The sequence below is a fragment of the Oryza glaberrima genome, chromosome 11 (genome assembly GCF_000147395.1).
Source record: "Oryza glaberrima chromosome 11, OglaRS2, whole genome shotgun sequence".
NCBI lineage: Eukaryota > Viridiplantae > Streptophyta > Magnoliopsida > Poales > Poaceae > Oryza > Oryza glaberrima.
In genome coordinates this window covers 24,821,551-24,873,041 of record NC_068336.1, presented here as the reverse complement: position 1 = coordinate 24,873,041, position 51,491 = coordinate 24,821,551, and the positions used below count along the sequence as shown (strand labels likewise).

The window sequence follows — 51,491 nt, the reverse complement described above, 5'->3', positions numbered from 1 at the left end:
TGCCGTTGTCGACCTTGGCGATGATGTGGAGGCGCCCCACCGACTCGCCAGCCGCCTCACACTATCAGGCTAGAAAGAGGACAAGAAAGAGAAAAGAAAGAGGGAAGAAGAAAAACATTGCATGTGTGTCCCACATACTAAGTCAGGCTATTAAATGGAGTCAAATTATACTGGTTTTAATATTTGAAGGAGTCGTTTTACCCGGTTTTCTAGTTAAGGGGTACGAATTATATTCGGCCTACCTTTAAGGGAGTCAAAGTGAACTTTTCCCTAGGCCATGGCAACGTGCGGCCCATATTCGCTACGAGATTGTGGGCCTTGTCGATGGGCCTCTGTCTCTGCTGACCGTCCGATCGAACACTAGCGGAGTAGCGGTCGATATTAACGTTGGCCAGTTGTTGGAGGTGATTTTTTGAATGAGTCCTTTAGCTATCAGAATTTCCATTTTTGAATCCAAAAAAGGTACATGTGCATCTTTAAACCCGTTTGATCTAACACAGCCGGCTGAGATTAAAGCCACGTAAGCATCTGATGATTATTTTCGAGTAAGCCCTCAAACTATCTCGTATTATCGTTGAAAAGGGCGCGTGGGTCGCTGTCGGCGGCGGAGCTCCGGCGAGTGGCGACGGTGGCGCTGGTGGCGAGGTTGATGGGGAGAAGGGAGCTGCCTTTGCTGCGGGCGAGCGCTCTGATGAGTTAGTCAGCCAGTGAGGTAAATCCTCGAGCATGGAGCACCTGGTTCGGCCGTCGAGCGAGCAGCTGAGGAGTGAAGAGTGGGTGGCCAGACGGAGGTTGAGGGCAAGCTCGAGCTGAATAAGTGAAGAGTACAGGAATGAACACTAAGCTCGATTCCAATTTAATAGCCCATGAGAGGTTGAAGATTTGGGGCGTGAACTTTTAAGCGTCAGAATTGAGCATCTATGAACATACTGTAATGATCAGATGCCATCAGGTGAAACGTTGATAAGAGATAAGTGTCTGAAACTGGAAGTAGAATTACAACTTCTGACGAGCCACACCCACACTACTCTTCAGTCTTCATCAGTATATAATACAAGAGCCGTATTACTCCATCACCAACTCTCAACTGCTATTAATCTCTGATGGCCCTGGAAAACTTATAATTTTACCCAGAATTATGTGTACACTTACAAAAATCAGTTTGAGACAATAACTCGAGCTATGAATCAGGGAAGGCATTGCCAGTAGAACATAATACAGTGTGAAAAATTAGGAAGGTTCAAGTATCGAAGAAGAGCACTGGTTAACATCCCCTGCAGACCATATGAAGGCATCAAAATTATGGTTAATTTGAAGAATTTAGTGGGACAGCTATGAGGAAAGCTAAGGCACTTGTCATCACGTCTGTCCTGAACCAATTCTGATGACTCACAAGCTGTTCTGTTCAGTGTTTAAATGTAGAATGATGAATTCAATAAAAACCCAAAGGTGGATAACGGATATTTCCCTCCCGCTTTTGGGGATTCTTGGGAGTGTAACGTGGCTTTGCCCCTCCCGTTGTTTTGGAGTTGTGTTTTAACCGTCGTAGTAGTTCCTAACTACGGGTTTTTTGTTTTGCCTCTACCCCCCCCCCCCGGGGCATAAAACAGTCTGGCTGATTGCGTTGTGTAACAAAAACTCTTTTCCTGCTAATATATTGACGTGCAATCTTTTGGGCGTTCGCAAAGGAAAGATTTTCTTTTCTGTTTCTGAAGATATACATGCATTTGGCAGCATGGTGGGGGAGACAGAGCCTTGCAGACAATCATTGCAGCTGCAAAATTCAGTCAAGGTGTGATGTATCCAATCAGAGACTCAATATAGCCCATGACTCAATTTGCCCAACAGATACACTGTCAGTCTGGTACTCCTATCATCCCTCCATTCATTCCTGCTCCCATTACTTCACCAACTGTTTGAGCATATACAGTATCCTGTCCTACATGCAGACACTATATCTACAGCTGCTGAATTCCATGAGCTGAAGCCATCCAGTTTGGTTCCACTTGAGTGGTGCATGCTTGCAAGTGGCCTTTTTGTGCTTATGGCCATGGACAGAAGTGATGCAGAACGGTGGATTCATACATGATGACATGAGGCAACACACTGCTACTAGGAACCTTGGGAAGTGGAATTGTGGAATCATCTCCATGTTTTCTGCAGTTTGGGTGCAAAATTTACAGTATTGAAGCATAAAATTATTAACTTACATTGACATAGGACAACACTACCCAAGTACCTACCTTACTTCTTTAGCTGTTGCAGACAAATAGTTGTTCAGTATTTTCAGTAGGAAGATCATATACTGATTCACAGAAGTGGGCAGTGGGCACCCTAGTAGTTTTCTTGCTTTGGCATTACAACACTGCTCCATAAATACATAGTACCACTAGTAGTTTTCTTGGAGCTAACTTCTGTCCTTACTAGTGGATGGTGCCATAGTGGCATAGGAGAAGGGACCATTTACACGAACCAAGAATTGAAGTGAAACGGTACATGTAACATGTCCCAATAGCATCTGGGCTATGCTTTTGAAAGCCACTAAGTGAAAAGTGAAAGTAGAAGGAATTGGTTCACCATCAGTTGGTCAGACATCATGAAAGTGAAAAAATAAAGAACAAGGAGTACTAATAGACATATCATCTTTCTGCCTGTGATTGTAATGAGGTTGCACAGTGCAGTAGATATCACTAATGAAAATATCTCAGTATCTCAATTCTCAACTCTCAAACAGGGTACTGGGAGGAGAATGAATTGGTGCATGTGTTCAATTGCTTTTACTTGAAAACTGGATTGTAATGAGGTTGAGCTAAAATAGTTTAGAATCAAATTTGTCCAATAGAGCAGGCGAGCAGCAGAGTGGATGTGCCTCTAATAATTGAATATACAAATAACTTGACAAGAATGCAGCAAATTTCAAGAAAATTTTCAATGATCCACCTAGCAGCACAGCATCGTTTCACTAGATAAGTATATATACAAGATTATCCCCTCCTCCTTTTCCGGGCTTGGGACCGGCTATGTCATTAAAATCACACCTAAAGTGACATAGGCGGAGTTACCTACACAGCTACAAGAAGAAGAAGAAGAAGAAACACACACAAATCATAAAAAAAAAACATGAAATACATTTCATGAGGTAAAGCAAATACCCCTGTTTTTTTTCTTTTTTTTTTTGCTTAGTTTTCCCTTTTTTTGGATTTTTCTTTTTCTTTCTTTTTTTTGGATTTCTTAAATCTTCCATAGATCGGTAACTAGGTAAAGATAACAAATAAATAAGAAAGTGCCTGCACTGCCCAAATCTTCGAGATTAGCAACCTACAATATAAACAAGCACACACAAATTAAGCATCGCTATATATAAGCAATTTGGTACTTCAATAACTTAGTTAAGGAAAATAAAATACAAGTGTGGTCAGTTTTTGCAACAATCATGTTTTCTGGAGTTAAACCTACCAGACATCAAGAAAAAAAATAGTCTAAGAAAAAGCCACATATGAACTACACATAAGCATGTAGGCAGGGCAATGTACCCTGCTTATTTTTTTTTTTGTTAGGGATATAACTAAAATATTAATCAATTGGAACAAATACAAAGGCATTTAGGCAGCTTTTATTTTCCAAACAAACCTTAGTGGCCTAGGAGCAGATGTTGGGCGCTGCCCCTTTTGTGTTCAATGTCCTGCTGCCAACAGGCTGCAGGCCGAAAATCTATAGAATTGGGCGTTGTATCGCTTGCAAGTCTAAAATGACCGTTGTATATGCCTAATATTTTGCACAGTTGAAATATTTCATGAAAAATTGATGTCTCTACTTGTTTTTACAAGATAATATGTGCTCCCTTCAATGTCTCCTATGTACATGCATAGTCTCGATACAAAACACACTTGGGTCATTGAGGGCTAAATGCAAGTAAACTGTTCTGCATCTGAACTAAATGATATTTATTTGTTGGCCCATATATCTCCTTTACTTATGCAGTTTGTGTACCAAAGGTGAAAAAATGATTCTCCCTAACTACCTCAAGTCCTTGGATGGATATCCATCATTTTATGAAAATCTTGACCATACTGAAATGGTTACATGCAGCACTAATGAAAAAAAAAACAAAATCATATAGGTCATTAAACAATCAGTCAATGCACACAACATGAACAACTAAGGAAACTATCAAACGCTAGATTAGCTGCATACAACTGAAGAGCAGAGGGGCAGGATGAATGTACAACCCAATGATTAGTTTATTCCAGTTGAAAAATCCCAAGCAATTAGTGTACATACCTTGTGCCATCTAAATTAATTGAGTCTCAGAGCCACTCGATGACCTCCAGCTCATGCTCATCTCCATGGAGCTGGCGGTGCTGCTCCTGAAGCCCAGGGACCCACAGCTGAGAGATCTCCTGCATATCCTCGTCCAGCCATAGCTGCTCCAAACCGCCCAACTCCTCAACATGCCTCAAATTCAGGCAATGATTTACAAATAGCTCTCTCACTTGGGGAAGGTTGGAGACCCTCTCCAGTCCTTCACATCCTTCAACTTGAAGGAAACCAGAGAGGAATGGGAGGTCCTCCACCGTCTTCAAGCATTTTGCCTCTCTTATAAAGAGCTCCTTCAAGTTGGTGGCCTGCTGTCCAAGCTGTGGTGGGAGACCCCTCAGCTTGGGGCAGCCCATAAGTTCCAACTCATTCAAACAAGGCAGCAGCCACGACGACCTTGGAGTTGGAGACGGGGCTTCCTCCCCCTTTTGCTTCGAAGCAGCAGTTCCATCCTCTCCCCCTTCCTGGGCTGCTGCAGCTGCTTCCTCCTCCTGCACTTCTTCTTCTTCAACAAAGGACCACTCCTCCCACTTGGGCATATCCTTGATGACCAACCATTCGAGCTTGGGGAAAGCAACTGCCTCTGTGGATCTGAGATTACCCTCCCAGCAGCCAACAAATTCGGGTCCAATCTTGGTGATTGCACTTGCTCCCTTAATTTTCAGGTATTTCAAGTTTGGTAGCTGTCCGATTGGTGGAAGCTGCAAGCAGGATTTGCAATCTGAAAGGATCATGATTTTCACTGAAGGCAAACGGGTAATACCAAGCCAGGTGGGGAACCTTCGCCCAAAGAATGATACAATCATAAGATCTTCTAAATTGCGTGGAGGAGTTAACTGCTCAAAGATCATCTCAACATTGCTAATGCCTTTCTCTGAATATTCTTCATCAGTGGGTTTGGTGCAGCATAGATTTAGTTCTTTCAGATGCTTTTTGTCAGTTAGCAACAATGCATCTGTACTGCTCCAAGGAGTTGCTCTTTCCAATTTGTTCAAGTCAAGCCGGCGCAACTATGAAAGATGAGCTAACTCCTGCAAGTTCCATCCGTCTTGCATTTTAGTATTGTCACTTCCACCACCGATAGGAAATCCATCTAAATCATTGAGAAATTTCAGTCTTCCTATCCCTTTTGGAACCTGGTTTATTGGAGTACCAGCAAGACCAAGCCGCCTTAAGTTGCATAACTGAGTGGTTGCCAAAGGAAGGCTGTGTAAATATTTACACCTCTTCAAGTTCAACATTAGAAGGTTTTGAAGGGAACCAATGGACTCTGGGAAACAAGATATGTTGGTTCCATCAAGATCAAACAAACGTAAATGTATTAAATTTCCAATATAATCTGGTATTGTTTGCACAAGTGAGTCACTTAGATCCAAAACACGAAGATAACTTAATCTCATGAAAAATGTGTTATCAACTCCCTGTAACTTATGATCAGTTGTAAAAGTTCTCAACTTAATTTCCTCCTTACCTGTGCAAGGTATGACCACCGTGTCTTTCTCTCCGACAACTAACATGCGTCGCAGTTTACATATAGTATTGTCTACTAATGGTTTTAGATCTCCAATATAACATTCTTCCCTTGATAGATAACAAGCAAGTTGCCTTATGAGATCATGCATTTTGCATATACTCTGATCAAAAGATGTGTCAACTGGTTGGAGGAGATTCCTACTTATTAGCTCATAGTAGTATTCTTTTGCTGTATCTTCTAGTAGTTGATCTTTGTGCACTTCTACAAAACCTTCAGCAACCCACATCATGATAAGCTCATCACGTCTCAAGAACCAGTCTTCAGGAAATAAGATACAATAAAGAAAACATTGCTTCAAATGCTGTGGTAAATCATCATAACTTAGATATAGAGCACCACTTATTTCCTTAGGGAGTTTTGCCCTGGACCAAACGTTTTTAGCTAAAATCGTATTCCATTCGTTCTCTGTTTTATCTTTGCTTGCCAAAACTCTAGCAGTAACCTTGATTGCAAGAGGTAGCCCACCACATTTCTGAACAATCTCAATCCCTATGTCTCGCAGATTTTTCACTTCTTTCTCGTCCTGAATGTTCATGCTTTTCCAGAGTAGCTCCCAACCAACAGCTGGTGACATTAGGTCAACACGATGTGCTTCCTCAACCCCAATTTCCCTAGCGACAGTATCTTGCCGAGTAGTTATCAAAATTATTCCTGAGGTTGCAGCATGCAATGGAGTTCGTAGTACATTGGTCCATACATCGGAATGCCATAGATCATCCAACACAAGGAAAAAACCCTTGTCTTTAATAGCTGATTCAAGCTTGCTTTGGAGCTCTCCAACTGATTCTTCTTGTTTGTGTTGAATCTCCATGGTTCTAAGTAGTTGTTTCAAAACAGAGACTGGGGTGTAGTCCTGAGAAACACAAATCCAAGCATGTTTGTTGAAGGTTCCTTTTAATTTCTGATCATTGAATACTTTCTGAGCTAGTGTTGTCTTTCCAACTCCCCCTGTTCCAACAATAGCGAGCTTATAGGCCTTCTCTTCCTTGTGTGCAACCACCAGGCTCACCAATTTTCTACAGGCATGCACTATCTCTTTGCCCACAAGGTTGGGTTCAACAATGTGAGATGTTTTTCTCAGTTCTGATGTTGAACCTTTATCAGCTGGCTGTGTATTCTCAAGTGTTGCAAATATTCTATCCTTTGCTATTTCCTCTAATTTCTTGTTTAGGCTTCTAATTTTATCACCAATCTCATGGCGAACTGGAATATTGGAAAAGCAAGAGAGAAGTGAAAGCCCACTGCATGCAGTTGATTTTCTTGGTGAACAAGAATGATCATTCAATCGCTTCCTTCCTTCAAAACTAGCCAAATCGATAATGTCATCAGCATCATACATAGCATCTTTTAGCCGAGAAATCCAATTGTGTACTGCTGAGTCTTCCATGCCCCTTCGCTCAGCATCACTGATAAAACATTGTATTTGTTTCATTCTATTCTGTAGTTTTCTGAGTTCTTCTTCTACACCTAAAATTAATATTGCCTCCTCTGTAATGATCCCTTGCAACTTGTTTACGCATGATCCAATCAAAGAGCCCATTATGGTTGCCATGGAGAAACTTGTTGATGGTGATCCACCAAAATTTCCAAGTAAATTACTTATAAGAATTACACGATCTGAAAATGAACAAAAGTTCAATCAGTTTCAGGGTATCTTTGTAATAGAGGGGCACATCTCGGTAAAGGACTGAAATAATGGTGTTACATTTCGGTAAGTTTTTTAATAAGTTTTTTTTGCCATGTGTTATGAGCAAGTTAGCGTACTGAAGCTAAAAAACTGGAATAATGGGGTTACATTTCGGTGAGCTTCTTGGGTTAAAGGTAAACGAGGAGAAAGAAGTAACCGGCAACAAGTTGAAGGGTTTTACTCAAGTATATATATTGCATGCAAACCTTTTTTTTTTTCAACAATCAGCAGCAGACAGCGTGATGATTTATTGAATAGAGTAGGAAAAAATTACAAGACTAGTGCCCTGGAAGGTAGTAGCTAGGAAAAATATAAAAAAAAAATCCCACCACTACCACCACGCACCGACAGCGCCTACACACAGCAAGGGGAAGGCTAGCACCGACTAACCGCCGCTAGACCAATAAGGAAGCTACAGCCGAGACCGCCCAAAACCAAGCCCTAACAACCGGCCACCAAACTCAGCTCTATCCATGTTTTTTTGGATTGAGGGGGACCACTCTCCCCCCAAAGGCCCGCCAAACTTGCATAAGCTAGGGTGCTGCAGCAAGAGGACAAGGCATCTAGAGCGAGCATACACCAACTGCTGGAGATAAGTTTTGGCAAGAGGGCTTCCTAGGCGGCGTCTCCAAGAAGAAGAGCGACGATGAGCACCGTCGCCGCTGTCAGTCGAGGTCTCAAGGAGAAACAAGATAAGGTTTTCACCTAGCATCCCTACCAGAGGGAGAGGACAGCTCGACAACGCCCCCAAGAGGGAATCCAGTCAACCGTCCCCGTACTGACCCACAAGTAGTGCTTCAATGCTCCGCCACCGGCCAAACCTCCATCGGCGCGTGGAGACCGCTACGCCGAGCAGCCTCACACAAACGTTGGCTGTACCTCCCCATCACGCCAGCCGTGCCTACACGCATCGCGACGGCCTCCCGCCGCCAGCGGTCGCACCACCATGCGGCGTTGCGGCCTCCCGCCATTGCCGGCCGTGCCTCCATGCGACGTTGCGGCCTCCCACCATTGCCAGCCGCGCCTCCATGCGTCACGACAGCCTTCCGCTACCGCCAACCGTTCCTCCACGTGCTATGCCGATCTCCACGCTGCCGGTTGCGCCTCCAGGCTCCATACCAGCCTCCCGCCACCGCCGACTGCGCCTCCACGCGTAGCGCCGGCCTCTCTCGCCAACGGCCACACCTCCTCACGCCACGTTGGGCTGCCCACGGTTGCCATCTCACTGTTGTCCTGTCATCGCCAACCGCGCTGGTTGACACCTCCACAGTCGTGTGTCGCGTCATCTCCATGGCCGCGTGCCACCATACCATTTCCCCAGCCTCACTCCTCTTCGCCACACACTCCGTCATCCGCTCCCCTTCTCAACCCTGGCGGAAGAGCCGCCAGGACGCCGGATCTGGCCGGGAAGGGATGGATCTAGCCGTCGCCACGACCCGCCCTGCTCCGTGGTCGTCGCTCGACCGCTGCAGCCACTGCCCTCCCGTGCGGTGCCGCCGCCCCGCTACCGAAGCTGCCGGCGTCATCTGCGCCGGCCCCCAGGTGTCGTCCGCTGTATGTAGCCGCGACAAGGCCAGCCGCGCCAAGGCCGCCTCCTCCTGCCGCCTATTGCGTCGGCTGCCCAACCCCAGCCAGATCTAGCCGCGGGGACACCGGATATGGTCGGGGAAGCACCGGATCCGCCGCCTCCATGCTAGAGATTGCCGATGGCTTCTGAATCTCCGCATCTTCACCCCCAGGCGGAGACAAAGCATTGTCAGGTTTTGGCCCCGCCGCCACCATCCCAGCCTGCCACTCGGTTTTCTAGGAGGCGAGCACCAGCAGCGGAGAGGTGGAGAGGAGGGTGGGAATAGCGGTGGGCGGTGGCTGGCGGCTAGGGTTTTGCCCGGAGCCGCCGTGTGTGGGCATCACGGAGTGCAAAGCTATTGCTTGCAAATCTTACCTTATGGAGTGATAGTTCAGCATGAAAAGACGTATGTTAATGTTACGTAACAAGGGTCAATAGTATAGTAGCATTCATCTTGCACAGGCTAGAAGTTTGCTCTGACCCATCTACTTGGGATACTCGGCAGACGCAGATTAGCTAGTGAAGATCAAAAGCAACTGAGTTGATACGCCAGTGTAGAATGTATTTCAGAATATTTTTTGCAATAACGACATTCCACATCTCTATCTATAAGTGAAAAATTAATCTCAAAACTTGATTAGGATGAGCCACGTCATCTCACAGTTATGAAAATATCACCAAAAGAAGAGTAGAACACTTGAACTAGATGTAAATCTCTTACCTTACAGAGCGATCATTCAGCATGAAAAGAACATACGGCATATGTATCAACAATCAATAGTATAGCAGCTATCATCTTGCACAAGCAGCCATTTGCTCCAATGACCAACATATCTACTTAAATTCTTGCCAGATTGATATTAATAGAGACCAAAAGCAACTGATTGGATAAGCCAAAGTACAGAACGGCTCTGTAGAAGAACACTACGACGATCCGGTCATCAGGAGAGAACCCAGACTGCAGTGCTACAACTGCAAGAAAAGGGAGAGAAGAAATTATAAGAAGCAGTAAGATGTATGCACATTATGTAAATGCATGTCGAACTAGAATGATTGAGAAAGTTAACTAGAAAACTCAATCGGATAGTACCAGATTTACAGGTACATGTGTTGGCATGCAGTATATATATATGGGCTTACTCAGATGAATCATGAAGGAGGTCTTCCATCCTAGTAGATCTCATCTCAATCAATCAGAATTCAGAAGGCAGACAGAAAGGGGAGCTGCTGATCCTTCAGAATCATCATGACTACAGTCCAAATAAGCAATTGCATATTAGCTTAAATGGAAAACAAAGGAAACAAGTTCATATGTCTTGAGCTTACCCACGGCTGGGTAGGAATGGAGTATAATGCTGCACACTGGAATAAAGCAACGCTACAATGAGTGGTTTAGGACACCTTGAATCCATATATATAGCTGAACATTTTCAGATTAAACAACCGTGGGACCATTCTTCTTTTCTCTTTACCATGGTACTACTATCTAAAAAAAATTGAAAATATTTTTTTTTATCACCGATTTCACAGCAATATGCATGTTTAGAAGGAATTAGCATAAATATACTTTTGTCGTGGAAAGGGATGCACGGTGATTAAGCAAACTCGTGATGGTTTCATGATGTCATCCCAAGTTCGCACGGTGAGTGCGGACTTTGCAAAAAGAAAAGCGAACTTGCAGCGAGTTTGCATACCTATGGTGTGAACTCGTGACGAGTTGGCGAGTTCGCTCCTGCGGAGTGAACTTGCACGCACGGTGTTTCACTTTAATCAATTAATTACTCACTCCGTCCTCCGTCCAAAATTATATGGCATCCTTTTCTTTAGAAAAATTAAACTCGGTAAATTTTGACCAATTAATAGTCATACTAACTATATCTATACAAAGTATTATTATGCATGTTATATTATTAGATTTATATTTAATTTCAAAGTATTTTTATGTTATACTAATTTTATATTCATCATTGAAGACCATGTAAAAGAATATATGTAGTATAATTTAGGACGAAGAGGGTAATTAATTAGCTTCATTAGTAATTAATTAATTATTGACTAATTAATGCTCCAACGAAATTAATTAACTAACACAGGCTTTTTTTTTAGGATTAGGTTTATTGGCTTAGACTTTTAAGTTAGCTTATTGGCTCACATGATTTATAAGCCGATGGATTTAATGTCCTAAGTTTAGTGGTGGAGTTATACATCTACCTCACATAAGGAAAAAAAAGCTTCTCCAACCTAACTTTTGGCTTAATAGTGTTAGAGTGGCTTATGACTAAAAAAGCCAAACAAATAAATTGCATGTTTATTTAGGCTTAGATTTTTCAATTTATAAGTAATAAATTGCATGTTTATTTAGGCTTAGATTTTTCAATTTATAAGTTGACTTATAAGCCTAATAAAAGAGGGCCTAACCCGTTGATTAAGCTGCCAGCCTCGCGCGGCAGCGAGTTTGCAACCTTATAGCAAGACGTTTTTTTTTTTTTTGCCGATTCTTTTTAAACATGTATATTCCTATAAAACAGGTGAAAAATATTCTTTGTCAAATTATTTTCCCTACCATCTCTGATCTAATTAATTTCAATTCATTGCTCACTTTTCTATATATGCTCTAGTATAACTAACATTCTGTGTATAAAATATCTTTAATCTGTAATATAGAAAATAACAACAAGCAAGTAATTTTGTAAGAAAATTTTAATTTTAAAATAGCTAATTCACACAGTACCTTGTGAACACGTGTTGTAGTAGCTAATTTTGTTGTAGTAACACCATGGGAACACGTGTCATATACTTTGCCCTTTGACGAACGTGAGGTTGGTTACAATGCAAATGCTGAGGCTCTTGAGAGTGTACTTAAATAACAATAATGAAGAAACAACCCACGAGCCAAAACAAGAAAAAAAATATATATTTGAGAAAGCCAGTCGCAAATTCTTTTATGGCTTCCGATGTTATGTCTTTACCGCTCATGTAGTCCTACTTTAAAGTAAGAGTAAATTTCATGTAATTACATGTATTTCGATCAACTACACAAAACTATATATATTTAAGATGTTATATCACAAAATTATAGATTTAGCACTAAATTTATCATAATACTTCATATTTAATACCAAGTATTGTTAAACTACATTATTTAATATTGCACTTATTAACACAAAACTATAGATTTTAGAGTTTAAATCCTAGCACCATTGTTATGTTGGAGCTTTAAAGATTATAGTTTTGTGACTATATTGATTCTAAACTTATAGTTTTATAATAGTTTGTTATAGATTTGTGACAGCTCATCTTAATTTTGTAGCTTTGTGATAAATTTGATATTAAATATGTAGATTTGTACCATATGCACCAGGTTAAATATGTAGTTTTGTGATAGTTCGGTTATAGTATTTGTAGTTTCATGAAATTTACTCAAAGAACAAAGTAGGAATTCTAATGCTAGTAGACCCAACAGATTAGTATGAATCTTTTCGCATGAAACACAGCATTTAGCAGTTTAAAAAGCGTGCCACGAATATCTAAAAGTTTATCACGATTCGAACAGGGCCTTGCGAAAACTTTCTATATGAAAGTTGTTCTAAAATATCAGATTAATCTATTTTTCAAGTTTGTAATAATTAAAACTTAATTAATCACATGCTATTACCACCTCGCTTTGCGTGAAACACTTAATCTTCATTTTCAGGAGATTCAAACACTACCTTTGTGTGTTGCTCTTCATAGCTATATTATACTCAGGTATTGCTACGATTAGCTAGCGCGTGGCTAACGAGCTCGACTCGTAAAAACTCGTTAAGTTAACGAACTAGTTTGGCTCGACTAGTTAACATAACGAGTTAAAAATGTAACTCGACTCAACTCATTAAAAAGTCCGAGGTGACTCATTAAACTCATTACACCGAAATACATGGTTTAAAATTCATATGAATATAATTTGTGATTCTGTGACCAAAGATTATGATTGACATGCTATGTATCATAACTCACAAGATTGTGCTACAATGTATAATTATGAGTTTACGACTTTTACACCTACAAAATATGAACAATTAACTCTATCTTAATACATCATGAGCTCAACGAGCTAACCGAGCAACTCATGAGCTAGCTCGAGTTGGCTCATTAAGCATACAAGTAAAAGTTCAAACTCAACTCGACTCATTAACTGCTCGAGTCGAGCCGAGTTTTACACGAGTTGAGCTAGCTCATGAGTTTCGAGTTTTATTTCCACCTAGCGCCTGGTATGTGATTATAATTAGTGTAAGTGTAAAGATTATATTCCATGATGTTAAAGCAGGCGCGCACTTTGATTAAAAAAGAAAAAGAAAGAGCCAAAGAGGTTTACATGATTAAGTCTTGTTTTCTCCATCATGGAATCATACTACTACTACTTTATATGCTAGTAGCAGAGAAGAACAATGATCATAGTCACTCCTTCACACTGTTGGCACGGCCGCATGCAAAGATAGGTATCTTCGTAGACCTTTTCACATATGCGGGTGGGTTAACCGTATGTGAAAATGTGTTTCGGCCGTCTGCAAAAATATTTTCTGTAGTAGTGTTTGGTTGCGATCGAAAATCCTGACCTGGAAGATAACAGCTTTACCGTGGGCGCAGACGGCACACCGACGGACTTAGTGCGGGGTAAGGTCAGGTCGTTGGCGATGTCATGGACCACCTGGGTAAACTGTATGGTGCACCACCACTACTACACAATTCTTAATGGGGGACGGCACATAGATGCTCGTAGTAGTGAGATACTCCGATCCTATTGCCATACAAAACCGTGAAATAAAACAATCCTGAAGATATACATCTGTAATGGATACAAAACTGTGAAATAAAACAACCCTGTCCTCTATCAGCTGTCCCTGCGATTCAGAAACAATTTAGCTCAAGAATGAACCTGAAACCACTTAACTAGTTATAGGGGTTAATTAAACAAGAGATAATCTATTTATGCCCCTAAGTTTAGTAGTTTAATGATTTACCATCAACTTATCACTTTCTATAGTATGCCACTCAGTTTATCAATTTTTTTTACAATATAACACCAGGGATGGATACTTTTCAAAAAAATAAAATCCTAAAATGCCCTTTCAAGCCATACACGGGTTGCCAATTGATCGACTCATTAGAAGTTTTGCAAAAATATGGAAGTTTTTTGTAGCCTCCTTACACAATATAGAAGTTATTTGTGTGTATATTTTAAGATTTTCTTTCATATTTTTTTTAAATATTTTGTTGTGGCATACGAAAGAGGAATTACATACATAAACATCACCGGATTAGAAAGATAGTTTTGTGTAGCGTATCAAATATGATTTACATAGAAGAAAATCAACGCAAGAGTATTCTATTAACAAATAAAATATAGATTATATTTTCAAAACAATTAATACATGCAAATCGAAAATATTAAAATATACACACTTCGTATCACGTAAGAAGTTATGTAAAAATTTTCATATTTTTTCGATACTCGTAGTATGTACTTTTAGGTTATGTCTTGAATGGCATTTTAGGTACTCTTTTGAAAAAGTATCCACCTCAATGGCAAATTTGTAAAAAAATTTGATAAAGTCGATGAAATATTATAGAGAAGACAATCGATGGTAAATCCTTGAATTGGAGTAAACTGAGGGAGATAGAATATATTCTCTCATTAAACAATGTAATGGGATAACAAGGAGAAAAGTTAGGGCACTCTCATAGCTTTTCCCTAAACCAGTCCTCATGACAGCGGACAGGCTGTTGTTTTCAGTGTTTAAATGGAAAAGGATGAATTCAATGTAATAAACAAAGCTGGATTTACTTTTCTCTTCCTCAAGATATACATGGGTTCCATCCCACCTAAGCAGCGGCTGATGGAGAAAGAGTCTTGGACACAATCGTTGCCCATGCCAACCATTAACATAAGTATTGATTGTCACTACAAGGAGTATTACAGTTAAAATTAACATGTGCTGCTAAACCGGATGATCCTGTTTTGGTATCCGAAAAGAGAGTCTGTGTTCTTAACGAATTTGTCATGAATTCGACTTGTACAAGAGCTAAGCTCTGTCCACCCACCCTATAAATATGAAAGGGTCACAGCCGATTGAGGGGAACTCAGATTTACCTTGTCGAGCTACCTGATCTGAATCTTGAATGATATTGACAAACAGAACAACAAATACCTGACAAACTTCATCATCCTTTATCCATCGAGGATTCCTGTTTCTAGTTGAGATTCCTCTGCAAATTTGAATTCCGTACCCGCTCAACTTGTCTGATCTGAAACAGGAAACGGAAAGACCCAAAGCTCACCGAAGAATCGAAGAATCGACGGGATCCAAGTCGTCGCCGGAGTGGAGCGCCATGGCTGGTCGGGATGCGCCGGCGAGCTGCTACCATGGCGGCGAATTCTCATCCGGGAGCGGCGTGAGGCCCATATTGTATAGGCCCATCAAGCGGTTGGAATTAATTTGTGGGCTGCCACATGCCAGAAGCAAATTTGGCCCATATTGTATGGACCGTCAAGGGAAGATTTGGGGCTGACATGTGGGCCGTAATTAATGGGCTTGGGCCGTACTGCGGCAACGTTCTAGCCAACATAGGCCGTAGGAAAAGTCCACTGGGCCTCCTTTATAAAAACTAGGCCGAATCTCATTCATACTGGATAGTACGCCTCCCCCAACTATTGAAACCGGTGTAATTTGACTCCCTTAGTGGTTTCGGAGGGTGGTTTCACTGATGTGATGCTTTGACCCAATCCAACCGGCTGACTCAGCATGTGGGACCCACATGTCTTGGTCACATTTTCTTCATTCTTTTTCCCACGGTCTCACAGCGAGTCGGTGACGCAGATGGGGATGAACGGAGGCGCGGTACAAAGAGGAGCGACAACTGGGTGGCACCGATGGATAGCGACGACGTAGCCTCAAGGGACGCTGTGTCGGCCTCCTGCTCATCTTCGTGTAGGGGAGAGGGGAGAGGAGGCGACAACAAAGCAAAAGCAGCGGTCGTTGTCGCGAATCCACGATTTACAGACCTCCCCGTGTAACGTCCTGCCTCTCCCAGGGCGGGCCCGCTTACATCTGGAGGCGGCAACAAAGCAAGGCCGGGCCCGCTTACATCTGGAGGCGGCAACAAAGCAAGGCCGGGCAAAAGCAGCGGTTGTTGTCGCGAATCCACGATTTACATACCTCCCCGTGTAACGTCCCGCATCTCCCAGACCAGGCCCGCTTACATCTGGCAGCTTTTATAGGCCATAGACTACCTCCCCGTGTAACTTCCCGCATCTCCCAGGCCAGGCCCGCTTACATCTGGCAGCTCTTATAGGCCATAGGGCATCTCGAAATTGCTCCGAGCCAAGCACGCTTAACCTCAGAGTTCTTTTGAGATCGGCTTCCGGAAAAGAAGTTGCAACTTGTTGATATGAGTATTCTATTAACCCTATTAAGCTCTAGGCCGGGATGTCACACCCCGGATGTCGTTGAGACTGGGGCGGAGGGAGGCGACATCGACATCCAGAGGTGGAGAGGCCGACTCCTCTCTCTCGAGTGGTGGAGTTGGAGGGGTGGCCCAGCGACGCGAAGAGGAGCTAGTCGGCGGTGGCCCAGACCATCGGACGGGGACAGGGCCACCCTGGAGCATAGATCTAGGAGGTGCTCCTCATCCCGCTGAGTCGAAGTCGATAGGGGTGGACGGGCGGTGGAGGTTGCGGAAGCCGGCGGGGGAGACGACGTGTTCAAGGCAGCGCGCGTCTTTTCTTCTCTCACCATAGACATCTTCCCCCTTCCATTCCATCCCCGGGTCCCGCAACCCATGTCGGATCGAGCTCGAGCTTCTCTGCTGCCATCGGCTGACACCCAACTCCGCACGCTGGTGACTCTGTCCTCCCGCCTTCCACGCCATGCTCTTAATCGCCGCGGGTGCCTCGGCGACTAGCTCCATGATTGCAGTGGCCATAGCCATGCTACTCTTGCGCGCGGGAAGTTTCGGTGGTGGACTTGGTGACGGGGGCTCGTCGCGACTGTTGCTGCATCGTCGTTGCCGCGCAGAGCATCGTGCATGAACGCCATGCCGTTGTCGACCTTGGCGATGATGTGGAGGCGCCCCACCGACTCGCCAGCCGCCTCACACTATCAGGCTAGAAAGAGGACAAGAAAGAGAAAAGAAAGAGGGAAGAAGAAAAACATTGCATGTGTGTCCCACATACTAAGTCAGGCTATTAAATGGAGTCAAATTATACTGGTTTTAATATTTGAAGGAGTCGTTTTACCCGGTTTTCTAGTTAAGGGGTACGAATTATATTCGGCCTACCTTTAAGGGAGTCAAAGTGAACTTTTCCCTAGGCCATGGCAACGTGCGGCCCATATTCGCTACGAGATTGTGGGCCTTGTCGATGGGCCTCTGTCTCTGCTGACCGTCCGATCGAACACTAGCGGAGTAGCGGTCGATATTAACGTTGGCCAGTTGTTGGAGGTGATTTTTTGAATGAGTCCTTTAGCTATCAGAATTTCCATTTTTGAATCCAAAAAAGGTACATGTGCATCTTTAAACCCGTTTGATCTAACACAGCCGGCTGAGATTAAAGCCACGTAAGCATCTGATGATTATTTTCGAGTAAGCCCTCAAACTATCTCGTATTATCGTTGAAAAGGGCGCGTGGGTCGCTGTCGGCGGCGGAGCTCCGGCGAGTGGCGACGGTGGCGCTGGTGGCGAGGTTGATGGGGAGAAGGGAGCTGCCTTTGCTGCGGGCGAGCGCTCTGATGAGTTAGTCAGCCAGTGAGGTAAATCCTCGAGCATGGAGCACCTGGTTCGGCCGTCGAGCGAGCAGCTGAGGAGTGAAGAGTGGGTGGCCAGACGGAGGTTGAGGGCAAGCTCGAGCTGAATAAGTGAAGAGTACAGGAATGAACACTAAGCTCGATTCCAATTTAATAGCCCATGAGAGGTTGAAGATTTGGGGCGTGAACTTTTAAGCGTCAGAATTGAGCATCTATGAACATACTGTAATGATCAGATGCCATCAGGTGAAACGTTGATAAGAGATAAGTGTCTGAAACTGGAAGTAGAATTACAACTTCTGACGAGCCACACCCACACTACTCTTCAGTCTTCATCAGTATATAATACAAGAGCCGTATTACTCCATCACCAACTCTCAACTGCTATTAATCTCTGATGGCCCTGGAAAACTTATAATTTTACCCAGAATTATGTGTACACTTACAAAAATCAGTTTGAGACAATAACTCGAGCTATGAATCAGGGAAGGCATTGCCAGTAGAACATAATACAGTGTGAAAAATTAGGAAGGTTCAAGTATCGAAGAAGAGCACTGGTTAACATCCCCTGCAGACCATATGAAGGCATCAAAATTATGGTTAATTTGAAGAATTTAGTGGGACAGCTATGAGGAAAGCTAAGGCACTTGTCATCACGTCTGTCCTGAACCAATTCTGATGACTCACAAGCTGTTCTGTTCAGTGTTTAAATGTAGAATGATGAATTCAATAAAAACCCAAAGGTGGATAACGGATATTTCCCTCCCGCTTTTGGGGATTCTTGGGAGTGTAACGTGGCTTTGCCCCTCCCGTTGTTTTGGAGTTGTGTTTTAACCGTCGTAGTAGTTCCTAACTACGGGTTTTTTGTTTTGCCTCTACCCCCCCCCCCGGGGCATAAAACAGTCTGGCTGATTGCGTTGTGTAACAAAAACTCTTTTCCTGCTAATATATTGACGTGCAATCTTTTGGGCGTTCGCAAAGGAAAGATTTTCTTTTCTGTTTCTGAAGATATACATGCATTTGGCAGCATGGTGGGGGAGACAGAGCCTTGCAGACAATCATTGCAGCTGCAAAATTCAGTCAAGGTGTGATGTATCCAATCAGAGACTCAATATAGCCCATGACTCAATTTGCCCAACAGATACACTGTCAGTCTGGTACTCCTATCATCCCTCCATTCATTCCTGCTCCCATTACTTCACCAACTGTTTGAGCATATACAGTATCCTGTCCTACATGCAGACACTATATCTACAGCTGCTGAATTCCATGAGCTGAAGCCATCCAGTTTGGTTCCACTTGAGTGGTGCATGCTTGCAAGTGGCCTTTTTGTGCTTATGGCCATGGACAGAAGTGATGCAGAACGGTGGATTCATACATGATGACATGAGGCAACACACTGCTACTAGGAACCTTGGGAAGTGGAATTGTGGAATCATCTCCATGTTTTCTGCAGTTTGGGTGCAAAATTTACAGTATTGAAGCATAAAATTATTAACTTACATTGACATAGGACAACACTACCCAAGTACCTACCTTACTTCTTTAGCTGTTGCAGACAAATAGTTGTTCAGTATTTTCAGTAGGAAGATCATATACTGATTCACAGAAGTGGGCAGTGGGCACCCTAGTAGTTTTCTTGCTTTGGCATTACAACACTGCTCCATAAATACATAGTACCACTAGTAGTTTTCTTGGAGCTAACTTCTGTCCTTACTAGTGGATGGTGCCATAGTGGCATAGGAGAAGGGACCATTTACACGAACCAAGAATTGAAGTGAAACGGTACATGTAACATGTCCCAATAGCATCTGGGCTATGCTTTTGAAAGCCACTAAGTGAAAAGTGAAAGTAGAAGGAATTGGTTCACCATCAGTTGGTCAGACATCATGAAAGTGAAAAAATAAAGAACAAGGAGTACTAATAGACATATCATCTTTCTGCCTGTGATTGTAATGAGGTTGCACAGTGCAGTAGATATCACTAATGAAAATATCTCAGTATCTCAATTCTCAACTCTCAAACAGGGTACTGGGAGGAGAATGAATTGGTGCATGTGTTCAATTGCTTTTACTTGAAAACTGGATTGTAATGAGGTTGAGCTAAAATAGTTTAGAATCAAATTTGTCCAATAGAGCAGGCGAGCAGCAGAGTGGATGTGCCTCTAATAATTGAATATACAAATAACTTGACAAGAATGCAGCAAATTTCAAGAAAATTTTCAATGATCCACCTAGCAGCACAGCATCGTTTCACTAGATAAGTATATATACAAGATTATCCCCTCCTCCTTTTCCGGGCTTGGGACCGGCTATGTCATTAAAATCACACCTAAAGTGACATAGGCGGAGTTACCTACACAGCTACAAGAAGAAGAAGAAGAAGAAACACACACAAATCATAAAAAAAAAACATGAAATACATTTCATGAGGTAAAGCAAATACCCCTGTTTTTTTTCTTTTTTTTTTTGCTTAGTTTTCCCTTTTTTTGGATTTTTCTTTTTCTTTCTTTTTTTTGGATTTCTTAAATCTTCCATAGATCGGTAACTAGGTAAAGATAACAAATAAATAAGAAAGTGCCTGCACTGCCCAAATCTTCGAGATTAGCAACCTACAATATAAACAAGCACACACAAATTAAGCATCGCTATATATAAGCAATTTGGTACTTCAATAACTTAGTTAAGGAAAATAAAATACAAGTGTGGTCAGTTTTTGCAACAATCATGTTTTCTGGAGTTAAACCTACCAGACATCAAGAAAAAAAATAGTCTAAGAAAAAGCCACATATGAACTACACATAAGCATGTAGGCAGGGCAATGTACCCTGCTTATTTTTTTTTTGTTAGGGATATAACTAAAATATTAATCAATTGGAACAAATACAAAGGCATTTAGGCAGCTTTTATTTTCCAAACAAACCTTAGTGGCCTAGGAGCAGATGTTGGGCGCTGCCCCTTTTGTGTTCAATGTCCTGCTGCCAACAGGCTGCAGGCCGAAAATCTATAGAATTGGGCGTTGTATCGCTTGCAAGTCTAAAATGACCGTTGTATATGCCTAATATTTTGCACAGTTGAAATATTTCATGAAAAATTGATGTCTCTACTTGTTTTTACAAGATAATATGTGCTCCCTTCAATGTCTCCTATGTACATGCATAGTCTCGATACAAAACACACTTGGGTCATTGAGGGCTAAATGCAAGTAAACTGTTCTGCATCTGAACTAAATGATATTTATTTGTTGGCCCATATATCTCCTTTACTTATGCAGTTTGTGTACCAAAGGTGAAAAAATGATTCTCCCTAACTACCTCAAGTCCTTGGATGGATATCCATCATTTTATGAAAATCTTGACCATACTGAAATGGTTACATGCAGCACTAATGAAAAAAAAAACAAAATCATATAGGTCATTAAACAATCAGTCAATGCACACAACATGAACAACTAAGGAAACTATCAAACGCTAGATTAGCTGCATACAACTGAAGAGCAGAGGGGCAGGATGAATGTACAACCCAATGATTAGTTTATTCCAGTTGAAAAATCCCAAGCAATTAGTGTACATACCTTGTGCCATCTAAATTAATTGAGTCTCAGAGCCACTCGATGACCTCCAGCTCATGCTCATCTCCATGGAGCTGGCGGTGCTGCTCCTGAAGCCCAGGGACCCACAGCTGAGAGATCTCCTGCATATCCTCGTCCAGCCATAGCTGCTCCAAACCGCCCAACTCCTCAACATGCCTCAAATTCAGGCAATGATTTACAAATAGCTCTCTCACTTGGGGAAGGTTGGAGACCCTCTCCAGTCCTTCACATCCTTCAACTTGAAGGAAACCAGAGAGGAATGGGAGGTCCTCCACCGTCTTCAAGCATTTTGCCTCTCTTATAAAGAGCTCCTTCAAGTTGGTGGCCTGCTGTCCAAGCTGTGGTGGGAGACCCCTCAGCTTGGGGCAGCCCATAAGTTCCAACTCATTCAAACAAGGCAGCAGCCACGACGACCTTGGAGTTGGAGACGGGGCTTCCTCCCCCTTTTGCTTCGAAGCAGCAGTTCCATCCTCTCCCCCTTCCTGGGCTGCTGCAGCTGCTTCCTCCTCCTGCACTTCTTCTTCTTCAACAAAGGACCACTCCTCCCACTTGGGCATATCCTTGATGACCAACCATTCGAGCTTGGGGAAAGCAACTGCCTCTGTGGATCTGAGATTACCCTCCCAGCAGCCAACAAATTCGGGTCCAATCTTGGTGATTGCACTTGCTCCCTTAATTTTCAGGTATTTCAAGTTTGGTAGCTGTCCGATTGGTGGAAGCTGCAAGCAGGATTTGCAATCTGAAAGGATCATGATTTTCACTGAAGGCAAACGGGTAATACCAAGCCAGGTGGGGAACCTTCGCCCAAAGAATGATACAATCATAAGATCTTCTAAATTGCGTGGAGGAGTTAACTGCTCAAAGATCATCTCAACATTGCTAATGCCTTTCTCTGAATATTCTTCATCAGTGGGTTTGGTGCAGCATAGATTTAGTTCTTTCAGATGCTTTTTGTCAGTTAGCAACAATGCATCTGTACTGCTCCAAGGAGTTGCTCTTTCCAATTTGTTCAAGTCAAGCCGGCGCAACTATGAAAGATGAGCTAACTCCTGCAAGTTCCATCCGTCTTGCATTTTAGTATTGTCACTTCCACCACCGATAGGAAATCCATCTAAATCATTGAGAAATTTCAGTCTTCCTATCCCTTTTGGAACCTGGTTTATTGGAGTACCAGCAAGACCAAGCCGCCTTAAGTTGCATAACTGAGTGGTTGCCAAAGGAAGGCTGTGTAAATATTTACACCTCTTCAAGTTCAACATTAGAAGGTTTTGAAGGGAACCAATGGACTCTGGGAAACAAGATATGTTGGTTCCATCAAGATCAAACAAACGTAAATGTATTAAATTTCCAATATAATCTGGTATTGTTTGCACAAGTGAGTCACTTAGATCCAAAACACGAAGATAACTTAATCTCATGAAAAATGTGTTATCAACTCCCTGTAACTTATGATCAGTTGTAAAAGTTCTCAACTTAATTTCCTCCTTACCTGTGCAAGGTATGACCACCGTGTCTTTCTCTCCGACAACTAACATGCGTCGCAGTTTACATATAGTATTGTCTACTAATGGTTTTAGATCTCCAATATAACATTCTTCCCTTGATAGATAACAAGCAAGTTGCCTTATGAGATCATGCATTTTGCATATACTCTGATCAAAAGATGTGTCAACTGGTTGGAGGAGATTCCTACTTATTAGCTCATAGTAGTATTCTTTTGCTGTATCTTCTAGTAGTTGATCTTTGTGCACTTCTACAAAACCTTCAGCAACCCACATCATGATAAGCTCATCACGTCTCAAGAACCAGTCTTCAGGAAATAAGATACAATAAAGAAAACATTGCTTCAAATGCTGTGGTAAATCATCATAACTTAGATATAGAGCACCACTTATTTCCTTAGGGAGTTTTGCCCTGGACCAAACGTTTTTAGCTAAAATCGTATTCCATTCGTTCTCTGTTTTATCTTTGCTTGCCAAAACTCTAGCAGTAACCTTGATTGCAAGAGGTAGCCCACCACATTTCTGAACAATCTCAATCCCTATGTCTCGCAGATTTTTCACTTCTTTCTCGTCCTGAATGTTCATGCTTTTCCAGAGTAGCTCCCAACCAACAGCTGGTGACATTAGGTCAACACGATGTGCTTCCTCAACCCCAATTTCCCTAGCGACAGTATCTTGCCGAGTAGTTATCAAAATTATTCCTGAGGTTGCAGCATGCAATGGAGTTCGTAGTACATTGGTCCATACATCGGAATGCCATAGATCATCCAACACAAGGAAAAAACCCTTGTCTTTAATAGCTGATTCAAGCTTGCTTTGGAGCTCTCCAACTGATTCTTCTTGTTTGTGTTGAATCTCCATGGTTCTAAGTAGTTGTTTCAAAACAGAGACTGGGGTGTAGTCCTGAGAAACACAAATCCAAGCATGTTTGTTGAAGGTTCCTTTTAATTTCTGATCATTGAATACTTTCTGAGCTAGTGTTGTCTTTCCAACTCCCCCTGTTCCAACAATAGCGAGCTTATAGGCCTTCTCTTCCTTGTGTGCAACCACCAGGCTCACCAATTTTCTACAGGCATGCACTATCTCTTTGCCCACAAGGTTGGGTTCAACAATGTGAGATGTTTTTCTCAGTTCTGATGTTGAACCTTTATCAGCTGGCTGTGTATTCTCAAGTGTTGCAAATATTCTATCCTTTGCTATTTCCTCTAATTTCTTGTTTAGGCTTCTAATTTTATCACCAATCTCATGGCGAACTGGAATATTGGAAAAGCAAGAGAGAAGTGAAAGCCCACTGCATGCAGTTGATTTTCTTGGTGAACAAGAATGATCATTCAATCGCTTCCTTCCTTCAAAACTAGCCAAATCGATAATGTCATCAGCATCATACATAGCATCTTTTAGCCGAGAAATCCAATTGTGTACTGCTGAGTCTTCCATGCCCCTTCGCTCAGCATCACTGATAAAACATTGTATTTGTTTCATTCTATTCTGTAGTTTTCTGAGTTCTTCTTCTACACCTAAAATTAATATTGCCTCCTCTGTAATGATCCCTTGCAACTTGTTTACGCATGATCCAATCAAAGAGCCCATTATGGTTGCCATGGAGAAACTTGTTGATGGTGATCCACCAAAATTTCCAAGTAAATTACTTATAAGAATTACACGATCTGAAAATGAACAAAAGTTCAATCAGTTTCAGGGTATCTTTGTAATAGAGGGGCACATCTCGGTAAAGGACTGAAATAATGGTGTTACATTTCGGTAAGTTTTTTAATAAGTTTTTTTTGCCATGTGTTATGAGCAAGTTAGCGTACTGAAGCTAAAAAACTGGAATAATGGGGTTACATTTCGGTGAGCTTCTTGGGTTAAAGGTAAACGAGGAGAAAGAAGTAACCGGCAACAAGTTGAAGGGTTTTACTCAAGTATATATATTGCATGCAAACCTTTTTTTTTTTCAACAATCAGCAGCAGACAGCGTGATGATTTATTGAATAGAGTAGGAAAAAATTACAAGACTAGTGCCCTGGAAGGTAGTAGCTAGGAAAAATATAAAAAAAAAATCCCACCACTACCACCACGCACCGACAGCGCCTACACACAGCAAGGGGAAGGCTAGCACCGACTAACCGCCGCTAGACCAATAAGGAAGCTACAGCCGAGACCGCCCAAAACCAAGCCCTAACAACCGGCCACCAAACTCAGCTCTATCCATGTTTTTTTGGATTGAGGGGGACCACTCTCCCCCCAAAGGCCCGCCAAACTTGCATAAGCTAGGGTGCTGCAGCAAGAGGACAAGGCATCTAGAGCGAGCATACACCAACTGCTGGAGATAAGTTTTGGCAAGAGGGCTTCCTAGGCGGCGTCTCCAAGAAGAAGAGCGACGATGAGCACCGTCGCCGCTGTCAGTCGAGGTCTCAAGGAGAAACAAGATAAGGTTTTCACCTAGCATCCCTACCAGAGGGAGAGGACAGCTCGACAACGCCCCCAAGAGGGAATCCAGTCAACCGTCCCCGTACTGACCCACAAGTAGTGCTTCAATGCTCCGCCACCGGCCAAACCTCCATCGGCGCGTGGAGACCGCTACGCCGAGCAGCCTCACACAAACGTTGGCTGTACCTCCCCATCACGCCAGCCGTGCCTACACGCATCGCGACGGCCTCCCGCCGCCAGCGGTCGCACCACCATGCGGCGTTGCGGCCTCCCGCCATTGCCGGCCGTGCCTCCATGCGACGTTGCGGCCTCCCACCATTGCCAGCCGCGCCTCCATGCGTCACGACAGCCTTCCGCTACCGCCAACCGTTCCTCCACGTGCTATGCCGATCTCCACGCTGCCGGTTGCGCCTCCAGGCTCCATACCAGCCTCCCGCCACCGCCGACTGCGCCTCCACGCGTAGCGCCGGCCTCTCTCGCCAACGGCCACACCTCCTCACGCCACGTTGGGCTGCCCACGGTTGCCATCTCACTGTTGTCCTGTCATCGCCAACCGCGCTGGTTGACACCTCCACAGTCGTGTGTCGCGTCATCTCCATGGCCGCGTGCCACCATACCATTTCCCCAGCCTCACTCCTCTTCGCCACACACTCCGTCATCCGCTCCCCTTCTCAACCCTGGCGGAAGAGCCGCCAGGACGCCGGATCTGGCCGGGAAGGGATGGATCTAGCCGTCGCCACGACCCGCCCTGCTCCGTGGTCGTCGCTCGACCGCTGCAGCCACTGCCCTCCCGTGCGGTGCCGCCGCCCCGCTACCGAAGCTGCCGGCGTCATCTGCGCCGGCCCCCAGGTGTCGTCCGCTGTATGTAGCCGCGACAAGGCCAGCCGCGCCAAGGCCGCCTCCTCCTGCCGCCTATTGCGTCGGCTGCCCAACCCCAGCCAGATCTAGCCGCGGGGACACCGGATATGGTCGGGGAAGCACCGGATCCGCCGCCTCCATGCTAGAGATTGCCGATGGCTTCTGAATCTCCGCATCTTCACCCCCAGGCGGAGACAAAGCATTGTCAGGTTTTGGCCCCGCCGCCACCATCCCAGCCTGCCACTCGGTTTTCTAGGAGGCGAGCACCAGCAGCGGAGAGGTGGAGAGGAGGGTGGGAATAGCGGTGGGCGGTGGCTGGCGGCTAGGGTTTTGCCCGGAGCCGCCGTGTGTGGGCATCACGGAGTGCAAAGCTATTGCTTGCAAATCTTACCTTATGGAGTGATAGTTCAGCATGAAAAGACGTATGTTAATGTTACGTAACAAGGGTCAATAGTATAGTAGCATTCATCTTGCACAGGCTAGAAGTTTGCTCTGACCCATCTACTTGGGATACTCGGCAGACGCAGATTAGCTAGTGAAGATCAAAAGCAACTGAGTTGATACGCCAGTGTAGAATGTATTTCAGAATATTTTTTGCAATAACGACATTCCACATCTCTATCTATAAGTGAAAAATTAATCTCAAAACTTGATTAGGATGAGCCACGTCATCTCACAGTTATGAAAATATCACCAAAAGAAGAGTAGAACACTTGAACTAGATGTAAATCTCTTACCTTACAGAGCGATCATTCAGCATGAAAAGAACATACGGCATATGTATCAACAATCAATAGTATAGCAGCTATCATCTTGCACAAGCAGCCATTTGCTCCAATGACCAACATATCTACTTAAATTCTTGCCAGATTGATATTAATAGAGACCAAAAGCAACTGATTGGATAAGCCAAAGTACAGAACGGCTCTGTAGAAGAACACTACGACGATCCGGTCATCAGGAGAGAACCCAGACTGCAGTGCTACAACTGCAAGAAAAGGGAGAGAAGAAATTATAAGAAGCAGTAAGATGTATGCACATTATGTAAATGCATGTCGAACTAGAATGATTGAGAAAGTTAACTAGAAAACTCAATCGGATAGTACCAGATTTACAGGTACATGTGTTGGCATGCAGTATATATATATGGGCTTACTCAGATGAATCATGAAGGAGGTCTTCCATCCTAGTAGATCTCATCTCAATCAATCAGAATTCAGAAGGCAGACAGAAAGGGGAGCTGCTGATCCTTCAGAATCATCATGACTACAGTCCAAATAAGCAATTGCATATTAGCTTAAATGGAAAACAAAGGAAACAAGTTCATATGTCTTGAGCTTACCCACGGCTGGGTAGGAATGGAGTATAATGCTGCACACTGGAATAAAGCAACGCTACAATGAGTGGTTTAGGACACCTTGAATCCATATATATAGCTGAACATTTTCAGATTAAACAACCGTGGGACCATTCTTCTTTTCTCTTTACCATGGTACTACTATCTAAAAAAAATTGAAAATATTTTTTTTTATCACCGATTTCACAGCAATATGCATGTTTAGAAGGAATTAGCATAAATATACTTTTGTCGTGGAAAGGGATGCACGGTGATTAAGCAAACTCGTGATGGTTTCATGATGTCATCCCAAGTTCGCACGGTGAGTGCGGACTTTGCAAAAAGAAAAGCGAACTTGCAGCGAGTTTGCATACCTATGGTGTGAACTCGTGACGAGTTGGCGAGTTCGCTCCTGCGGAGTGAACTTGCACGCACGGTGTTTCACTTTAATCAATTAATTACTCACTCCGTCCTCCGTCCAAAATTATATGGCATCCTTTTCTTTAGAAAAATTAAACTCGGTAAATTTTGACCAATTAATAGTCATACTAACTATATCTATACAAAGTATTATTATGCATGTTATATTATTAGATTTATATTTAATTTCAAAGTATTTTTATGTTATACTAATTTTATATTCATCATTGAAGACCATGTAAAAGAATATATGTAGTATAATTTAGGACGAAGAGGGTAATTAATTAGCTTCATTAGTAATTAATTAATTATTGACTAATTAATGCTCCAACGAAATTAATTAACTAACACAGGCTTTTTTTTTAGGATTAGGTTTATTGGCTTAGACTTTTAAGTTAGCTTATTGGCTCACATGATTTATAAGCCGATGGATTTAATGTCCTAAGTTTAGTGGTGGAGTTATACATCTACCTCACATAAGGAAAAAAAAGCTTCTCCAACCTAACTTTTGGCTTAATAGTGTTAGAGTGGCTTATGACTAAAAAAGCCAAACAAATAAATTGCATGTTTATTTAGGCTTAGATTTTTCAATTTATAAGTAATAAATTGCATGTTTATTTAGGCTTAGATTTTTCAATTTATAAGTTGACTTATAAGCCTAATAAAAGAGGGCCTAACCCGTTGATTAAGCTGCCAGCCTCGCGCGGCAGCGAGTTTGCAACCTTATAGCAAGACGTTTTTTTTTTTTTTGCCGATTCTTTTTAAACATGTATATTCCTATAAAACAGGTGAAAAATATTCTTTGTCAAATTATTTTCCCTACCATCTCTGATCTAATTAATTTCAATTCATTGCTCACTTTTCTATATATATGCTCTAGTATAACTAACATTCTGTGTATAAAATATCTTTAATCTGTAATATAGAAAATAACAACAAGCAAGTAATTTTGTAAGAAAATTTTAATTTTAAAATAGCTAATTCACACAGTACCTTGTGAACACGTGTTGTAGTAGCTAATTTTGTTGTAGTAACACCATGGGAACACGTGTCATATACTTTGCCCTTTGACGAACGTGAGGTTGGTTACAATGCAAATGCTGAGGCTCTTGAGAGTGTACTTAAATAACAATAATGAAGAAACAACCCACGAGCCAAAACAAGAAAAAAAATATATATTTGAGAAAGCCAGTCGCAAATTCTTTTATGGCTTCCGATGTTATGTCTTTACCGCTCATGTAGTCCTACTTTAAAGTAAGAGTAAATTTCATGTAATTACATGTATTTCGATCAACTACACAAAACTATATATATTTAAGATGTTATATCACAAAATTATAGATTTAGCACTAAATTTATCATAATACTTCATATTTAATACCAAGTATTGTTAAACTACATTATTTAATATTGCACTTATTAACACAAAACTATAGATTTTAGAGTTTAAATCCTAGCACCATTGTTATGTTGGAGCTTTAAAGATTATAGTTTTGTGACTATATTGATTCTAAACTTATAGTTTTATAATAGTTTGTTATAGATTTGTGACAGCTCATCTTAATTTTGTAGCTTTGTGATAAATTTGATATTAAATATGTAGATTTGTACCATATGCACCAGGTTAAATATGTAGTTTTGTGATAGTTCGGTTATAGTATTTGTAGTTTCATGAAATTTACTCAAAGAACAAAGTAGGAATTCTAATGCTAGTAGACCCAACAGATTAGTATGAATCTTTTCGCATGAAACACAGCATTTAGCAGTTTAAAAAGCGTGCCACGAATATCTAAAAGTTTATCACGATTCGAACAGGGCCTTGCGAAAACTTTCTATATGAAAGTTGTTCTAAAATATCAGATTAATCTATTTTTCAAGTTTGTAATAATTAAAACTTAATTAATCACATGCTATTACCACCTCGCTTTGCGTGAAACACTTAATCTTCATTTTCAGGAGATTCAAACACTACCTTTGTGTGTTGCTCTTCATAGCTATATTATACTCAGGTATTGCTACGATTAGCTAGCGCGTGGCTAACGAGCTCGACTCGTAAAAACTCGTTAAGTTAACGAACTAGTTTGGCTCGACTAGTTAACATAACGAGTTAAAAATGTAACTCGACTCAACTCATTAAAAAGTCCGAGGTGACTCATTAAACTCATTACACCGAAATACATGGTTTAAAATTCATATGAATATAATTTGTGATTCTGTGACCAAAGATTATGATTGACATGCTATGTATCATAACTCACAAGATTGTGCTACAATGTATAATTATGAGTTTACGACTTTTACACCTACAAAATATGAACAATTAACTCTATCTTAATACATCATGAGCTCAACGAGCTAACCGAGCAACTCATGAGCTAGCTCGAGTTGGCTCATTAAGCATACAAGTAAAAGTTCAAACTCAACTCGACTCATTAACTGCTCGAGTCGAGCCGAGTTTTACACGAGTTGAGCTAGCTCATGAGTTTCGAGTTTTATTTCCACCTAGCGCCTGGTATGTGATTATAATTAGTGTAAGTGTAAAGATTATATTCCATGATGTTAAAGCAGGCGCGCACTTTGATTAAAAAAGAAAAAGAAAGAGCCAAAGAGGTTTACATGATTAAGTCTTGTTTTCTCCATCATGGAATCATACTACTACTACTTTATATGCTAGTAGCAGAGAAGAACAATGATCATAGTCACTCCTTCACACTGTTGGCACGGCCGCATGCAAAGATAGGTATCTTCGTAGACCTTTTCACATATGCGGGTGGGTTAACCGTATGTGAAAATGTGTTTCGGCCGTCTGCAAAAATATTTTCTGTAGTAGTGTTTGGTTGCGATCGAAAATCCTGACCTGGAAGATAACAGCTTTACCGTGGGCGCAGACGGCACACCGACGGACTTAGTGCGGGGTAAGGTCAGGTCGTTGGCGATGTCATGGACCACCTGGGTAAACTGTATGGTGCACCACCACTACTACACAATTCTTAATGGGGGACGGCACATAGATGCTCGTAGTAGTGAGATACTCCGATCCTATTGCCATACAAAACCGTGAAATAAAACAATCCTGAAGATATACATCTGTAATGGATACAAAACTGTGAAATAAAACAACCCTGTCCTCTATCAGCTGTCCCTGCGATTCAGAAACAATTTAGCTCAAGAATGAACCTGAAACCACTTAACTAGTTATAGGGGTTAATTAAACAAGAGATAATCTATTTATGCCCCTAAGTTTAGTAGTTTAATGATTTACCATCAACTTATCACTTTCTATAGTATGCCACTCAGTTTATCAATTTTTTTTACAATATAACACCAGGGATGGATACTTTTCAAAAAAATAAAATCCTAAAATGCCCTTTCAAGCCATACACGGGTTGCCAATTGATCGACTCATTAGAAGTTTTGCAAAAATATGGAAGTTTTTTGTAGCCTCCTTACACAATATAGAAGTTATTTGTGTGTATATTTTAAGATTTTCTTTCATATTTTTTTTAAATATTTTGTTGTGGCATACGAAAGAGGAATTACATACATAAACATCACCGGATTAGAAAGATAGTTTTGTGTAGCGTATCAAATATGATTTACATAGAAGAAAATCAACGCAAGAGTATTCTATTAACAAATAAAATATAGATTATATTTTCAAAACAATTAATACATGCAAATCGAAAATATTAAAATATACACACTTCGTATCACGTAAGAAGTTATGTAAAAATTTTCATATTTTTTCGATACTCGTAGTATGTACTTTTAGGTTATGTCTTGAATGGCATTTTAGGTACTCTTTTGAAAAAGTATCCACCTCAATGGCAAATTTGTAAAAAAATTTGATAAAGTCGATGAAATATTATAGAGAAGACAATCGATGGTAAATCCTTGAATTGGAGTAAACTGAGGGAGATAGAATATATTCTCTCATTAAACAATGTAATGGGATAACAAGGAGAAAAGTTAGGGCACTCTCATAGCTTTTCCCTAAACCAGTCCTCATGACAGCGGACAGGCTGTTGTTTTCAGTGTTTAAATGGAAAAGGATGAATTCAATGTAATAAACAAAGCTGGATTTACTTTTCTCTTCCTCAAGATATACATGGGTTCCATCCCACCTAAGCAGCGGCTGATGGAGAAAGAGTCTTGGACACAATCGTTGCCCATGCCAACCATTAACATAAGTATTGATTGTCACTACAAGGAGTATTACAGTTAAAATTAACATGTGCTGCTAAACCGGATGATCCTGTTTTGGTATCCGAAAAGAGAGTCTGTGTTCTTAACGAATTTGTCATGAATTCGACTTGTACAAGAGCTAAGCTCTGTCCACCCACCCTATAAATATGAAAGGGTCACAGCCGATTGAGGGGAACTCAGATTTACCTTGTCGAGCTACCTGATCTGAATCTTGAATGATATTGACAAACAGAACAACAAATACCTGACAAACTTCATCATCCTTTATCCATCGAGGATTCCTGTTTCTAGTTGAGATTCCTCTGCAAATTTGAATTCCGTACCCGCTCAACTTGTCTGATCTGAAACAGGAAACGGAAAGACCCAAAGCTCACCGAAGAATCGAAGAATCGACGGGATCCAAGTCGTCGCCGGAGTGGAGCGCCATGGCTGGTCGGGATGCGCCGGCGAGCTGCTACCATGGCGGCGAATTCTCATCCGGGAGCGGCGTGAGGCCCATATTGTATAGGCCCATCAAGCGGTTGGAATTAATTTGTGGGCTGCCACATGCCAGAAGCAAATTTGGCCCATATTGTATGGACCGTCAAGGGAAGATTTGGGGCTGACATGTGGGCCGTAATTAATGGGCTTGGGCCGTACTGCGGCAACGTTCTAGCCAACATAGGCCGTAGGAAAAGTCCACTGGGCCTCCTTTATAAAAACTAGGCCGAATCTCATTCATACTGGATAGTACGCCTCCCCCAACTATTGAAACCGGTGTAATTTGACTCCCTTAGTGGTTTCGGAGGGTGGTTTCACTGATGTGATGCTTTGACCCAATCCAACCGGCTGACTCAGCATGTGGGACCCACATGTCTTGGTCACATTTTCTTCATTCTTTTTCCCACGGTCTCACAGCGAGTCGGTGACGCAGATGGGGATGAACGGAGGCGCGGTACAAAGAGGAGCGACAACTGGGTGGCACCGATGGATAGCGACGACGTAGCCTCAAGGGACGCTGTGTCGGCCTCCTGCTCATCTTCGTGTAGGGGAGAGGGGAGAGGAGGCGACAACAAAGCAAAAGCAGCGGTCGTTGTCGCGAATCCACGATTTACAGACCTCCCCGTGTAACGTCCTGCCTCTCCCAGGGCGGGCCCGCTTACATCTGGAGGCGGCAACAAAGCAAGGCCGGGCCCGCTTACATCTGGAGGCGGCAACAAAGCAAGGCCGGGCAAAAGCAGCGGTTGTTGTCGCGAATCCACGATTTACATACCTCCCCGTGTAACGTCCCGCATCTCCCAGACCAGGCCCGCTTACATCTGGCAGCTTTTATAGGCCATAGACTACCTCCCCGTGTAACTTCCCGCATCTCCCAGGCCAGGCCCGCTTACATCTGGCAGCTCTTATAGGCCATAGGGCATCTCGAAATTGCTCCGAGCCAAGCACGCTTAACCTCAGAGTTCTTTTGAGATCGGCTTCCGGAAAAGAAGTTGCAACTTGTTGATATGAGTATTCTATTAACCCTATTAAGCTCTAGGCCGGGATGTCACACCCCGGATGTCGTTGAGACTGGGGCGGAGGGAGGCGACATCGACATCCAGAGGTGGAGAGGCCGACTCCTCTCTCTCGAGTGGTGGAGTTGGAGGGGTGGCCCAGCGACGCGAAGAGGAGCTAGTCGGCGGTGGCCCAGACCATCGGACGGGGACAGGGCCACCCTGGAGCATAGATCTAGGAGGTGCTCCTCATCCCGCTGAGTCGAAGTCGATAGGGGTGGACGGGCGGTGGAGGTTGCGGAAGCCGGCGGGGGAGACGACGTGTTCAAGGCAGCGCGCGTCTTTTCTTCTCTCACCATAGACATCTTCCCCCTTCCATTCCATCCCCGGGTCCCGCAACCCATGTCGGATCGAGCTCGAGCTTCTCTGCTGCCATCGGCTGACACCCAACTCCGCACGCTGGTGACTCTGTCCTCCCGCCTTCCACGCCATGCTCTTAATCGCCGCGGGTGCCTCGGCGACTAGCTCCATGATTGCAGTGGCCATAGCCATGCTACTCTTGCGCGCGGGAAGTTTCGGTGGTGGACTTGGTGACGGGGGCTCGTCGCGACTGTTGCTGCATCGTCGTTGCCGCGCAGAGCATCGTGCATGAACGCCATGCCGTTGTCGACCTTGGCGATGATGTGGAGGCGCCCCACCGACTCGCCAGCCGCCTCACACTATCAGGCTAGAAAGAGGACAAGAAAGAGAAAAGAAAGAGGGAAGAAGAAAAACATTGCATGTGTGTCCCACATACTAAGTCAGGCTATTAAATGGAGTCAAATTATACTGGTTTTAATATTTGAAGGAGTCGTTTTACCCGGTTTTCTAGTTAAGGGGTACGAATTATATTCGGCCTACCTTTAAGGGAGTCAAAGTGAACTTTTCCCTAGGCCATGGCAACGTGCGGCCCATATTCGCTACGAGATTGTGGGCCTTGTCGATGGGCCTCTGTCTCTGCTGACCGTCCGATCGAACACTAGCGGAGTAGCGGTCGATATTAACGTTGGCCAGTTGTTGGAGGTGATTTTTTGAATGAGTCCTTTAGCTATCAGAATTTCCATTTTTGAATCCAAAAAAGGTACATGTGCATCTTTAAACCCGTTTGATCTAACACAGCCGGCTGAGATTAAAGCCACGTAAGCATCTGATGATTATTTTCGAGTAAGCCCTCAAACTATCTCGTATTATCGTTGAAAAGGGCGCGTGGGTCGCTGTCGGCGGCGGAGCTCCGGCGAGTGGCGACGGTGGCGCTGGTGGCGAGGTTGATGGGGAGAAGGGAGCTGCCTTTGCTGCGGGCGAGCGCTCTGATGAGTTAGTCAGCCAGTGAGGTAAATCCTCGAGCATGGAGCACCTGGTTCGGCCGTCGAGCGAGCAGCTGAGGAGTGAAGAGTGGGTGGCCAGACGGAGGTTGAGGGCAAGCTCGAGCTGAATAAGTGAAGAGTACAGGAATGAACACTAAGCTCGATTCCAATTTAATAGCCCATGAGAGGTTGAAGATTTGGGGCGTGAACTTTTAAGCGTCAGAATTGAGCATCTATGAACATACTGTAATGATCAGATGCCATCAGGTGAAACGTTGATAAGAGATAAGTGTCTGAAACTGGAAGTAGAATTACAACTTCTGACGAGCCACACCCACACTACTCTTCAGTCTTCATCAGTATATAATACAAGAGCCGTATTACTCCATCACCAACTCTCAACTGCTATTAATCTCTGATGGCCCTGGAAAACTTATAATTTTACCCAGAATTATGTGTACACTTACAAAAATCAGTTTGAGACAATAACTCGAGCTATGAATCAGGGAAGGCATTGCCAGTAGAACATAATACAGTGTGAAAAATTAGGAAGGTTCAAGTATCGAAGAAGAGCACTGGTTAACATCCCCTGCAGACCATATGAAGGCATCAAAATTATGGTTAATTTGAAGAATTTAGTGGGACAGCTATGAGGAAAGCTAAGGCACTTGTCATCACGTCTGTCCTGAACCAATTCTGATGACTCACAAGCTGTTCTGTTCAGTGTTTAAATGTAGAATGATGAATTCAATAAAAACCCAAAGGTGGATAACGGATATTTCCCTCCCGCTTTTGGGGATTCTTGGGAGTGTAACGTGGCTTTGCCCCTCCCGTTGTTTTGGAGTTGTGTTTTAACCGTCGTAGTAGTTCCTAACTACGGGTTTTTTGTTTTGCCTCTACCCCCCCCCCCGGGGCATAAAACAGTCTGGCTGATTGCGTTGTGTAACAAAAACTCTTTTCCTGCTAATATATTGACGTGCAATCTTTTGGGCGTTCGCAAAGGAAAGATTTTCTTTTCTGTTTCTGAAGATATACATGCATTTGGCAGCATGGTGGGGGAGACAGAGCCTTGCAGACAATCATTGCAGCTGCAAAATTCAGTCAAGGTGTGATGTATCCAATCAGAGACTCAATATAGCCCATGACTCAATTTGCCCAACAGATACACTGTCAGTCTGGTACTCCTATCATCCCTCCATTCATTCCTGCTCCCATTACTTCACCAACTGTTTGAGCATATACAGTATCCTGTCCTACATGCAGACACTATATCTACAGCTGCTGAATTCCATGAGCTGAAGCCATCCAGTTTGGTTCCACTTGAGTGGTGCATGCTTGCAAGTGGCCTTTTTGTGCTTATGGCCATGGACAGAAGTGATGCAGAACGGTGGATTCATACATGATGACATGAGGCAACACACTGCTACTAGGAACCTTGGGAAGTGGAATTGTGGAATCATCTCCATGTTTTCTGCAGTTTGGGTGCAAAATTTACAGTATTGAAGCATAAAATTATTAACTTACATTGACATAGGACAACACTACCCAAGTACCTACCTTACTTCTTTAGCTGTTGCAGACAAATAGTTGTTCAGTATTTTCAGTAGGAAGATCATATACTGATTCACAGAAGTGGGCAGTGGGCACCCTAGTAGTTTTCTTGCTTTGGCATTACAACACTGCTCCATAAATACATAGTACCACTAGTAGTTTTCTTGGAGCTAACTTCTGTCCTTACTAGTGGATGGTGCCATAGTGGCATAGGAGAAGGGACCATTTACACGAACCAAGAATTGAAGTGAAACGGTACATGTAACATGTCCCAATAGCATCTGGGCTATGCTTTTGAAAGCCACTAAGTGAAAAGTGAAAGTAGAAGGAATTGGTTCACCATCAGTTGGTCAGACATCATGAAAGTGAAAAAATAAAGAACAAGGAGTACTAATAGACATATCATCTTTCTGCCTGTGATTGTAATGAGGTTGCACAGTGCAGTAGATATCACTAATGAAAATATCTCAGTATCTCAATTCTCAACTCTCAAACAGGGTACTGGGAGGAGAATGAATTGGTGCATGTGTTCAATTGCTTTTACTTGAAAACTGGATTGTAATGAGGTTGAGCTAAAATAGTTTAGAATCAAATTTGTCCAATAGAGCAGGCGAGCAGCAGAGTGGATGTGCCTCTAATAATTGAATATACAAATAACTTGACAAGAATGCAGCAAATTTCAAGAAAATTTTCAATGATCCACCTAGCAGCACAGCATCGTTTCACTAGATAAGTATATATACAAGATTATCCCCTCCTCCTTTTCCGGGCTTGGGACCGGCTATGTCATTAAAATCACACCTAAAGTGACATAGGCGGAGTTACCTACACAGCTACAAGAAGAAGAAGAAGAAGAAACACACACAAATCATAAAAAAAAAACATGAAATACATTTCATGAGGTAAAGCAAATACCCCTGTTTTTTTTCTTTTTTTTTTTGCTTAGTTTTCCCTTTTTTTGGATTTTTCTTTTTCTTTCTTTTTTTTGGATTTCTTAAATCTTCCATAGATCGGTAACTAGGTAAAGATAACAAATAAATAAGAAAGTGCCTGCACTGCCCAAATCTTCGAGATTAGCAACCTACAATATAAACAAGCACACACAAATTAAGCATCGCTATATATAAGCAATTTGGTACTTCAATAACTTAGTTAAGGAAAATAAAATACAAGTGTGGTCAGTTTTTGCAACAATCATGTTTTCTGGAGTTAAACCTACCAGACATCAAGAAAAAAAATAGTCTAAGAAAAAGCCACATATGAACTACACATAAGCATGTAGGCAGGGCAATGTACCCTGCTTATTTTTTTTTTGTTAGGGATATAACTAAAATATTAATCAATTGGAACAAATACAAAGGCATTTAGGCAGCTTTTATTTTCCAAACAAACCTTAGTGGCCTAGGAGCAGATGTTGGGCGCTGCCCCTTTTGTGTTCAATGTCCTGCTGCCAACAGGCTGCAGGCCGAAAATCTATAGAATTGGGCGTTGTATCGCTTGCAAGTCTAAAATGACCGTTGTATATGCCTAATATTTTGCACAGTTGAAATATTTCATGAAAAATTGATGTCTCTACTTGTTTTTACAAGATAATATGTGCTCCCTTCAATGTCTCCTATGTACATGCATAGTCTCGATACAAAACACACTTGGGTCATTGAGGGCTAAATGCAAGTAAACTGTTCTGCATCTGAACTAAATGATATTTATTTGTTGGCCCATATATCTCCTTTACTTATGCAGTTTGTGTACCAAAGGTGAAAAAATGATTCTCCCTAACTACCTCAAGTCCTTGGATGGATATCCATCATTTTATGAAAATCTTGACCATACTGAAATGGTTACATGCAGCACTAATGAAAAAAAAAACAAAATCATATAGGTCATTAAACAATCAGTCAATGCACACAACATGAACAACTAAGGAAACTATCAAACGCTAGATTAGCTGCATACAACTGAAGAGCAGAGGGGCAGGATGAATGTACAACCCAATGATTAGTTTATTCCAGTTGAAAAATCCCAAGCAATTAGTGTACATACCTTGTGCCATCTAAATTAATTGAGTCTCAGAGCCACTCGATGACCTCCAGCTCATGCTCATCTCCATGGAGCTGGCGGTGCTGCTCCTGAAGCCCAGGGACCCACAGCTGAGAGATCTCCTGCATATCCTCGTCCAGCCATAGCTGCTCCAAACCGCCCAACTCCTCAACATGCCTCAAATTCAGGCAATGATTTACAAATAGCTCTCTCACTTGGGGAAGGTTGGAGACCCTCTCCAGTCCTTCACATCCTTCAACTTGAAGGAAACCAGAGAGGAATGGGAGGTCCTCCACCGTCTTCAAGCATTTTGCCTCTCTTATAAAGAGCTCCTTCAAGTTGGTGGCCTGCTGTCCAAGCTGTGGTGGGAGACCCCTCAGCTTGGGGCAGCCCATAAGTTCCAACTCATTCAAACAAGGCAGCAGCCACGACGACCTTGGAGTTGGAGACGGGGCTTCCTCCCCCTTTTGCTTCGAAGCAGCAGTTCCATCCTCTCCCCCTTCCTGGGCTGCTGCAGCTGCTTCCTCCTCCTGCACCTCTTCTTCTTCAACAAAGGACCACTCCTCCCACTTGGGCATATCCTTGATGATCAACATTTCGAGCTTGGGGAAAGCAACTGCCTCTGTGGATCTGAGATTACCCTCCCAGCAGCCAACGAATTCGGGTCCAATCTTGGTGATTGCACTTGCTCCCTCAATTCTCAGGTATTTCAAGTTTGGTAGCTGCCCTATTGGTGGAAGGTGCACGCAGGATTGGCAATCTGTGAGGATCACGTATTTTACTGAAGACAAATGGGCAGTACCAAGCCAGGTGGGGAACCTTTGCCCAAAGAATGATACAATCATAAGATTTTCTAAATTGCGTGGAGGAGTTAACTGCTCAAAGATCATCTCAACATTGCCAATGCCTTCCTCTGAATATGCTTCATCAGTCGGTGCAGTGCAGCATAGATTTAGTTTTTTCAGATGTTTTTTGTCAGTTAGCAACAATGCATCTGTACTGCTCCTAGGAGTTGCTCTTTCCAATTTGTTTAAGTCAAGCTGGCGCAACTGTGAAAGATGAGCTAACTCCTGCAAGTTCCATCCGTCTTGCATTTTAGTATTGTCACTTCCACCACCAACAGGAAATCCTTCTAAATCATTGAGGAATTGCAGTCTTCCTATCCCTCTTGGAACCTTATTTATTGGTGTAAAATCAATACCAAGCCGCCTTAAATTGCATAACCGAGTGATTGCACTAGGCAAACTGTGCAAAGATTTACACCTCTGTAAGTGTAACATCTGGAGATTTTTTAGAGCACCAATAGACTCTGGAACACTGGATATGAGGGTTCCATCAAGATCAAGTAAATGTAGATGAATTAAATTTCCAAGACAATCTGGTATTTTTTCCACAAGTAAGTCAGTCAAATCCAAAACACAAAGATACATAAATCTCATGAAAAATGTCTTCTCAATTCCCAGTGGATTTTGTTGGGTTCTAAAAGTTCTCAGCTTAATCTCCTCCTTACCCATGCTAGGTATGACAACCATATCTTTCTCGGTGATAACTAAAATGCGTCGCAGTTTACGCATGTTATTATCCACCATTGATGTTGGATCTCCAATATAACATTCTTCTCTTGATATATAACAAGCAAGTTGCCTTAAGAGATCATGCATTTTGCATTCCCTCTGATCAAAAGATCCGACAACTGGTTGGAGGAGATTCCTACTTATAAGCTCATAGTAGTATTCTTCTCCCGTATCTTCTAGTAGTTGATCTTTGTGCACTTCTACAAAGCCTTCGGCAACCCACATCCTGATGAGGTAATCACGGTGAATGGTCCAGTCTTCAGGATATACAATACAATAAAGAAAACATTGCTTTAAATGTTGTGGTAAGTCATCATAGCTTAGATATAGAGCACCTGTTATTTCCTTAGGAAGTTTAGCCATGGACCAAACGTTATTAGCTAAAATCTTTTTCCATTCATTCTCTGTTTTATCTTTGCTTGCCAAAACTTTAGCAATGACCTTGATTGCAAGAGGTAGCCCACCACATTTCTGAACAATCTCAATCCCTATGTCTCGGAGATTTTGCACTTCTTTATCGTCCTCAATGTTAATGCTCTTCCAGAGTAGCTCCCAGCCAACAGCTGGTGACATTAGGTCGACACGATGTGGTTCCTCAACCCCAATTTCTCTAGCGACAGTATCTTTCCGAGTAGTTATCAAAATTATTCCTGAGGTTGCAGCATACAGTGGAGTTCGTAGCAGATTGGTCCATACATCAGACTGCCATACATCATCCAACACAAGAAAATAACTCTTATCTTTAATAGCCGATTCAATCTTGCTTTGTAGCTCGCCAACTGATTCTTCTTGTTTGTATTGAACGTCGATGGTTCTAAGTAGTTGTCCCAAAATAGAGGCTGGGGAGTAGTCCTGAGAAACACAGATCCATGCATGTTTGTCGAAGCTTCGTTTTAATTTCTGATCATTGAATACTTTCTGAGCAAGTGTTGTCTTTCCGATTCCCCCTGTTCCAATAATAGCAAGCTTGTAAGCCTTCTTTTCCTTGTGTGTAAGCACCTGCCTCACCAATTTTCTACAAGCATGTAATATCTCTTTCCGACAAGGTTGGGCTCAACAATTTGAGAACTTTTTCTCAATTCTGATGTTGAAACTTTATGAGATGACTTTGTATTCTCAAGTGTTGCAAATATTTTATCCTTTGCTATTTCCTCTAATTTTTGGTTCAGGCTTCTAATTTTATCACCAATCTTATGGCGAACCCGGATATTGGAAAAGCAAGAGAGAAATGAAAGCCCACTGCATGCAAATGATTTTCTTGGTGAAGAAGAATGGCCATTTAATAGCTTGCTTCCTTCAAAGCTAGCCAAATCGATAATGTCATCAGCATCATACATAGCATCTTTTAGCCAAGAAACCCAATTGTGTACTGCTGAGTCTTCCATGCCCCTTCGCTCAGCATCACTGATAAAGCACTGTATTTGTTTCATTCTTTCCTGCAGTTTTCTGAGTTCTTCTTCTACACCTAAAATTAGTATTGCTTCCTCTGTAATGATCCCTTGCAACTTGTTTACGCATGATCCAATCAAAGAATCCAGTATGGTTGCCATAGAGAAACTCTTGATGGTGATGCACCAAAATTTCCAAGTAAATTTCTTATGAGAATCACACGATCTGAAAAATGGACAAAAATTCAATTAAGTTGACAATAAGGATCAATAGTACATATATTTGAGATCATCTCGCAGAAGCAGTTTGCTCCGATGACCAACCCATCTACTTAAGATCTCAACAGACACTGAGATTAATGTGGAATTAGAGATCAAAAGTAACTGAATGTATAAGCCAGAGTATAGAATAGATATCAGAAGGTCGTTAAGAGAAAACAGCAGATAGCATGCGTGCTACAACTGCAAAAGAAGTGGGGAGAAAAGACAAAATGAAGTGTATGCTCGTTATATAGATCAATGCAGTAACAAAATGGTTCAAAATTAAGGTGATTAACTAGCTAGAAGAATTGATGGGTACGTAGTACCTGAAACATATATAGATTATAGATACATCTGTTGACATTCACCCATCAGAGAGAGCAGCAATGCTGCAAGGAGAACCTATAGCAGATATATATGGGTTTACTTAGATGAACGATTTTTCACTGCTACATTGAGGATCTCATCGATCATTCAGAGGGCAAACAGAAATGAACACAATTAATCCTTGAGAAACTTCCTGTACCTGTGGTCAAGATGAGCATTTGCAAATTAATTAACTTAACTTTAAGGGGGTAAAAGAAACAAGTTCAACTATATGTTTTGAGCTTACCCACAGCTGATAGAAATGTAGTAGGATGACGCGTTCCGGAACGCAACAATGGAGGAACTGTTTAGGGAAGGTGGTATATAACCCTTGCTTTTATCGCATATATAGCTGAACACATAGCCCCTTGCTTGCATAGTTGAACATTCAGAAGACCAGACAACCACAGGACCACTTTTTATCTTTTTTTTTTCTTTCCTATAATATGGTGCTACTATTGCACTTGCTTTTATTTTTAAGGAACACGGCAGGGGAGGCCTCCGCTGTAAAAAATATATTAATAATAAAGTAAAAAAAGAAACAAAAAAGATTACAACATCCTAATCCAGTTTAGAATTACATCTTTATCGCTCTCATTCAATCTAAACATCTTTAGAATTGCACTTGCTTGTTTGACCACTTAATTTTTAATTTTAGATCATGATTTTAGTAGAGTTGCTAAGATTTGGTTTGATATAGAGGCTGGCTCATTTCAATATTTAATTTTCTAAAGAAATTTCTATATAAGAAGTTTTTGCAAAAAAAAAAAGAATACCTTTTCAATATTTTAGGAAGTGTGCTCATGATAAACAAGGAAGTAGCTCTCTCTAATAAGCCAAAAAAGAACATTGTATAAAGTCACAGCTAATGTGCATCGCCAAATTTTCGCCATCAGATGAAGCGATGCTACTGAAGTTTTGCTAGCAAATTAACCGAATAAATATTGATCAAATTTATTAGTACTACTACCAAAATTTTTGATAAAATCAATTTTGGAATCCATCCAAACAAGCCCCAACACTCCACCCGGGGACAGAAGGATACACACTTTCTCCTTTCTCTTTTCCTTTTATTATTCTTTTCTTCTATTCTCCTTCCACTTTGTTCTTCTTCGAATGCAAGCCCACCGACTGAGCCGTCGGGTCACCCCATACTATATGCCATTCGTGCACCCTTTTCTTCTGCCTTCACAATTCACATAGCAATCAAATCAATTATGCTTTACTTGGTGGAGTCCAACATGCATGGTTTTCTGTATACAAGGCAGGTATATGGAATGTACTCCAGAGAAAGCATTGCATTGCTTCAGATATTATATGTACCGATGCAAGAGGATTAATTAATTATTTGCTACTCTTACGGATGGTGATAATTGATTTGTCACTGGACCCACATGTCATAAACACATGAGGACCCATATGTCATAGACAGCGCGTGGCAAATAATTGATTGCCACATCTTAAAAGTGTTCCAAAGTTAAATATCCCAATGCAAGGAACCTTGAGGTGATACATGTGTAAAGTTTTCAAGACTGTGTGTGTGTGGTAGAATTTAAGGGGAAAAAACTATTGCTAATACAAGCTCGCTAGCTAGTAGAGACCAGATAATGAACAGCGATCATATATTACTCGTTTGCCATCCCTCAACTTGAATAAGTGAACAACGATCAGTTCATTACATAATGCAAAAAAATTATTCACTCAATCTTTTTTAATAGATGATACCATTAACTTTTGACATGACGTTTCACCATTCACCTTACTAAAAAAATAGCATGTCTCATTTAATGTGTTTTGGCATGGCTGTGTTGACTTTTGGCATGCATGGGCTACCTTATTTAATGTGTTTGAAATTTTATTGGTGTTCCTGAATTTTCATTGAAATATTTTTTACTCTATTCTAAATCTGATTTGTTTTTGTCAATAATTTGTTTGGGTTTGTCTCGAACATTGGCTGTGATTTTCTTCTAATAATCCTTGCTGCATATAAATCATAAACTAAAATTAGTTAAAACCATGTGGTTTAAAATTTATGGCAAAATATTGTGACGGAACAATTGAGTTGGTTCCCATAAAACTATATCTCATTTATACCATGTGTGCTTCTTTTTTAGAATATTTAGCATATATATTTTTTGTTTTTCTAAACTTTAATTAAGTAACTATTTTTCTCATATACTATAGATGCCTTTATGGATTTTAGAAGAGTAAATTTCACAAAACTACACATACTTTGACCAAACTATCACGGAACTACATATTTAAGAATGTGTATCACAAAACTACAAATTAGCATGAAATTTATCACGGAACTACAAATTTAAATTTAAAGCATTGTACCACAAAACTGTATATTTAGTAATGAAGTTACGAAAGAACTATAGATTTTAGAAAAGGAATTACACAAAAATGCTAGTCTTGGAGCAACATTGAAAAAAAAAATCTGGATTTAGCTGGATCGAAAGGGGCATCACGACAGCTCGATCGATCGTTATAATCAGTGGCTCCTTTTCCCGACCAACACAAGTTGTACATGTATTCAAGTGATGTCATTTTCTTATTATTTTTTTAGATTTTCTTAAGAGAAGGGTATTTTTTTACCCGGCCTCTACATTCAACTGGATATATGCGGCTTTTTTTTAAAATTAGGAACATAACATATCAAACAGGGAATTTAGCTCTCAAATAACCCAATTTGAAATTCGTTTCTATGGAGATTTAAACTCAGAACCTTGGGGTGCTACTCATGTCACAGTGATGTCATTTATCATTAAAGAAACTATGATTATATGACTTATTGTTGTGACTTGTTTTATCATATGCTAGTTTGTTGTGACTTGTTTTATCATTAAAGAAACTATGAGTATATGAATTATACTTTAGCATATTTACAGTGATTTTTTTAATAAGACGAATGGTCAAACGTTATTCCAAAAAATAACAGTGTCATCTGTTTAAAAAAATAGAGGTAGCACTTCAATTTGTATACATAAAAGAACTAGTCTTTTTTGCTTGTAGCATCACATGCCACTCCCTCCATCTATGACCGCAGCTGGGGTTGCAGCACACAAAGAGGAGCATCATGCCTTCCTCGCCCTTCGCTGTGGCCTGCAACAACAAAAGCATTTTAGTAGTTGCTATGTAAGTTTAAACTCTGAACAAACTAGTTGGTTTGTTTCTGATCGATAATCCTGACCTGGAAGAAGACAGCTTCGCCGTGGCCACAGGCGGCACACCGGACGGACTTGGTGTGGGGCAATGTCAGGTCGCAAGTGATGTCCTAGAGCACCTGGGTGAACTCCTGTGATTTAATTAGGAGCTTGCAAGCAATTGAGAATTCAAAGTGGGTGCATGGGGACCTTGAGTCCCCCTTACCCTCCCCGGACCCATGGATCCCCCCCCCCCCCCCCCCCCCCCCCGAGTCGCCCCTTCAAATTTTCCGCCATGGATGATAGGATAGGGGTGCTGAAAGTCTCTAGATGGCTGGAGATTGAAAAGACTGTCCAATTGAGTTGTCAAACGCAGTTGGGCCAAGCAGACAGGAAAATAGGCCACATGCTTTCAACTTACTTAAAAAATAGGCCACAAGCCCACATCTAGCCCCCCAGCCAAGCTACGTAATTCTCCATCCCCAAATTGCCAACTGCTAGTGATTGAAATGTGGGGAGCTTGGAGACCAAAAAGGCAACATGAATGATTTGTTAGGCCATATTTCAATCATAGGTCATTAGGTGTTTAGTTATTTATGTACGAAGTCGCATTATCTGCTACTATTCCATATTTCACACATAAATAATTAAACAACGGTTTAACAATCAACGTCCTGGAAATATGGAATAGTAGTAAATAATGTGAACCTCCAAGACGTTCTCAACTTGTGCGATGGTTTTCTTAGTCAAGTATTTATTCCTAAGAATATCTTGCCAAACCCCTTTTTCATTGATGAGTTTGTACAACCATTTGCTAAACAAGCATTTGTTTTGTATCTCTAGATTTTGTATATCCAAGCCACCGCATTCCTTTCGTTTGCACAGTACACTCCATCTTGCTAACCTATACTTCTTCTTATGTTCATCATATTGCCAGAAACCATTGTTTGTTTTGTGCTGCGTTGGTCATGACCAAAGCAGTTGAGATGAAAGTAGAGCATTGAACGAAAATACTGAATACTGAAGAGTACCAAAATGAATAGTGAACTCAATTATAATTTCGTATGCCATTGGAGGGTTAAAGATTTGGGGAGTGAACTTTAAAGCATCAGAATTGAACATTTCTGAACATAATGATCAAGTTCCATCAGGTGAAACGCTGATAAGAGATAAGTATCTGAAACTGGAAGTAGAATTAGAACTTCTAACAAAGCCACACCACTCTTCATCAGTATACAATACAAGAGCCCTATTACACCTCCATCAGCAACTCAATATGCAATTAATCTCTGTTGGCCTTCAAAGCTTACTACAATTGTACCCGCAGTTGTGTACAGAAATCGTTTGGAGGCAAGAACTCGAGCTATGAATCCTGTATAGGGAAGGGATTACTAGTAGAACAGAATACAGTGGGAAAAATTAGGAAGGTTCAAGTATCTAAGAAGAGCACTGGTTAACATCCCCTGCAGAGCATATGAAGGCATCAAAATCACGGGTGATTTGAAGAATTAATGGGACAGCTATGAGGAAAGCTAAGGCACTGGCCATTACATCTGTCTTGAACCAATCCTGATGACTCACAAGCTAATCTGTTCAGTGTTTAAATGTAGAATGATGAATTCAATAGAAAAACAAAGGTGGATAATGGAGGAAAAGATTTTCCTTTCTGTTCCTGAAGATATACATGCATTTCGCAGCATCTGGTGGAGGAGAAAGAGCCTTGCACACAATCATTGCTGATGCAAAATTCAGTCAAGATGTGCTGCATCCAATCAGAGAGACTCAATAGAGCCCATGACTCAATTTGCCCAACAGATACACTGTCAGTCTGGTACTCCTATCATCCATCCATTCACTCATTCCTGCTCCCATTACTTCTTCAACTGTATGAGTATATACAGTATCCTGTCCTACATGCAGTCAGTACCACATGTTCTGCAGCATAGCCTCACTGCCTCAGCACCAACCCCTACATCAACAGCTGCTGAATTCCATGAGCTGAAGCCATCCAGTTCGGTTCCAGTTGGGTGATGCACGCTTGCAAGTTGGCCTTTGTGCGTATGTCCATGAACAGAAGTGATGCAGAATTGTGGATGCACATGAGGCAACAACGCAACTAGAAGCCTTGGGAAGTGGAATTGTGGAATCATCTCCATATTTTCTGCAGAGATTTGGGGAGCTACATATGCAGAATTTACATGACTAAACCCATAAAAATATCTATTCACAGTGAGTCTAACTACCTATAGCTTTTCTACTGTTGCAGACAAATAGTTGCTCAGCATTTTCAGGAGGAAGATCATATACAGATATACTGACTTACTGAAGTGGGTACCCTGGTAGTTCTCTTGCTTTGACATCACAACACTACTCCATAAATACATTGTACCACTAACTCTTGGAGCTAACTTCTGTCCTTACTAGTGGATGGTGGTGCCATAGTGGCATTGGCATAAGGGATAATGGATAGTAGAAGGGACCATTTACAGGAGCCAAGACTTGAAGTGAAATGGTACATGTCCCATTAGCATCTGGACATCACACTTTCTCCCTTCTCCTAGTTGTGTCAGAGTGATGTATAACATGCTATGCTTTTGAAAGCCACTAACAGTTCACCATCAATTGGTCACACATCATGAAAGTGAAAAAGAAAAGAATAAGGACTAATAAGCATGTTGTCTTTCTGCCTGTCATTAGATATATAGTAGTACTTTTGCCATCAGAAATAGGTTGCATAGTGTAGTGGAGATATCACTAGGGATTAGGGAAAATAGAGTGATGCGTCTTCTTTGGAAGCATTTAGTTGCGAATAAGAATAAGTGTTTGCTCGACCTTTCATTCATCAACATTCAAGAATTCACAAAAAGAAAAGAAGCTTTAAACAGAGTGAAAAGGGATAAGCACAAGCAGACTTGCAAGAGACGTCAAGTTTTGTGCACAGATGATCTATTAACACTCAAACTTTGGTTACTCTTTTTGGTGCTATCTGAATTCTGAAATCGTATTTATCCTCTTGCTTTTAACCTTTGCAGCTGAACTACTCATCTAATCCGATTTGACAGTGACACACTCATTTCGCTCTCATTTATCAATCCATGTCAGCAAAGTTGCAAACAATACCTCCGTACAAGGAAACCATTTTGATGAAGCTTTTCGTATCCTTTGCATTGGTCTAAACGGTAAGTAATTCTGATACGTCATTAGTTCTTCTAGTAAAGCTTGTTAAATCAACCTACTAGTCCGATTTCTTCAAGCGAAGTTATTCTCAGTTCTAATCCTCTTCTTGCTGGCGATCAAATCAGGTGCATGATAAGCGCCGCCATTAAATATATTAATTAATGATAGAATGAACTTCTTCAACATTTTGTACAACCTGATGAAATTGCATTTAAAAACATTTGTAATTCACTGGACTGTGGTTTGTATAAAGGTGTTAGGTGAAATCATGACATTTTGATCTGTACGTTGAAGTACTGAACAACTGCTTGCCGGCGAAATACGTAGTACGCCGTTCCAAGTTGGTTGCTCGCTAAAACTGACCATAAAAAAGATTGGATTACCAACTGCTCAACAAGATTAACGGTGAGTGCAAGAGTCAATATATATTGTGTGAAATGGAACTTGGCAAAGTACATCGTTAAGATGCTTTCAGTAACATTTTGGGCTTGTTTGAAACGCATTCTTTGATTGATGTAGGATTTGAGCTTGTGCTTCTGCTTATGAAACATGTAGCTTTGTGCTAATGAGGCCACGTTGTTCTTATGGCAGAGTTGTTGCATGAGTACTGTGAACAGATTAGTCTGATGACATATGTGTGGAGAAATATCCTTCCATTCTGCAAGGTGGTCCTTCCAAGGCATGAATGCATCTTTACACAAATGTGATGCTAAAGGCAAGAAGGCCCTCTCTCTTTTGCTACCATAAATCCAAAACAGAACCAAACAGAGGCTAAAAAGCAGATTATGATTAAAAGCATGCTCTCATATACAAATAAAAGATCAAGATGACATGGTGATCACTGAGAGACATTTATAGGCCTTAATTGGAACTTATAGATTCTTGTTTGTTGTCTAGTGTGGTAATGAACTAAACCCTCTGTTTCAACATTGCTTCTATTCTAGAATAAAATCATAGACTTTTTGATTGGACGGTCCAAGATAAACCAACAAAAAAAATTCAGGTTAAAAGGGATAGAGGAAGAAAGGAGATAGGGAAAGTTGTTAGGTGCTTTTCATATGGGAAAGTTCCTCTATTTTCATCTCTACTAGATTTGAAGGTACTTGTTTTGGGAGTTAAAGCTAATGACTATGTTCAGATGTTAATCTTAGCAGTAATTACCTTTGTAAATTCTAAAAGCAGTCTTTACACCAGTACAGTACAGAGCCTAGTACGTCAATACCTGCTCCAAAGTAGCCGTGCCCTGTCCTTGAAACCGCTTTACTTCTTTATCTGACTTTTGAAGCACAAATCACAAATATCCATCACCACCAACTTTCATTCAGTACAAACACCATTACTAAAAAGAAAGGAAAAAAAATGATTTATTACTTCTCTCATTGTACAAACACACAGTTACATGCTCACATGCACAAGAGAATGAAAACACCACCAGCACGCAGCACACAAACTGTCAGCCACCGATTTTTTTTTTTTTAAGTTTTCCCTAGGACTAGCCAGCAGCAGTGACTGCAATTTACTACTTTTTCCGTCTCAAAATAAGTGCAGCCATAAGTTTTCCGTGCCAACTTTGATCATCCGTTTTATTTAAAAAATTTTTACTACTAGTGTTTTTATTGTATTTAGATTATGAAACATGAATATAGTTTATGCATGGCTTATGTTTTTTATTTTTTTCAAAACAATTAAATAAAACAGACGATCAAAGTTGAAGAAAGAAACTCATGGCACCCAAGACATTGATTGAATTTTAATTAATCTTTTCTCTGCAAACCAAATAATTTATGGAATACTGAAAACGTGCTGTAAATTTTTAATTGAAAAGCATATACTTTTCTTTGCAAACAAAAAGTATAAAAAAAAGAGAGAAAGAAATTAGCCATTTTCTTGCTCCTCTCCTCTGGGGGGTGGTTGCAACTTGCAGAGCCCCTGAGATTGTGCGGTTGGGTTTATATAAGCACGCTGCCTTCGCCATCTCCATTTCCACAAACACCTTGCAGTTGCAGACAATGCGGCGCCTCCTGCTCCTCCCGCTCCTGGTGCTCGCCGGGGCGGCGGCCGGCGGGGGCGTCGTCCCCGTCGCGGCGCGGTCGGCGTTCGCGTGCGCGGCGGGCGGGCCGGCGGCGACGCTGCCGTTCTGCAGGCGGTCGCTGCCGGCGCGGGCGCGGGCGCGCGACCTGGTGGCGCGGCTGACGCGCGCCGAGAAGGTGCGGCTGCTGGTGAACAACGCCGCCGGCGTGCCGCGGCTGGGCGTCGCCGGGTACGAGTGGTGGTCGGAGGCGCTCCACGGCGTGTCCGACACGGGGCCCGGGGTGAGGTTCGGCGGCGCGTTCCCCGGCGCCACCGCGTTCCCGCAGGTCATCGGCACCGCCGCGTCGTTCAACGCCACCCTCTGGGAGCTCATCGGGCAGGTACGTTCCACACTTAACACTGTGTCGCCGGCATTGTCGCCGTCGCCGGCGCCGTGGCGCGCGCGCGGCGCGGACACGGGACGCCGCGGCGCGCGTGCGGCGTGCGCGGCGCTTTTGCTTTTGTCGCGGTTTTGTTGTTATGCGTGCATGTGATGCCTCTCTTCGTCATGTCTGTGCGCGCCATGGCGTCCTTGTCTGTGTCACTCGCTACTGTGCGTCGCGCTTGTCTCGGGTTCTGTCCTTGTCTCTATTTTTTTTCTATGGTTTATACTCTCTCTCTCTTCTAAAATATAAATCTTCCGCGCAATCTTTAAAATACTACTTTGACCAATAAAATATTTTAAATGGAAAGTTACATATTATGATAGTTTATTTAATAGTAAATCTAATAACATCAATTTTAGATGAATGATCTTTTTAATTTTTTGCTATTAATAGTTAAAATTAAAAATATTTGACTTATCACTATTCTGGAAATGTTTTTATTTTGGAATAGAATGAGTAGTTTTTTACTTGGTAGTGCCAATGGTT

At 41.9% G+C, this 51,491-nt stretch overlaps 1 protein-coding gene and 3 pseudogenes across 1 annotated transcript in view; 1 reads left to right on the top strand and 3 right to left on the bottom strand.

Annotated features, from left to right (window-relative positions):
- Positions 1-2,254: 2,254 nt before the first annotated feature.
- On the bottom strand, positions 2,255-10,477 carry LOC127754098 (putative disease resistance protein RGA4; annotated as a pseudogene).
- Positions 10,478-19,432: 8,955 nt separating this feature from the next.
- On the bottom strand, positions 19,433-27,654 carry LOC127754097 (putative disease resistance protein RGA4; annotated as a pseudogene).
- An 8,957-nt stretch (positions 27,655-36,611) lies between these two features.
- Positions 36,612-42,524, bottom strand: LOC127754093 (putative disease resistance protein RGA3; annotated as a pseudogene).
- Positions 42,525-50,421: 7,897 nt separating this feature from the next.
- LOC127754101 (probable beta-D-xylosidase 2) overlaps positions 50,422-51,491 on the top strand; it is a 6,768-nt gene continuing 5,698 nt past the window's right edge. Inside the window, exon 1 of the mRNA XM_052279563.1 lies at positions 50,422-50,960. Coding sequence (XP_052135523.1) covers positions 50,559-50,960 — 402 coding nt within the window. The 5' untranslated portion in view covers positions 50,422-50,558. The remainder of the gene's footprint in view (positions 50,961-51,491) is intronic.